General features: G+C 36.6%; 1 protein-coding gene across 1 annotated transcript; it reads right to left on the reverse strand.

The window, feature by feature from the left end:
* Positions 1-16490: 16490 nt before the first annotated feature.
* OPRK1 (opioid receptor kappa 1) lies at positions 16491-44761 on the reverse strand. The gene is made up of 4 exons (XM_045849476.1): positions 44635-44761; positions 43969-44273; positions 30869-31221; positions 16491-17023 (listed from the first exon to the last, which is right to left on the reverse strand). Exons 2-4 carry the CDS (start codon positions 44223-44225, stop codon positions 16491-16493), a joined length of 1143 nt encoding a protein of 380 aa, XP_045705432.1. The 5' UTR covers positions 44226-44273; positions 44635-44761.
* Positions 44762-72089: the final 27328 nt, after the last annotated feature.

A 72089-nucleotide genomic window follows, 5' to 3' on the forward strand; every position in this document is an offset into this window, starting at 1 on the left:
AAGCTTAGCTCTTTTGAAGTCAGTCAGGCCTCTGGAAGCTATCTTCTCTTCTCTTCCACATTGTAGCAGTAGACTCAGTCCTGCCCCTGACTAATTGCACCACTGACCAGGGTAGTCTTTCAAATCCTAAACATCCACATGACTTTACCTCTTGTGACATATCTTCCAGTCAAGCTCTTCTCAGGATTGAAGCTAACATTTTTATCTTTATCCAATAACTGCGAATATCTCTCAATTGGTTCCAAACTGAGGAGGACAAGAGAGTGATTTATTGGACTCCTAAAAAAAAACAAACAAACTATCAAAGGCACTGTCCTCTGTAGCAATAGTCCAGAAACAGTGCAAACTTTGAAAAATCATTTTTGACAACAGAAGTCAGGGTCATTTCAAGAGATTTGGTTTTTAAAAATAGGGGCAAAAATATTGAAATAGGGAATCTCAGAGAACACTGGCCATGACCCTTTTCTTTCTTACCAATTTTATGGATTGATTTTATTTTATTTTTTAATTTTATTTTCAGTTACAGTTAATATTTGCTATTATTTTATATTAAAGGTACACAGCATAGTGGTTAGATAATTACATATTTTGCAAAGCGATCCCCTGAAACCCTACATAGTTATTACATTATCGACTATATTCCTTATGTTGTACTTTATACACCATGACTATTTTGTAACTACCAATTTGTACTTCTTAACCTGTTTAACTTTTTCACCCAGAATCTCATCTCTCCTCCTACCTGGAAAATGTCAGTTTGTTCTCTACATGTATAAATCTGTTTCTGTTTTGTTTTGATGATGATTTCTTTAGCAAGAAAAAAATTTTAATTTGATGTAGTACCATTTGTTTATTTTTTCCTTTATTTCCCTTGCCCTAGAAGATATATCTGCAAAAATATTGCTATATGGGATATCTGAAATTTTCCTGCCTGTGTTTTCCTTTAGAACTTTTATGGTGTCATGATATAGGTAAGTCTTTTATCCATTTTGAATTCATTCTGGTGTATGGTGTGAGCTGGTGGTCTAGTTGCATTTTTTTGCATGTACCAATCCAGTTCTCTCAACACCATTTATTGAAGAGACTATTTTTACTCCATCATATGCCCATGTCCTATTTGTTAAATATTAACTGACCATAGAAACATGGGTTTACTTCTGGGCTCTCTATTCTGTTCCATTGATTATATGTGTCTGTTCTTATGTCAGCACCAGATTGCTTTATTTACTGTGGCTTTGTAGTGTAGTCTTATATATCAGGTATTTTGATCCTTCCAGCTTTATTCTTCTGTCTCAAGATCACTAAGACCACTCTTATTCAACATAGTGTTGGAAGTTGTAGCTACAGTGATCAGAAATGAAGAAGTAAAAGGCATCCACATTGGAAAGGAGAAAGTAAAACTGCCATTATTTGCAGATGACATGATAGTGTACATAGAAAAGCTTATAGGCTCCACCAAAAACTACTTGACCTGTAAGTGAATTTGGGAAAATAATAGGATACAAAGTCAATATTCAGAAATTGATAGCAATTTTGTACACCAACAATGAACTATCAGAAAAAAGAAATAGGAAAAAAATATATTTACTATAGCAACAAGAAAAATAAAGTACCTAGTACTAAATTTGACCAAAAAGGTAAAGGTTCTGTACTCAGAAAACTATAGAACACAGAAGAAAGAAACTGAGGAAGATACAAATAAATGGAGCATACACTATATTCAAGGACTGGAAGAATTAACATCATTAAAATGTCCATAGTACCCAGAGCAATTCCTATTAAAATACTGATAGCATATTTCACAGAGCAAATATTTTAAAAGTTATACAGAACCAAAGAAGACCCCAAATTGCCTCATTTTCTAGTTCCTTTACATATAAGTTTAGACGGTTTATGTGAAATTTTTCTTTTTGCTGTATTAGACCTATATTGCTAGGAATTTCCCTTTTAGGAGTGCTTTTGCTCTGTCCCATAGATTTGGTGGCTGTGTTTCTAACTTTCATTTCTCTCAAGGTATCTTTTGATTTCTTCCTTGATCTCACTGTTTGGCAGGCATCAAACCCTACTGAGGCAGATTCCACTTTGTATGGTCAGTACTTTCACAGCAGTTCCCACGCTGTGGTTGAGGTTGAGCTTCACAGTCAGCCAGCCTGAGGATCAGTCCCACAAACAAACTGGCCAATCAAAATCAAGATGGGAAGGTCCACATAATCCACACAAGGGATATTTCTGGAGGACCACATAAATCCACAGGAAGGTCCACATAATCTACACAAGGGATATTTCTGGAGGACCCAGCTCAGATGATTAAGGAGACCTCACCACTGGACCTGACAGGACACCTATTACATAAAGGAATCCCACAAAAACTGGGAATTATAGCAAGCTTATTCAATATATAAAAACTAACGTGAAGATGCAACCAAAATGGAAACATCATAACCTTGGTGCCTTATGTTAATGGCAGTGAAATTACAACATGGAGAGACTCCAATTCACTAAAGAAGCAATAGATTACTTGCCTATCAGAAATATTTTCTTTTAAAAATTTCTGTGATTTAGAAATATACTTCCACTGCTGGGATTATGCCCTAAGAGCCCTGAAACACCAACCCAAAAGAACCTATGCACCCTAATGTTCATAGCAGCACAATTTACAATAGCCAAGTTCTGGCAGCAACCTAAGTGCCCATCAGCAAATGAGTGGATCAAAAAACTATGGTACACTTACACAATGGAATTCTACGCAGAGGAGAGAAAGAAGGAGCTCCTACCCTTTGCAACAGCAGGGATGGAACTGGAGAGCATTATGCTAAGTGAAATAAGCCAGGTGGTGAGGGACACATACCATATGATCTCACCTTTAACAGGAACATAATCAACAAAAGAAAAAGCAAACAAAATATGACCAGAGAGATTGAAATTAAGAACAATCTAACAATAGCCAGAAGGGAGGGGGGAGGAGGCAGTGGGGAGAAGGGTTCTCAGAAATTACTATAAAGGACACATGGACAAAACCAAGGGGGAGGGTGGAAGCAAAGGAGAGAGGTGGGTATGGATGGGGTGGGGGGAAAATGCAGACAACTGTAATTGAACAACAATAAAGTAATTTAAAATATATATATCATCATATGTCTTGGTTTAATCTATGGCAAGCAAAAAGCTGGCGGTTTAATAATAAAGTGAGTGAAGGACATTTGGAATGTTAAAAAAAGAAATATACTTCTCCTGATAAAACCATAGAAATTTATATAGTAGATAGTGCCACTCTATATTGTAAATAATTTTACATAATATAAACTATTAGTATCTTTATGTAAGCATAAGCACACAGTCCAGAATTCAAAGAGCTCAATGGCAGCCTTGGTTTCAAACCCAGGTGGTCTGACTATAGATTCCTGGCCTAAACTCATTATTACACTGTTGTGCCTTTCTTCCTTGCCAGCACAGATATAAGGTAAATGATTATTTATTTGCTTTTTCTTCAAGCAAGTGATATAACTCAGTGGTAGTGGATTGACTTTCAAAATACAAATTTGTATTCTCAGGGGTACACTTATTAGTAATGACCTATCATGCTGGTTAGCCAATTCTCTCCCATGTAAATCAGAATACTTCAGCCACTGGAAACTACCAAGTCCATAGTGCCCAGGGAAGAAAATAGGAAATAGGAAGGAAGAAGAGGACATAACTACCAGCATCATGGACCTTTGAAGATATGTTATTGTCACTGTTAGTCTAAATAAATTTAAAAAGGGAAGAATTTGTTTCCATTGTATAAAGCTCACTAAAACCTTTTGAACTGGTGCTTCCTGTGGCCTCCAAGAATTCATATCAAAATTGGAAGCATTGAATTCTTTTCCTTGACCCCCACCTCACCATGTCTCATCAGTAGTGGCAATAGCAGAAAATAGAATGTATTTGCTCCAGAATAATACTTGAAGTAAATCATGTGTATTGATTTACTGAACTCTTGATAATGAAGCAGGACCCAAACATAAAAGAGAGTGGTCGTAAAAGAACCTCTGATATTTTGTTGAGGTGAGGTTTTTTGTTTTTGTTTTTTGGGTTTTTTAATTTAATCTTTATTATATTTTTTTCCACTACCATTTAGTCCTCTTATATACCCCTCCCTTCAGCAATCACTAACTCTTGTCCATGTCCATGAGTTCTTTTTCCGTTTTGCTCAAACCTTCCACCTGCTAACCTGTCCCCACCACTAGCTGTCATCCTGCTCTCCATCTATGAATCTGTCCCCATTTTTCTTGTTAGTTCAGTTTGTTCATTAGATTCCACATATGAGTGAAATCATATGGTATTTGTCTTTCTCTGACAGGCTGAGTTTTGATGGGTTTACTGTACCCAAAGAAATACATTTATTGACTAAATATAGCATATGATCCTCCAATATGCAGATGCAGGAAGCAGAAAAATTTATATATAGATCTAATATTGTGGCATCTCTGGAACCTGTGCTAACCATAAGGTTCCTAATTACCAGATGCCATGCAGCTTTGAGTTAGATTTAGGAAATTGCTGAAGATGCCAAATTCAAATTTAAAGAGAATAAAAAAGCACACAGCATTATCAAATAAGCTTGTGAATCAAATATAGAACCCAATGAAATTCAGCCATGGCCTCTCTGTTTTCATGTTTGTGATGCTTTATTTGTTCATTGAATGTGAAAATAAATCCATACAGATCCTTTGCTTTTTAAATATGTAGTCATAGGGTACAAGCCAGCAAACAGCTGGCAACAGAACTAATAGCAATTATCCTGAATACTAATGTTTAAAATTATCTGAGCATCAAAATGATCTGAACTATATTAGATTTCAAAATACAATCTTTAACTTTCTCAAGATGACTAGCATCATAGTAGATGTTAACCAACCTTACTCTTTAGACTTTTACTTTAAAAAACTTTTAGAGCCTGAGGCTGAGTAAACCAATAGCATTTTGTAATGATGCTGACACTGCTCTCAGTTTCCTCCATTCATGCCAGATGTTGGAATTGGTTTGCAAGCATTTGTCAGTTGAGTCATCAGAGATCACCATGAAGATATGTGGCCTTCAGGGGCTGCTCTGTTGGTCACTGTGACAAAGAAGAATTGGATTCTAGACTTTCCTTTGCTCTACCACGGAATTGCTGAGGGACAGATATTTATGTAACTCCCCAGCTTCCAAATAGTGTCCCCCAATTTATGTCCATCCAGAACCCCAGAAAATAACTTATTTAGAAATATGGTTTATGCAGATATAATCCAGTTAAAAATGAGATGATACCAGATTAGAGTGGACCCTAAATGCCTGATGTCCTTATAATAGGAGAAAATGAAAGACAAGAAAGACCCGCAGGGGAAGGTCATGTGATGACAGAGGTAGGGCTTAGAGTGCTGTGTCTTCAATGCAAGGAGCAGTAAAGATTGCCCATAACCACCAGAAGCTAGGAAGTGGTGAGGGAGGAGTCTTTGGAGATGTCATGGTTCTGCTGACACTTTGGTTTCAGACTTCTAGTCTCCAAAACTATGAGATAAAATTTCTGTTGTTTTAAGCTACTCAGTTTGTGGTACTTTTTATGGCAATCATAATATCTAATACAGCAAAGATCTGGTAGAGATATAAAATGTTTCCAAAGATTTATTACTAAATAGTTAAAACTAAATCAGTGTGAAATAGATGATGCTTTTTTTTCTTGCTCTCAATCCATCCTCCACAAGTGTATAAGAAATAAATATTTCCTTTGAGGTCATAGCTGTAGGCATCTCTTAGTCAACAGCAGGCCATTACTCACTCTCTATGATTGCATTTTATTGTATTTCTATGGTAAAGTGTAGCCAGAGAGTATGACTAGAGACTCAGGGCCTCTTCTCTCAGTGATCAGTAGTGTTTTATAAAATGGTGCCTGTGAGACTTTGAATCTGAGATAACCTTCATGGATTAAAGCCAAGGATATAGGCCTTTCTTTGCAAAAATGTTTAGCACCTGGCTTAAGAGCATGCACATAACATGAGACTATTACATGCACAAGCTTGCAAAAGTGGTTTAACCTTCCCAAACCTTGATTTCATTACCTGTAAAATTGGAACAATAGTACTGCCTACATCATTTGGTTATTTACAGAGTTAAATTAATACATAAAAAGTACTTAGACAATAGCTGCTATGCAAACACTCTTAATCAATGGCTATTTTATTTTCTATGACAGCCTTAAATGTCTCAGAGGAGGTTTAATACTAACCAGCAGTTCTTGCCATGGTGATTACAATCATGACTTTGGCATTTAGATTTAATCCTTGAAGGAAAATTCTACACTTAGGTAGCATTACCTACTAGTCCAAAAGGTATATAGTATACAAAATGAAACTCAGTAAATGCTATATTTTTCATTCCTTACATATGGGATACCAATCTGGAAACCATCTTATGAAGAGAAAGTTCAATATAAAGGATATTAAGGCCTAGTAGATATTTTATTTGACTTCTGTTTTCCAAAAGTATACAAAAAATAAAAAAGATTGGGACAAAACTGAGACAAATGTTCATATATTGCCCATATCTTTTACCCACCAAAGTAAAACCATGATGTAAAGTAGTTATCTCTTTGGTCAATAACCTCATATGTCTCTTGGCACAAGCAACATCATAGATTTCTGATGACAGTCACAAAAAATCATTTGTGCACTATAAGAAAGCCTTTTATTTCGCCTTCTTGCATTCTATAGAGAGAACACCCTTGACCTTTAGCCAAAGCTTAGTGCCAGTTTTAAGTGACACATTCAGTAGAGTTGGCAACAGGTTTTTCTCCTATAACATAGACAATTCTGATTTCATTGGCATCTGAACCACTACCCTTATAAGGCTGACAGGACATCTCCATTGTTCATAAAACACAAGTACCTTAACTGAACATTTGATCTGTCATGAGTATCCTGGCTTCCTTAATTTTACAGTCCCTCATTTCTCAAAATATGTTTAATTCCAGAGATAAAGTTGGTTACAATTACAAGAAAGTGTGAAATATATTTATAATGTTTCTACATGAAGTTGCCTATTTAGGCTGCTTAGTTTCTTCATCCTCTGTGTTGAGCTATTTGCTCAAAGCATATAGTAACAGAGTGAGTGGTCAAAAGGTAGGTCAGTACTAACATACTGCTGCATTGAGCTTACATCCAAATTTTACATGGTCTCTGGCCAAACTGCCTTCAAGAGAACTAAAAGTCATTCTTCATTTCCAAGAAAGGTTAGGTCCCTGCATTGAGTTCACCAAACGAGCAATGTGGCATTACTCCACTTATTTCTGGAGACTTCCAGTTCCTAGTCTGACATGTAAAGAGCTTGGAAGTTATTATTCCCATCTTTACAACAACAAAAAACACTAAGAAAAACTAAAAATCTATGACTTTTATTTTAGATCCATCAGAGAACTCAGGTCACAAGGCAAGCTATCAACCTGAAAACTGGAGAGAGGGAGACAGAGAGAATCAGAATTTACTGGGAGCAGAAGCTGCATCTAGTAGGAAGGATGAAGGGATAATGGACCAGTTCTTAGTAGCTGAATGTGTACTAGCTCCAGGAAAAACAACAATTCCTGCAGGCCCAGTCTTAGGGGGGTCCCTTTTGTAAGTTTTACTTCCAGGAACCTACTGGGTTCACAAGATGAATCAGAAAAATCCCTGCCTGCTTGATGCAGGAAGAGGGAACCCATAAATGAAGACCTGCCCTCAAAGAAAACTTGTTTTACCAGAGCCTAAGGAGCTTGGCTGGGTGTTAACCAGAAGCTAACCACCAGAGGAAGGGAAACACCCAATTGCAGCCTCTTTTAGTCTTTTTTTTTCTTTCTATTTTTTAATTGAAGTTGTTCAATTTAAGTTGTTCAAGTACAGTTGTCTCCACATGCACTTTTTCTAGTCTTCTTATCTCACCTAAGAGAAAAAAATACAGCTGAGGAGCACTTGTGAAGGTCACATCCTAGGGGCATGGGCTGACGCCTAATCATAGAAATATAGAATGCACCTCCCTTCCCCAAACCTTACACCACAGCAAAAAGACCCCTTTATAACAGCAGAGGAGTACAGCCACAGAGAACTGCAAGGCTCAGACTCTGTTTTAGGAGGCTCTAAGAAAATCTAAAGGCATCAGAGGAAACAAAAGCAAGGGCACTGGAGGAAATACTAGCCTCTGACACCTAGTGCTACAGCAACAGTAAACATATTGACCTTAGTTTTTTTTACTAGGTACATCATGTCCAGTTTTCAACAATAGCAAAGTCATGCTAAAAAGCAACAACACAGACTGAAGAGGCAAATCAAGCCTCCAATGTGGCAGATATTTTGGAATTATCAGACCAAGAATTTTAAATAGCTGTGAATAATATGTTAAGGGCTTTAAAGTGAACAGAAAAATGGACAACATGTAAGAACAAATGGGTAGTGTAAGTAGAGAGATGAGAATTTTTTAAAAATCAAAAGAAAATGATAGAAATCAAAAACATAATAGAAATGAAGATAGAAATAAAAACACTGTAATAAAAATGAAGAATGCCTTTGATGGGCTCATCAGTACTGGATACAGCTAAGGGAAGAATCAGTGAACTTTAACATATGACAGTAGAAACTTTCCAAACTGAAAAGCAAAGATTTAAAAAATGTGGGAAAACACAACTAAACATAAAAGAATAGTGGAAGGATTATTATTATTTAGATAGACTTTACTTTTTAGAACAGATTTAGATTTTAATGAAGTCGACATGGTAGTATAGAGATTTTCCATATGCTTTGCATCTAGCTTCCCTTATTATCTTACATTAGCACGGTACATGTGTTTGCAATTAGCAAACCAATACTGAGACATCAGTATTCACTAAAGTCCATACCTTATTCACATTATCTTAGTTTTTTACCAATGTCTTTTTTTTTTTTGTTCCAGTATCTCATTACATTTAGTTGTGATGTCTCCTTTGGCACCTCCTGGCTGTTGCAATTGCTCAAACTTTCATTATTTTTGATGATTCTGACAGTTTTAAGGAGTGCAATTTTGTGGGATTTGTCTGGCATTTTTATTATGGTATATACTTGAGTTATGTTTTTTGGGGGAGGAAGACCAAGGTAAAATGCCATTGTCACCACAACAACAAACGTACATAACTATCAACATGACGTATCACTGATGTTGACCTTGGTCACCTGGCTGAGGCAGTGTGTGTAGGTTTCCCTGCTGTAAACTCACTATTTTTCCCTTTCCATGCTGTCCTATTTGGAGGGCAGTCACAATGTATAGCCTGCACTTGAGGAGTGGGGAGTTGTAACATACCTCCTGGAGGTAAAGGGAAGAATATCTACATAAAGTATTTGGAGTTTGTCTCTGCTCCTTAATTTATTTATTTATACTCATTTGTCTATGAGTATGGACTCATGAGTACTTATTTTATAAATTGGGCTATAATCCAACATTACTTTAAACATTTTTGTTCTTCAACCCAGTCCAGCTTTGGCCATTGGGAAATCTTTTAGTTGGCTCCTCGGTCTCTTTGACATCTTCTCAGAATTATGGGTTTATTTACTTATTTTGAGAACATCCTTACTTTCTGGCACTACAAGATACTTCAGGCTCATCTGTTACATTACTTACCTTTGTCCTAGAATTAGAATCTTTCCTGGTTATTGGATATAAAATTAGGAATTGTGATTAGGCACTAGGTATGCTCATTACTACTACGGTGTCATTTATTTTATGCTTTCTCAGCCGGCAGAGAAAGGAAATACATTTTTATATAATCATGAATACACATACACCTATAAATTTGTCTACATGTAACCATCTGCATCTATATTAAGATAAACATGAAGTTATACTGAGACTTCCAACTCTAACCCACTACTACATGGATTATTCTGATTTCTTCCTCTTGTTTGTTAATTCCAACTCCAACTGGGAAGGCCATCTGCCATTCACTTAATTGTTCAATTCCAATATATGTATAGAAATATAAGCATAGTTAACCCTTAGCCACATGGGAAGCAACTTTATAAGCCAGAGTACATTGTTCATGTGTTCCTTGTGTCTTTAGCCTTACAGATTGAACTCATCTCCAAAGTTATTTAGGTCAGCTCCTTTCCCTCCACCCCTTTAGTAATTTGTTTTATATTTTTGAAATGTAGTTAAACTGTCTTGTTATGGTCTGCATTCCTTTCTGGGATTTCCCCCATATGCTAAATTATTTTTAAATTTGCATACATTGAGGTTTACTCTTTGTATTTTCAAGTTCTAAGGGTTTTGAAAAATGCATAATGTCATGTATCCACCATTACAGTATCCAGGAAATTGTTTCACTGCCCTAAAAAAATCCCCTATGCTCAACCTGTTCAACCTTCTTTTCTTCTCCTGAACTTCTGATAATCACTGATCTTTTTGTTGACTCTATAATTTTGGCTCTTCCAGAATGCCTTTTAATTAGAATCATGCAGTATGTAGTCTTTTAAGAATGGCTTCTTTAACTTAGATATATGCATTTAAGTTTCATCCATATCTTTCTGTGGCTTGATAGCTCTTCTTATACCGAACAGTATCCCATTGCATGTGTATATGGTGTGTTTATCCATTCACTTATGAAGGATCTCTTGCATGCTTTCAGTTTTTGTCATTTATGAATAGATCTTCTATAATCATTCATATGCAGGGTTTTTTTGTGGACGTAAGTTTTCAGATTAGTTGGGTGAAATATCTAGGAGCACAATTGCTGAGTTGCATGGTAATACTTGCTTAGCTTTGAAATAAAGGAGAGGGACTATTTTTAAAATCACTTCCATTGCCAATGTTTTATGATCCTACCAGAAGACAGCATTAAATGTCAATATTAAATGTTTTCACCACAAAAAAGTGATGGTAATTATATGATGTGATGGAGGTGGAAGCTAACACTATAGTGGTAATAATATCATAGTATGTAGGGGTATGAAATAAACATTTTCTACATCTTAAGGCTATATAATGTTATATTAATTGTATTTCAATAAAGTTGAAAATTGAGGTACTGTGTTGGAGAGAAATCTTATGAAATTTGGAATATTCTAAAAATCCCATAGTTAAATTGTATTTAACTTTTAATTAAATAACATTGCAAAGAACATAAGGATGCATATATCTTTTTGAATTAGTGTTTTGGATTTATTCAGATGAATATCCAGAAGTGGACTTGCTGGGTCATAAGGTAGCTATATTTTTAATTATTTGAGAAACCTTCATACTATTTTCCATTGGGAAAGCACCAGTCTTCAAACCCACCAACAGTGCATTAGGGCTAGCTTTTCTCCACATTCTCACCAACATTTGTTGTTTGTTGATTTATTGATGGCAGCCATTCTGACAGATATGAGGTGAACCTCAGTGTGGTTTTAATTTGCATTTCTCCGATGATTAGTCATGTTGAGCATTTTTTTCACATGTCTACTGGCCAACTGTACATCCTCTTTAGAGAAATGTCTATTTAGATTCTCTGCTCATTTTTAACTGGATTTTTAGTTTTTTTGGTACTAAGTTGCATGACTTCTTTATAAATTTTGGATATTAACCCCTTATTGGATGTATAATTGGTTAATAGCTTACCCAATCAGGAAGTATGTTCTTCATTTTTTTGATGGTTTTCTTTGCTATGCAAATACTTTTTAGTCTGATGTGGTCCCATCTGTTTATTTTTTTTTGTTGTTTTCCTTGCCTGAAAAGATATATCCAAAAAATATTACTAAAATCAATGTAACAGAGTTTACTGCCTGTTTAGGTTTATTCTATATATTGTGTACAAGAGTGGTCTAGTTTCATTTTTGCATGTACCTGTTCAGTTTTCCTAACATCTTTTATTGAGGATGGTGGTTTTATCCTACTGTTGTTCTTCCTTCCTTTGTCACAGATTAATAGACCATTTAGGTGGGGTTTACTTCTTTCATGTCTATTCTGTTCCACTGATCTATGTGTTTTTATGTCAGTACCATGCTGTTTTGATTACTATAGCCATTGCAGCATTATTTACAATAGCCAAGATATGAAAGCAACCTATGTATCCAGCTATAGAAAACTGAATAAAAAAGATATGTTACATATATATAATGAAATATTACTTAGCCATAAACAATGAAGTCATACCATTTTAATCATCATGAATGAACATGGAGGGTATTGTGCAAACTGAAACAATTTAGAAAGAGAAAAAATGCCACATTATCTCACTTATATGTGAAATATAAAAAAGAAAATTAGCAAAAAAAACAGAAAAAGATTCAGAGATACAGAGAACAAAGGGATGGTTTTCAGATGGATGGGAGGAGTATTAGGGGATCATCTTGTACTTGTTCCAGTATTCCCATCTTCAGATGTATGGATATGTGAATCTTTTGGTGTGTTTGTATGGTGAACAGATTATCCTTTGTTGAGTTATAACTGCCTGACTTGTAAATTTAAGGAGAGAAATAATAGAGTGTTTTCACTCCATAGTGATGCTGTGGATACTGCTTTTTACATTACTCTTTGTGTATACAAATACCATAAGGTTTAGAAACAGATAATTTATGGCAGTGATGTGCTTATATAGTATTAGGAGCAGAGCAAAAGGCTGCATGTGTTTCTAGGTTGAGTTTATGTAGTTATTGGTATGAGAGTTTGATTTTGATTTTTGCATATTTTCATAGTGAATATGTAGTTTTTCATAGAGGGTAGTTATGAAATGTTGCTTCTGGGATCTTGACAGCATTGCTGTGAAAACAGGTAAATTTTCCTAAGAAACTTATAGGTTTGGACATTTAACATCATAGTTTTGATCTCTACATGTTTTGCTCTTTCCATCAATCATCCAAAGAATTGTTATTAATGGAAAGTTAAAGAAATCTTTACAGTTTTAAGAAACAATTAACATTATTCTTGCTTAAGTACAGCATCATTTCAGGCATTAAATAATAAATTATTTACCACATTAATCCTCTGCTTTGATTTTTAGCAGTACAATTTTTATTTTATCACAAGGCACACAATCATATATACAATGCATAATTATCATCTAAAAATACAAGATATAAATAATAAACACTATAATAAAGTATATACAAATATACTTTTATTTCAGAAAATAAAGTTGCCTTAGGGATGATGTTTTCATATTTATGCTAAATCTTGCAAACAGCTCTTGCTTAGAAAATAAATCTCATTGAATGGACATACAAACTTGTCACAGTTTTCTCCTTAAAAATCTCTAATTTAAAGCCAGCCAATGTATTTCTTTTATTTCATTAACTCATCTTACTATGTCCATACAATATATGAAACACCTATTAATTGTCTGATAATGGTTATACAAATTTGAACATTCTTATTTCTCAGTAATACATAATAGAATGGAGCTATTTCCTGAAGACTTGTGTGAATGTTTCTTGCTTTTTTCCAAACTATTTTTCCAAACTATGCTTCTATTTTTAGTATAGGGTCTGGAGTTTTTATTTAAACTCTTCACATAGTGGGTGCTCCTAGGTTCCTAAAAGTAATCTGAGACACTAATACTCTCCTCCCAGTTAGAATTATGGTTTTGCACCTGCCTCTTACATGTCTGTTTCATTTCTCTGAATTTTATCTGATCCCTCACTAGACTCTTCCCAAAGTTGTTACCCAGGTTGGAAGAGTTCATATAGAGAGACAATTTCTAGGATACACGCAGTCCACTCTCAAAGAGATAAGTGAGAAGTTCTCTCCTTTCTGTGATGGGAGAACAGGAGCATTAAGTGAAAAGAGATAACTGAGAGATATTTGGGCTTGGACAAATGTATTATATGGAATGATTAAGGAACTGCAATATGACAATAGCTTCACAACAGTATACACACAGAGAGACATGCACACATACTCTCACACATCCATGCATACACATACCACCACACACTTCTACACATACCCACTCTCGCACATATGAATGAAAACACAGTCTTATGCATATAGCCACTATTAACAAAAAAACATATTTGTGTAAGTGGTATTTTTCCTAACATACTCATACATGATTCACTTTTTCTTTAATACAGTGCCCTAAAATGACATAGCTCTTCTCCCTCCTCTTTGAATTTGGGAAAATTGGTGTTAACAATAATGGGGAAGCTTATAACACCCCTCATGGACACTTAGAGCTACTTCCCTCTCCCTGGGCTGTAAACTTAGATATGAAGATGTGGAGGATAAGCAGGCTAAAGCACAGGGTCCAAAAACAGCAATTGATGCTATGAAGGAATGTGGGTACTAATTTAAAGAAAACACATTACTCTAAGTTTGTTTCATTATTTCATCTCTGTTAAAGTTTTGCACTATATAAAAATCCTTCAAGAAAATCTCCTCATCCCTAGCTGGTGCAGCTCAGTGGATTGAGTGCCAGCCTGTGAATAAAAGGGTTGCTGGTTTGATCCCTAGTGAGGGCACATGCCTGGGTTGTGGGCCAGGTCCCCAGTAGGGGGCACATGAGAGGCAACCATGAATTGATGTTTCTCTCCCTCTCTTTCTCCTTCCCTTCTCTCTAAAAATAAATAAATAAAATCTTAAAAAAAGAAAAAAGAAAATCTCCTAGGTTTTACCATTGTAAAAATGCTTCTATATTTCCAACTTCAGTAGGATTTATTTCTGGAACTACTTGCTTTGTAGATATCCTTCCTCTATGATAGCCAAGATTTTTAACCATGGGGTGAATGTTAACCAGCATTTAAGTCATTTCTATCTATGTTCATTTATAAAACTACAAGGACACCTAAGAAAAATGAATAAAATTTAAGAAATGCTCAAAAGAGCTCTATGTTTTCATCTTGAAACACCCCACTTCACTGTCATTAGGCATCTGTATCAGGTTCCATGAAAATCGGAAATTGACAAACTAATTGAGAAACACCATCATACTAAAATTCTGAAGCCACCTTCAATCCAAAAGGAGAGAGCATATACATAAGAGACAACACACAGTGAACAGAACTTACAGTTATATAGGTCTACATTTATATGTCTTTGTAAAGCCTGTATACACTTTTGACTTTCCAACTAAATTTCAGAGGGTGCTGTCCTAATAACACAACATATAGGCTAAAGAAAAGATGGGTGTTGTTTTTATGTTATCCCTTTTTCCTGCCCAGGCAAATTACAGAAAAAGCCATTATCTATGAAACCTGAGGAGGAAAATGAAAGGGGGAATTAATATATCATCTGGAAGTTTCAGCAAAATCACCCTAAATGTGATGCTCACAGCACTTTCCTCTCAAGTACAGTGCAAGGTATGCACGAGCACCACAAGTGACATGATGTCCTCATTCAGCTTAGTTAGGAGCACTCTTACTGTTTATTGAAAGCCACAAAATATCTTGAGATTTAATGAGCAAAATGCTCTCCCTTCATGAAAACAAAGAATATGGTAATATCTATGTATTCATAAAGAGATGTTGCATATAAACTAGATTCTGCAACCAGGCCACCACCTAGTTGTGAGTTAAGTATTTTGTGATTAATTAACACAGAAGTTATGAACACTATTAAAGGACTCATTGGTGTTCAGGTAGTTGGAAAAAGTTGGTGCTGTTGATTTCCAGAGAGAAGCTTACATTGCAACAAAATGCCTCAGCATCAACTCTAGATAACTCAGGATATTATTAACATGCCCTCAAGAAACTGCTGGGCTGGAAGGCAAATCCACCCTTCTTTACATATATACAATTATTTACAGATGAAATATATATACTTTTGGTAGTATTTAAACCACTTTATGTTCCTTAACAGCAGCACATGCTTTATCATGAGATTACTTATCTGAATAGCATGCTAAAAGTATAGTTTTTCAAGAAATTAAACTATGTTGAAAACCATCTTTTGCATGTTTAAATACCAAGATATTTTTCTACTGTATATGAACATTAGACACTTCAGGTGTTGGTCCACATCATTCTTAAGGTAGAATCCTCACCACACAGCCACATGAAATGCATGTCCACATAGTACAAAGCAAGTGGAATGGGTCCTGGTAATGTTGGCATTCTTACTGAGGTTGATATTGTCAATGTTAAACATCTGAATTGTATGCCCAAGCTCTGAAACCAGTGTTTGTTTGTTTGTTTTTCAAACAGAGCTTTTGAAATGATATTGCATTGGAAGGCCACAGCAGCTAAGTCCTGAACTAAGTATAGGTAACTAAAAGAAAAAGGCTTGTTTCTTGTTCATCAAAGGAACTGGGAGCCAGCCTTGCTTCCCCTGTGCTAGAGAGGAGTGGTATTTGCTTTCTTGAACCTTTGTACTCAATCCTTCAGCCTTGATGCTTCCACTGACCTGGGTGGATAAAGCAGCCTCATTTACAACTTCAGCCCATGAGATTTCTGAAAGTTTGTTAGAAATTCTACTTTTCCATATCAGACTGCAGTAGTAATCTGAGTTAAACCTAGATCATTGAACTCTTCTCTTCCTAGAGAACTATAAGAAGACATCTCCACGACTAGTCATACTGGTTTATTTATCCCATCAACATCCCTCAGGTAAGCAGGATCCTGAATCGTATTTCTGACTCTACTAGTGTTCTGTCGCTCCATCCTCATCTTTATTGGAAAGCAGAAGTCCCTGAAACACCTCTTGAAATTTTCATCAAGAAAAGCATAGAGAATGGGGTTTAGGCTGCTGTTGGTGTAACCTAGGGCAATGCAGAAATAATAGCTGGAGAGGGCAGCGGTGCTGTGGGAGGTGCTCCCCAGAGCCTCCACAAGGATGAAAATATGAATGGGAGTCCAGCAGATGATAAAGACTGCCACCACCACCAGGACAAGCCTGGTAATTCGACGGAGGTTGCGATCTTTCTCTCGGGAGCCAGAAAGGAGTCGGACGCTCTTTAAGCGCAGGATCATCAGCGTGTAGCAGATGATGATGATGATGACGGGGATGACAAAGGCAAATACAAAGACGCAGATTTTCATGAAGAGGTCCCACCAGGAATAATCATCATCTGGGAACTGCAAGGAGCACTCGATGACATCTATGTCTGCAAGAGGTGAACAAAAGCAAAACAAAATACAAAAAACTTATTATCACCATGGATACAAAGTGTTTAAATACTTTTGATTGCACAGGTACAATTATAGTGTGATGATATTACTTGAAGCACACTACCTAACTGGAATGAAAGCCATGTGTATTATTAACCATCCTATCTTTCTGCATGGAACAATGAACCTAGAACGTCACCATTTATTGGTAACATACACTAAACTACAGAATAAATTAAATTAGCTATCAATATGAATTATCTAGCTGTGGATACTGGTTTCATATTGATGATTTTCAGAACAGCTAAATTGTTAATTTATAGCATAAGCACTTATTTACATTTATATTTATTAACAATTCTCCCAGACCCAAAGTTCTGGCAATAAAAGCTAGTATTTATTAGTATTAATGACTAAACATTGCACATCTAGCCATTTAAATGAACAAAAGCCAATTTGTCCTAAAACATTAACTGGTTTACAAAAAACCATTATGAAGGTCAGTAAAAATTTACATAAAATTTGTCTAAATATGATCCAGGTATTGTGATTTAGTGGAATAAATAGTGACTCTTGTGATTAAGGACATGGCTGAAATGTGAACAACTTTTGGAGGAGGAGAAAAAGGTGGAGGAGGAAAAGAAACATCAGAAGAAGGAAGGGGGAGGAGAAGAAAGAAAAGAATCATCATTATCAAGGAAATTAAAAAATCAGACACACTTTTCATTTTTACCAAACATTAATGACATAACAGGTAAAATAAATATTTGTATATGATTACTTAGAAAACTGCTTTATTTGCTCTGCTCCTCTCTTTGGAGTCATATTATTATTAGAACAACAGAGACCAAAAGAGCAGAGACCCAGGATAAGTACCTTTGATAATATTTTCACTGGGGATCTGCCCAACCCTCCACAGCTCCCCATTTTCCCCAAGCAACAACCAGCCCACATTTTTTCTTCCTGCCTCTGAGCAGTTATTGAGCACAGAACAGGTATAACTCCTTTTGTCCTAATCCTTCCTTAGAGATAAAGTAATCGTGAGCAATATTGAGTGTAATTTCTATAATGAAAATATTTTCTCTGACATTGCAAAAATCTGATGTTAAAAAATATTTCACCCTGATATGATTGTCTAGCCACTATGATGTATACCTGAAACCAATATAAAATAATACTGAAAGTAAACTGTAATTAAAAATAAAAATACTGTTTTAAAAAGAAATATCTCAAAATATTATAGTTTTTATTTTGCAATAACATTTGGGAAACCAACTTGGTATATATATGGCTTGGGTGTAGGCTATATATAAAGTATTCAGAATTATTTTTCTTATACATTGCTAATAAAAAGCAGTTAAAATTTTAAAAATATATTTTACTCTGAGTTTTACTTGTCTATTGAATCTGGCTTCCTCAAAGGTAGAGAATTTTTTTTTGTTGTTTTTTCTGCTTAACTTTTCTATATTGCAACATATTTTCTTTTTTGCTGTTGACCTCAGCTTAAATATCACTTCAGAGACATTTATATAGAAATCGATCCATGTGAATAGTCTCTTATGCTGCAAATTATATTATCTTTATATTATACTCATCCTACTTTTATCATTATGTCATGACAGAAGCTCTTCTGTAATAACTTGTTACCTTTCTTAATGCTTTTCTCTCCATCCAGAATGTAAACTACTCTAAGACAGGTATCCAGACTGCCATATTCAATATTTAATCCCTACTACATAGGGTGGCAGAGACATTTGGTGCTTATGAAGAATAAATTGTGAAATAAATGAACACATGAATACCACATGGAAACCCTTAAAAATATGAACTGTACTAGTGTAGTCATACAGTGATTACTATGAAGGAATATCTGCTAAGATAAGCAAAGCACCATAAGGGCTGATGTTTAACTTGGATACATTTTTTTGACTCTAAGGATCAGCTTTCTCTTGAACAAATTGTCCAGCATGTAGTAGAAGCTCTAAAATATTTGATAAATGGGAGAAATAATTAACTATGGCTACAGGTACTTTTTCAAGAATTTGGAAACTAATTATAGCATGGAAATATACTCCAGAAATGTCAATGAAGCTTAATTTATACCAAAAAGAGAAAGGGAAGTACTGAGGCAATCATCAAGAAAACTCAAGTCCAGCATACCATTTTTATAAAATGTTCTGTTTCAGAAAGGAGAGTGCATCTTTAGCTTTAAGGACATGCATAGTCTAAAAATAAATAGACAGACAAAGATAATCTGCGCAAAATGGTAAGCAAAGGAAAGCAGGAGAAGCTATAATTACATTAGACAAGACATTTTAAGTTAAAAACTATTGCAAGAGGCAAAGAAATTCATTATATAATTACAAATGTTTTAATTCCTCAAGAGGATATAACAATTATAAATATGTATGCACTCCAAATCAGAGCACCTAAACATATAAAGAAAATATTAACAGAACTGAAGGGAGCTATAGGCAACAATATTGATAGTAGGTGTCTTCAGTACCCCACTTCCAAAAATGAATAGGTAATCCAAATAGAATGGTCAGTAAGAAAAAAGCAGATTTGAACACTATAAATAAAATAAGCATAACACATATATAAAAAATTCCATTCAAGAGCAGCAGAATATACATACTTCTCAAGCACACATGGATCCAGAGTAGATCATACATTCGACCACAAAGCAAGTCTTAATACATTTAAGAAGATTTAAATCATATCAGTGTATTTCTTTTGACCATATGAAAACCACATGAAAAGAAAAATCAGTATGAGGCAGAAAATTGGATAATTCATAAAAATATGGTTAAGTAATCTCCAATAAGTTTGCCAAGAATACAAAGTAGAGAAAAGACAGTCTCTTCATTAAATGATGCTAGGAGTACTGATAGTTGCATACAAAAGAATGAAATTGGACCTTTATCTTATAACAGACCCATAATTCAACTAAAAATGGATTAAAAATCTAAATTTAAAACCTGAAACCATGAATCTCCTGACAGAAAACATGCAGGAAAAGCTACTTGATATTGGTTCCAGTGATGATTTTTGAGGATATGACACCAAAAGCACAAGCAACAACAACAAAAATTGAGATTACATCAAAGTAATAAAACCAAAAATGCTTCTGCAAAGGACAAACACAATCAACAAAATGAAAAGGCAACCTACAGAATAGAAGAAAGTATTTGCAAACCATATATTTAAAAAGGGGTTTATATCTAAGATATACAAGGAACTAATACAACTCAATAGCAGAAAATAAAATAACCTTATTTAAAAATGGGCAAATAACCTAAATAGACATTTCTCCCAAGACAACATATAAATTTCCAAAGGTTTATGAAGATATGCTCAACATCATTAATCACAGGGGAAATACAAATCAAACCACAATGATATAACACCTTGTACCTGCTAAATTGGTTTTTATTGAAAAAAATAAGAAGTGTTGGCGAGGATGTAGAGAAATGAAAACACTTTTGCACTATTAATGGGATTGTAAATTGGTGCAGGCATTTTAAGAAAACAGTATGGAGTTTCTCAAGAAAGTAAAAGCAGAACTACCACATGATATAGCAATCCCACTTCTGGGTATTTATCCAAAGGAACGGAAGTCAGAATTTCAAAAGATACCTTTATTTTTACGTTCATTGCTGCATTATTCACAACAGCTAAACATGGAAACAACCTAAATATCCATTGATGGATGAATGAACAAAAAATATGATGTATATAATAATCAGACATTATTCAGCCTTAGAAAAGAAGAAAATCCTGCCATTTGCTGCAATGTGGATGGACCTGGTGTGTATTATGGCAAGTGAAATAAGCCAGATACAGAAAGATAAACATTGTATGATCTCACTTATATGTGAAATATAAGATAGTCAAACTTGGAGAGGAAGAGAGTAGAACAGTGGTTTCCAGGGGCTGGGACAGGGGAAGGGTTAAAGGGAATATGGGAGGTGATGGTCAAGGATACAAAGTTTCATTTATTCAAGTAATAAATAAGTTCTGGAGATATATTCTGCAGCATAGACTCTATAGCTAACAGTACTATACTGTAGATTTAAAATGTGGGGTGAGGGGGGAATGGAGACAACTGTACTTGAACAACAATAAAAACAAGAAATATAAATAAATAAATAAATAAATAAAATGTGCTAAGAGGGTAGATGTTATGGTAAATGCTCTTAACACTCACACAAAAGCAATAATAATGAGGGCAGGAGGAAATTTTGGAAGGTGACAGATATGTTGATGGGGGTGATGGTTTTATAGGTATGTAGTTACCCTCGAGCTTACTGAGTTGTATACAGCAAATATGCACAGCTTTTTACATGTCAACAATAACGTAATAAATTATTTTTAAAACAGTATTTCTTTTCCTTTTGTATTAATATTAGAAGATTATAGCTTTCTTTGTACATGTTTTGGTGCTTCATGGCTGTCATAAATATAGTTAGCTCTAATATCTAAACTAAAGCCTTCCTGGTGTGTACTTTTAAAGAATAATTCTGTTTCTAGTAGTAGTAATAATAATAACAATAATAAAAATAATAGGCAGGCTATGAATTCCCAAAATAAATAGTACACACATATAAGATATAAATATAATTTAAATGTTACATTTAGTATATTAAGTATATAAAATGAAAATTTTCCTTTACACAAGAGCCCTTCAGTATTGAAGGAAAACCCTACAGATGTTGATAAACAAAAGCAATTAGGCAGGATCTATTAATTTATGATGTCAGATGATGATATTAGCAGCTAACATATTTCAAGTGCTCACTGGACTCTGGGTACTGCTTTATCAGCTTTCCATATATTGACTCATAAGATCAGGAAAACGTCCTAGGACAGAAGTGGAAAACAAGACCCTTGGGCCAAATCCGGCCCTCCATTTTGTTTTATCTGGCCAGCACCTTGTTTCTACTGGGGGCATCCCCCAGCTCTTGCTTAAATGTTAAGGAGTAGTTACATTTATAGTCTCAGAATGACATTCAGCCCTTTGAAGGCAACCATGAGGCTGATGTTGCCCCTGGTGAAAGTGAATTTGACACTGCCCTAGAAGATAGGCCCTACGATTAGTCCTATTTTTCAGATGAGGAGATTGAGGCATAGAGGTCTAAGTAATGTCTCCAAAGTGACACTGCCCATAAATGGTGAAATCAGGATTCAATCCCAGGTAGTTTGCTCCCAGAATCTGTGCCCTTAACCAGAAAGAAATACTGTCAACTCAGAAGCAGTAATCAAGATTTTTTGTCCAGGTGGATGTGTTCTATACAATTAATGCCAGATTCATTTCAGTGAGCACCCAGTCCAAGGACTCAGGGATCAGCTCAGAGACCAGGGAGGTTGCAGCCCCCAGGCCCGATGCTCCCGGGTCTGCCTCAGGGCACCCAGGAGAGCGAAGTCACCGCTCCCTCCCAGGACAACAAGGATTGAGCAGCACAAGGGGAGGCCTTGTTGCTTGAAGGCACAGAAAGGGGAGTTAGATTGGGAGACAGTCACACAAGGACTGCAAGCACCCATGCATAGCCCTGAGAAGGGTGAGGGCCCCCAGCCTGCACGACCAAGCGCGGCCTGGCGGTGCGCTGGCGCCCTCGACCCGCTGAGAGTGTGTTTCTGTGGAAGACCCAGACCCCACAACCCTGAACTAGGAAAGGGCATGGGTGTTTGAGGGTTTCTGGAGTCTGCAGTGGTGAACTCAGGGGAGCATGTGCCCCTTCGGGATTCCCAACTCTAGGGATGTGAACCTGGAAAGGACACTGCACTTACAGGGTTCCTGGAGCCCGCAACAGGGAAATTGGTGGAAGTGTACGCCCCTTCACTATTCCAGGAGCCTGCACCGTGAACCAGAAAAAGACACAGGAACTCTGCGGGGCCCGGAGCCCAGAGACCGTGGCAGTGAGCTCCAGAGAGCATGCTTGGGAGTGCCCATACCCACATGCAGGGTCCTGCGGGAAGACACAGCATCTGCTCTGGAGAAGTCCTGCTGCTAATCCTGGGGACAATACTCGAGAGACTGACTGAATTCTGACTGGGAAGAGTGAAAAGCATTCCATATGTCCCTCAGCCTGCTGAAGCCAGTGAGACCAGAAAAAAATGGTTTGGCCAGTTAGAAACAAGAGGGTTTTTGGCTGTTGTTGTTGTTTGATTGTTTGATTTTATCTTTTTTTTAGTGACTTTTTATTTTTTAATTCTTATTATCTTTATATCTCTCAATTCCTTATGTTTCTCTTCCTTCCATCCTAGTATTATTCCTTTCATTCCAAATTTATCTCTCCTGGATTCCATCTTCTGCTTTTTTTTCCCTTTTTCCCGTTGAGCCTGCAAGTTACTGCAAATTTGTATTATCTATTTCTCACTTTTAGGACATTTTTTATTTTAATAGTATTTTGGTATTCTTTTTCTTTCTGTATAACCTTCTTTGCTTGGCTGGTTATACTGTCATTTGATTGGTTCCCCCTGTTATCTCATTCACAGTGTGTTGATAATTTACTGTTCTTCATTTGTGTTCCATTAGTACACATCTCAAGGTTCTATACTCCTTATTCTTGTTATCTAGATCTCATAGATTCTGCCACATGATTGTTGCTTTAATATTACTGTAAATAAGACCTAGTTCATACAATTGTAAATATAACTCCACACTCCTCCCCATCGCAGCCCACTTTGCAATTTTCTGAACTATATTATTGTGGGAGTTGTCTCTATTCTTTTACACACTACTCCTATTTACTAATCTTTATTCCCACCCTACCTCAGAATCTGACCTCCCACAGCCTCACAGCTTTCTAGGTCCAAATCACAATCCTTTCATCCCCAATAAGAGTCTTATCTTCTTTCCATCCTTTCTAAAACGTAGCTAGTGGGTGGAAGATCACGGTTAACACTATAAGTAGCCAAAGGATCTTTCATCTCTTCTCTACTGGCTGCTACTGTAAATATCATAGAATACTGTCTTGCTGTCTTAAACCATTTTGCCTTACTTCTCCAACTGATCACAAAAAAGAGTAGAGCGAAGCTGTGAACATCAGGATACATGAAGGAGACTGCACCACTGAATCTCATAGGTATTGTACCACAGAAGTTCACATCATAATCACAGGGAACCAGAAAAGATCAATTTAAGGAACAGAGGCTAACAAGAAGAGCCTCACAAACAATGAGAAGACAAAGGAAAAATTCCCAAATGAAGGGAAAGGAGGAAGCCTCAGAATAAATGCTAAATGAAATAGAGGCAACTCAACAATCAGATATTGAGTTTAAAGAAATGATTATCTGGAAGCTCAATGAATTCATAATGAGCTACCAGAAACTACAGGGAAGATACAACAATCTCACTGCAAACTCTATCAACATGAAAAAGGAAATAGAAGCTCTCAACAAGGGCCAAGAGGAAATGCAGAATACAATGTCTGAACTGAAAAACACAGTAGAAGGAACAAAAAGCAGGATCGATGAAGCAGAAGATGGGATTAGTGAATTGGAGGACAAAGTAGGAAAAAACACCCAGTAAGAGCAAGAAAAGGAAAAGAGGCTCAGAAAAGATGAAGAGGGATTAAGAGAAATTCAAGACAATATGAAACATAATAATATCCATATAACAGGGATACCAGAAGAAGAAGAGCAAGGGAGAGAAATCCTATTTGAAAAAGTAATGATGGAAAACTTCCCTAATTTGATGAGAGAAAAAGTCACACAAATCCAGGAAACACAGAAGGTCCCAATCAAGAGGAACCCAAAGAAGCCCACTTCAAGACACACCATAATTAAAGTGGCAAAATTACAAGACAAAGAGAGAATCTTAAAGGCAGCAAGGGAGAAACAGGAAGTAATATACAAGGGAGCCCCAATAAGGCTAATAGCTGACTTCTCAATGGAAACACTCCAAACTAGAAAAGAATGGCAAGAAATATTCCAAGTAATGAGAACCAGAGGTCTGCAACCAAGGCTACTTTACCCAGCAAGGCTCTTAATCAAGATAGAAGGCCAAATAAGAAGCTTCCCAGACAAAAGCAGTCTAAAAGAATACACCTCCACCAAACCAGCTCTGCAAGAGATCCTAAAGGGACTGCTTTAAGGAAAGGAAGGAAAAGAGAGAAAGAGAGAGGAACACACATACATAAATGGCAATGAATAAGTACCTATCAATAATAACCTTAAACATAAATAGATGAAATGCTCCAATCAAAAGACATAGAATAGCTGAATGGATAAGAAAACATGACCCACACATATGCTGCCTACAAGAGACCCACCTCAGGATAAAAGACCTGCACAGGCTCAAAGTGAAGGGCTGGAAACAAATTTTTCAAGCAAATGGACAGGAAAAAAAAAGCTGGGGTAGTAACACTCATATCAGACAAAATAGACTTCCAAAAAAGGGCCATAAAGAGAGACCCAGAAGGTCACTTCATAATACTCAAGGGAAGAACCCACCAAGAAGACATAAACATAGTAAATATATATGCACCCAACATAGGATCACCCAAATACATAAAGAAAATCTTAGAGGACTTCAAGAAAGATATGGACAGCAACACAATTATTGTGGAGGATTTTAACACCCCACTGTCAAAAATGGACAGTTCTTCCAAAAAAATGTCAACAAAGATATTGTGGCATTGAACAATACCCTAGATGAAATGGACTTAACTGATATATACAGACCTCTCCATCCCAAAGAAGCTAAATACACATTCTTTTCAAATGTACACAAAACATTCTCAAAGATAGACCACATGATAGGACACAAAACAAGCCTCAACAATTTCAAAAAAATTGAAATCATACCAAGCATTTTCTTGGATCACAAGAGACAAACTAGAAACCAACCCCAAGGGAAAAAACCCAAAACACTCAAAATCATGGAGATTAAATAGCATGCTATTAAACAATGAATGGGTCAAGAATGACATTAGGGAAGAAATCAAAAGGTTTCTGGAAACAAATGAAAATGAACTCACAACAACCCAAAACTTATGGGACACAGCCAAGGCAGTCCTGAGAGGGAAGTTCATAGTGATACAGGCATACCTAAAAAAGATAGAAATATTTCAAACAAACAACCTAACCCTGCATCTACAAGAACTCAAGGAACAACAACAAAGACAGCCCAGAGCAAGCACAAGGAAGGAAATAACCAAGATCCGAGTAGAATTAAATGACATAGAGACTAAAAGCACAATTCTAAGGATCAATGAATCTAAGAGCTGGTTCTTTGAAAAGATAAAAAAAATCGACAAACCTTTAAGCAGACTCATCAAGAAAAAAAAGAGAGAAGACCCAAATAAACACAATCAGAAATGAAAGAGGAGAGATTACAACTGATACCACAGAAATGCAAAGGATTGTAAGAATTACTATGAAGAACTCTATGCCAAGAAATTTGAAAACCTAGGTGAAATGGACAAATTTCTAGAAAAATATAATCTTTCAAAACTCAATGAAAAAGAAGCAGAAAGCCTGAACAGACCAATAACAGCAAAAGAAATTGAAGCACTAATCAAAAAACTCCCAACACACAAAAGCCCTGGGCCAGATGGTTTCACAGGAGAATTCTACAAAGCATTTAAGGAAGAGGTAACCCCTATCCTTCACAGACTATTCAAAAAAATCCAAAATGATGGAAGACTCCCAAACTCATTTTATGAGGCCAACATCATCCTAATTCCAAAACCAGATAAAGACACAAGAAAGAAAGAAAACTTCAGGCCAATATCACTGATGAACATTGAGGCTAAAATCCTCAACAAAATACTGGTAAATCGCATCCAACAATACATTAAAAAGATCATACACCATGACCAAGTGGGATTCATTCCAGGGATGCAAGGATGGTACAATATTCGCAAATCAGTAAAGGTAATACATCACATAAACAAAAGCAAAGACAAAAACCACATGATCATATCAATTGATGCGGAAAAAACATTTGATAAGTCACAGCACCCACTTATGATAAAAACACTCAGCAAAGGGGGAATAGAGGGAGCATTCCTCAACATAATAAAGGCCATGTATGAGAGACCTACAGCCAACATTATATTCAATGGGCAAAAATTAAAATCTTTTCCACTAAGATCAGGAACAAGACAAGGCTGTCCACTTTCACCACTTCTATTCAATATAGTACTGGAAGTTTTAGCCACAGAAATCAGACAAGAAAAAAAAAGGCATCTAAATCAGAAAGGAGGAAACAAAACTGTCACTGTTTGCAGATGACATGATAGTGTACCTAGAAAATCCTATAGACTCCACCAAAAAACTGCTCAAACTAATAAATGAATTTGGCAAAACAGCAGGATACAAAGTCAATATCCAGAAATCAAAGGCATTTCTGTACACCAACAATGAAACAGCAGAAGCGGAAATCACGAAAAAAAAAAATCCCATTTGAAATAGCAAAAAGAAAAATAAAATACTTAGGAATAAACCTACCAAAGAGGTAAAATACCTGTATTCAGAAAACTACATAACACTTAGGAAAGAAATCTAGGAAGACACAAACAAATGGAAACATATACCCTGTTCATGGATCAGAAGAATTAACATCATCAAAATGTCCATACTACCCAAAGCAATTTACACATTCAATGCAATACTTATTAAAGTACCAATGGCTTATTTCATAGACATAGACAAACACTTCAAATATTTATATGGAACCAGAAACGACCCCAAATAGCTGCTGCAATTTTGAGAAAGAAGAGTAAAGTAGGAGGGATCACAATACCTGACACTAAACTATACTACAAGGCCACTGTAATCAAAACACCCTGGTATTGACATAAAAACAGGACATGGACTAATGGAACAGAACAGAGAGCCCAGAAATAAACCCAAGTTTCTACGGTCAATTAATATTTGAAAAGGAGGCAGCAACATAAAATGGAGTAAAAATAGCCTCTTCAATAAATGGTGTTGGGAGAACTGGACAGCTATGTGCAAAAAAAATGAAACTCGAGCACCAACTTACACCTTATACAAAAATAAATTCAAAGTGGATAAAAGACTTAAATATAAACCGTGACACCATTAAAGTCCTAGAAGAGAATGTAGGTAGCAAAATCTCAGATATTTCACACAGAGATTTTTTACAGACATGTCCCCTAGAGCAAGGGACATAAAGGAAAGAATAAACAAATGGGACCTCATCAAAATTAAAAGCTTCTGCACAGCTAAAGAAAATAGTATCAAAATAAAAAGACAACCAACTGTATGGGAAAACATATTTTCCAATGATACCTCAGACAGGGGTTTAATCTCCAAAATATATAAAGAACTTACATGACTCCACTCTAAGAAGACAAGCAACCCAATTAAAAAATGGGCAAAGGACTTGAACAGACACCTCTTCAAGGAGGACATACAAAGGATCCAAAAACACATGAAACGATGTTCAATATCATTAGCTATCAGAGAGATGCAAATTAAAACCACATGGAGATACCACCTTACACCAGTCAGAATGGCCATCATAAACAAAGCAACAAACAACAAGTGTTGGAGAGGTTGTGTAGAAAAGGGGACCCTAGTTCACTGTTGGTGGGACTGCAGACTGGTACAACCACTATGGAAAACAGCATGGAACTTCCTCAGAAAACTAAAAATGGATCTGCCTTTTGACCCTGCAATTCCACTGCTGGGACTCTATCCTAAGAATACTAAAACACCAATTCAAAAGAACCTATGCATCCCAATGTTCATAGCAGCACAATTTACAATAGCTAGATGCTGGAAGCAACCAAGATGCCCATCAGTAAATGGATGGATCAAAAAACTATGGTACATTTACACTTTGGAATTCTATGCAGCAGAAAGAAGGAGCCCCTACCCTTTGCAACAGCATGGATGGAGCTGGAAAGCATTATGCTAAGCGAAATAAGCCAGGCAGTGAAAGACAAATACCATGTGATCTCACCTTTAACAGGAACCTAAACAACAAAACAAAGAAACAAGCAAAATATAACCAAAGACAATGAAATAGAGGACAGGCTGACAGTGACCAGAGGGGAGAGAAGAGGGAATTTCAGGGGAGAATGGGAAGGGTTTAGGGGAACAAATTTAAAGGACATATGGACAAGAACTAAGGGACTGTGGTAATGGGAGGCAAGTGGGGAGGGAGGGGTGAGTGGGCTGGAATGGGAGTAAAAGGGGGAAAACTGTACTTGAACAATGATTAAAACAATAAAAAAAGAAAGACATGAAGAAAGAATGGAGTCCTCTGAGAAGACTACTTTAATTTTCACCCATTTTCCACTCTATTTGTTGCACAAGTTAATCTTCTGCCTACAGTGGTGGACTTTTTCTTCCATTGCATATGCACACGTAAATCTACAGCAACTCTCACCAGGAAAACACACATCTATCTTTGTTTCCTCTTTCAAAAATCTCAATTGATAACCATTCCTTCTAGGATGTCATTTTCTGACAATGATTACAGGAGTGTAGGGGTTAAGTCTACAAGTATCATGTGAAATATGAAAATCAGTTCTTTATTTGCTCTGGGAAAAATCATCCATGTTTTTTTATTTTTTAGCTTATTTTCTCAACTTTATACCATATAGGCAGTAACTCATCTTAAATCCAAGTTATTTATGCATAAATATCTAAGGCTCAGACTTTCTTCCAATTTTATTTCTATTTGTTCTATCTCTGAAGAAACAAAATCCTGTATGCAATTAATCATATTTTTTAAAAAACCTGTTCTCTGATAAAGTTTCTCATTTCTTAAAATTTACCAAGTATTATAGCTTAACACCCACAGTGGTTATGCTGGAAATTCATTTTATAGTTTCAGAAGAAAAAAAAATTGTGCTCCATTAAACAAATGTGTACCATGCAAGATAAGCTATACTTTTAGCAGCTTTCCTTCCACTATGACCTAGAAAGTCCCTGCTGTACACAGTCAGTTATCTGTACTCAAAGGTCTCATGAGCTTCCCTAACGCAATGAGGGATCTAGACAATTGCTAAAGCAGTAAATAACATTAATAACATCCAAAATAATGGTTCTACTCCATTTTCCCCACAAGTTTCTATTAAGACCAAATATATTTTTACTCTTTTATCTTTTACTGATAAAGCAAAACTCTTAGAACAGTAGTTCTCACCTTGGCTGCAGGTCAGGGTTAACCTTGGGACAGCTTAACAATCTTGATATCCAGACTGTGCCTCAGGTCAGTTAAACCAGGCCCTACAGGGTGGGACCAGGCAGCAGTATTTTCAAAAATACCTAGGTAGTTCCAATGTGCAGCCCAGGATGAGAACCACTGTCTAGAAATACAGGGAAAACATCAAGTAACCTGTTGGCATGGGGTAAAAAAGAACGATTGCGTCCAAAATGGTCTAGTTATCTGTACTACCACCCATCTGTGAACCTGATTTTCAATGGCCTACAATCAAGTGTGGCTATTATGATCGTGTTGTGGAGATTAATCCTTAAGGAGAAGAGGGTAAATAGCAATATGTCTGTAATGATTCGGGGTGCTTTTTGGGGGAAAAAACAAGAGGAGTGAGGAGGTGTATCTCAGAATTGCCAGAATACAATGGAATTATACTTTAAAAATCCACATGCTGCTAGCATTTCTGAAACAGGAGAGAGGTTGGGTTCTGTGTTCAGGGAATGTCATTATCTCATCTTCTGTTTAAATGTGGAAAGGAACACAAAATCATTTTATTTCTCATCTTTCATGAATTTAGGCTTATATTTCCATTGTCTTTTGGCTTTTCCCACAGATGTATCTCCTAATCACTCCAAAATTAACTTTGTTTCCTTGGAAGTTATATTTTAAAAAATGAAATGAAAATGCCTGCCCTTACCTTCCCTGACTTTGGTTCCTCCCAGGACAATAGCAGATATGCCAACAGATGAGGACAGCAGCCAGATACAGATATTGATGATCTTTGCCTTCAAGGGTGTGCGGAAGTCCAATGCCTTGATAGGGTGGCACACAGCGATGTATCGGTCCACACTCATCATAGTCAAGGTGAATATGCTGGTAAACATGTTGTAGTAGTCAATGGAAATTACTATCTTGCATAGCACATCCCCGAAAGGCCAGGAATTCATCAGATAGACTGTACTCTGGAAGGGCATAGTGGTAGTAACTAAAGCATCTGCCAAAGCCAGGTTAAATATATAAATGTTGGTCGCTGTCTTCATCTTAGTGTATCTAAAAGACAAGAAACAAGATCATTTCCCTCCATCTTCATGTCAAATCCATGAGGGTAATGTGTTTGTGAAAACCTTTGGATTACAAAATTTGTTTTTTATTCACTTATTCTTTACATGTTTATTGTGTGTCTAATGTTAGTAAAAGAACTGTTCTAGACTTCAGGGATACTATAAAAATGGGCAAAAATCTCTGACTCTAGCTTTTATTATAGTGTTTTGTGAAAAATTTATTTAAATGAAAAATTAACAGGTAAAGAAAACAGTGTAGATACATAGATGAGTTTACACAGTATAGATCTTCTCAACAGACTTGTATATAATACAGGTATTTTTAATTTCACTGGCTAAGATACATAAGTTTGTTGATTTTTGCTTGCTACTGTGCACTGGTTTTTCATTTTCAATGCATTATGTAAACAAAGCAGGCTGAGTTCTTCCCTTATACATGTCATGGCACTAAATGTAATACACTGCAGTAGGTGTGAAAGAAGTCTGTTTTTCTTTACTTCCTTCTTGAATGAGTTTTCAAAAACATAATTTGTTTCACCCTCCAACTGAGGAGAGAATAATTTTCAAGATAGGTAAGAAAGATTGCCTTTACACCCAAATTATTCTTTTCATTACAACATGAAATTTAGAACAATTCCATTTTCAACTAAAACCAAATTAAGAGAATTCTTTTACTTAGAACATTTCCTCGGGGATCTATATGGCATAAAATGTTCCAGTCTATATCAGCAGGTTTTCAGAGGCCAAATGCTAGTATATATTAGGGAAATCCATATATTAATTACTTTCCACACACTTGAGATTTGTAGACTTTAACACAATTAAGTCAGCCATGCCCCATGAACCTTCAAGGAGCCAGGCTTCATCAATGTTATGGTCATGACTTTTATTTAAGGTCATATAAAAAGGATCTATCTTATGGAAGACCACTTCTGCTTTGGTTATAAAAGTCAATATCAATGGTATTCATTGGTCACTGTGTTGGTATCATTCAAGACGTAAATTTCCAGATAAGAAACTTATTTTACCATGAAATGATAGAGCAGCCTTGGCTCCCCTTGGAAACAGTGTGGTCTAATGTGAAGTCAGCTAGTCCTGGGTCTGAACTCAGTATAAGACTTTTCTGAGTTTCAGTTCTTGTCACGTAATGTTAGTAAAACCTAACTGGCAATACGTGAGATAAAGGTGGTCAATGGCCTGACTCAAAAGTATGATCTCACTCACAGGATCATACTTCTCTCTCAACACCCCCATGCCTCTGATCTTTCCTTTCTCTCTTCTCTTCTTGTTAGGAGAGGTATTTGTTTGTACTTGGATGAAGGCATTATAAGGACTGGTACTAGAGTCAGCATCTTTTGCTTTTCATTATGATGTTGTTGACTAAACAGTGATTTAATCTGGACAGTGAGGAGTTTATTTAAAACTATGCTTTGTCTTACAGTTTTTACTAAAATATTTTTAATGACCTGTAAGCTTTAGAAAGTGTTTAAATGTGCAAGGCCAATGCTCAGAACATAGGTTTTATAAAGGCATAGACAACTAAGCAATACATTTACTGAGACAGCCAAATATTTCTAGTGAGCAAGACTGAAATTCTATCTATTCAAATATCTTCTTAAAATATAGTTATGTTAGAAAAATGCATCTTATGAACTCACTTCTTATTCTTTCAACATTTTCTTCTCAAATCCCTACTACTAGCAAAGATTTTAGCAGGCAATATTTTGACTTCTACTCTCACATTTTTTCCCTGATATTCTCTGCTTTTTCTATAAAGTTAGCCTGAACTGCCTTACACTATTAGGTAGGCCTGGGTTCTAGTCATTTTTCCTTCCAACTGATAGACTTTGGGTAGGTCATTAAAAATGCTGAGTTGAAGTTTCCAAACTATAAAATGGGAAAGTTCATAAAGTTTCTTCATAACTTCATAAAGTTTGCTGAAATAATTAGTAGCATGCACATAATCTGGAATATATGTCTAATTTATTTCATATTCCCAACTCATCTTTCTTTTCTCATGTGGGTAGAAGACATCAGTTACCACCAGAAGCAAAGGGGAATGTAGGTTCTGGTTAAGGTCCAAGGTTGTATTTACCTAATTTATTTTGAATAGAAGATAAGAGTAAAATGAAGCCCAGAGTCTTATATACTGGAAGAACAAGAATAGAATGATATATAATATTATAGCACAATATACATCTTAAGTAATCATAAAATGTTGAGTGGTAACCTGCTCATACCTTTGCAAAAGTATTTATAACAAATGATGTATGAAATTGTTTAAGAACTTATAAGGAATTCAAATCCTATCATCAGATCTCAGAACATGAGAGAGAAACACCCACAACAAAAATCTCTACAAATTACATCAATTGTAGCAAAAGCCCCTGCTCCCAGAGAAACAAGCTCAGCCCACATCGCTTACGTGGGAGCTACCACTGTCACCATCCCAATGGGCTGGGAACATTTACCAGGGACCTAGAGGTGCCTGCACTCTCCTGCCGTGGTGACCCTGGATCTGCCAACATCCCAATGCATGGCATTACCTTCCTGTTTTGAGAAGTTTCATAGTAATGACAACAACACTAATAATAACCATTTATTTCAAAACACTCCCTGTGTCAGGCATTCTGCTATACATTCCACATGCTTTTATTCTATTTAGTACTCAGAGCAACTCTATGTGGTAGATATCAGTCTCCCTACTGCATAAATTCTGTAAAATTCCCTAGTCTGTAAATTTCTCAAAAAGGAATATAGTTATAAAGAGCAGAGCAGGAATTCAAACCCAGAAGTATGATCCCAGCTCCCGTACTCTTATCTCTCCTCAGCACTGCATAATCTATTGTACAAAAATCAGTATTTTAACCTCTCTGTACCTTATTTGATTCTCACAAAAACTGCCCTTCAAGTTTACCCTGGAGATTTATGTTTTTTTCTCAATTTAGCTGAAGAAAGTTTGACTCAGGTACAAAATTTGTGGTTGCAGAGGCAGGAGCTCAGTGGGAGGATATGGATGGGGCAGGAGGGCAAGGCTCCTCTCCCATGTTTCTGAAAGACACATGCTCATAAACCTACAATGCTGGAAGGGGAGAACAAAACAGGCACAATTAAAATTAATAAATAACAATGAGTTCAACAAATGTTTACTGACAATCTTCTATATACCATACCATTCTGGATCCTATGAACACATCATTATAAGACAAAACTCTCAGCCTCAGTAGTCTTGTTGAGCTGTTTTGGATATTGCTTGTATTTAACCAAAATGAAACAGTAGTTAGTCCTCCCAGTCACTGTATGTCCACAGGTGGGAAAAAAGTAAGTTTTTGGGATAAATATATATAATTAGTTTCCATTTCATCTACAATGCTCTACAAAAAATTCACAAGTATTTCAAGCAAAATGGCACCATGTGGGTGGGGAGCGGGGGCTCATGAGGGGAAGCTGGAGGAGGGCTGGCCGCAAGTGGTTGCCCTTTTTAACACACATACCACAGGAGCATATGGCACAAAAAGAGCAAAGTCTGTGGAATGTCCTCATTGAACTTAACAATGTTCCAAACCTGAAAACAACAGAACGGTACACCAGGAGGGGCAGTGGAGCAGGCCAGAAAGAGGGGTCAGCTAGGGAGCTAAGAGTACCAGCTGTGAGACAACATGGCAGAGGTGTTTCCAGGAGTTAAAAATGCTCTCCATGACACCTTAACTCAAGGCCTTCCTAGTGTAGTTCTCTTTAGAGAAAATTTAGGCATGGCTTTTAAATTGGCAACCATACATGCTTGTGTGATGCCAAAGGGAACAAAGTTATCTGCTGAGCCATCAGGAACCAATGTCACCAGACAGAGTTTCTGAGGAAGTGTGACACTCACCACCCAAGAAATGAGACACCAGTGGGAGGAATATTGAGCTTGCTATTGAGATATATTGCCCAAGTATTTAAATTTAAATAATGATTCATTAATCAGAAGCTCCTTTTTAGCTTTATGATAGCATGATCATAAAGCTAAAGGTGATTCTGAAAATTCTGCGACCTCCATCAGCTAAGATTAAAAAACATTCTGATTAGTGTGGTCACATATGTGCCACGAGAGTAGACAACATTTGACATCAGGAAACAGGGCATGATGCATAAGATAATACTGATACAGAACATTAGCATACTGCTCCTCGGTGGATAAATGCTGTCATATACATTATGGTGTTTTAGTTTTTCCAAAGGCAGTACTCATTTTTCAGGTGAGTAAAAAGGAAGTAAATGACTTGCCTGAAACTACAAATTTGTGAGATGGTGAGAAGTAAAATCTAAGCCTTTTGAGGACTCGTCAAGCTATAGCTTCAACACAATGAAAACAACAAACACCTACAAGCAGCCTTTAACTTGCAGTGCTGGAGCTGCACCAGGAATCTGAAGACTCCCAAGCACCAAACCCAGTAGGAAGAAAGTTCTGCAGCCCCTGAGAAATGCAGTCCTTTAACCAACAGTGGAGGCTAGCATAGTGAGAGACAAGTTTTGGCACTCTTTTCTCTGCATTGCCAAAAAGCACAATTTACTCACTTTCTTGGGTGTATTTTCCAGGCACATAGCTTTCTAGATTTTATGTTTGAAATGGTCAGAAATAATGATGACTTTATTTATGTGAATTCTCAGAAAATTAATTTGAAAACATAACGAGTTTGCTTGATTAAATCATGCAGATACTTTCAGTTTATCTTGATGAAATTAACTTTCTATCTGTCCTTTTGGACTATTTGCTATTAAAATTAATATCTTTTCCTAAAGGGAAGTAGCTTATTATTTTAGAAAAAGAAGGAAAATTCAGTTATTTTTTTCTTCAATGATCTGACTTTGAACTTGCCTTGATTGGCAGTCAGGAGTCATATTCCCACAGGCATCAGTACCTTTCAGTTCCTCAGAATTACTCTTATGCAAAGAGCAAAAGCTACAAAGAGAACTGACTACACAGTTCTATGTAGAAAAGCTACACAGCCAGAAAGGTGGGCTTCTGGCATCTCATCACACCCCCTGGAGGGTGGTGGTGGAGAGAGTGGAAGGGAATGTCAAAGTAATGTTTTCACTCGAATAGCCAGCACCCCAGGAACTACTCATGATGTCTGTGGTGAGGGCCCTGACTCCCAGAACTATGTTCAAATCCATTCAAGTTTGTATGCAGTGTGCTTACAATGGTCAATAACACCTGGTGGAAAACTACCAATCTCAAATGACTGAAGTGCTGTTTCTAGGGTACAGCTATCTGGATATACATGTAAATATCTTAAGTTATTTTTCTGTTTTTATACTGAAAACTGAGTTCTCTGATAAAATTTCTAACTCCTTAAGAAGCTTGGGAATGACAGTCCTGAATTCCTTTACTTATTAGATAATGGGCTTTGAGAACACCTAAAAATCATCTTTAGAAAAGGTGAGGGCATTGGTACCTTACAGGATTGTGAAACAGGTTAGTAGGACAGTAGTAGGTAATTGATAATAACATTAACAATAACAATAACAACAGCAGGAATAGCAATGATGACAACGAGGGCTGGCATTCACTGAGCAATTATCAAGTACCAAGTCCCATGCTAAGATAGGCTACAGACAGCTGGCAGAGAGGAGACACAATTACCCTCCTGCTCTGTCCTCTGTCAGAGGAAGGGAGCCCTTCCTAGACAGGAAAATATGATAAAGCATAGCGTTTTCAGTTTTGTTGTGAAACAGTGAGTTAATGAGCTCAACAGGAACTCAGAGAATTGTTCCTATTGTTACAGCTGATCTCAAAATGCTCATAACTAGCCATTCTTAATCTGATAGCTCCTTGCCCACCTGTAGAACAATTCCATTGGAATCTCTCAATTTATCATATTTTATGTTTTCTTGTCTTTTATGTAAATTCTTTATTTTATTTATTGATTTCAGAGAGAGAAAGGGAGGGAAGGCGGGTGGGAGGGAGGGAAGGAGAGATCAATTTGTTATTCTGCTTATCTGTTCATTCATTGGATGCTTCTTGTATGTACACTGACCAGGGATCAGACTCCCAACCTTGGTGAATTGGGATGATGCTCTAACCAACTGTGCTAACCCACCAGGCTCATGTAAATTCTGACTTGCTTGATCAGCAAGTCTTTTGCAATAATATTCCCACTCCTAAAATTAATTTTCTTAGATAAGTTTTCCTTATCTAAGTCATAAACCAGCATCCTTTCCAAATAAAGAAAGAAACAAAAAGGTCTATTGGTTGATTTTCTGTTGAATAAATAAATGTTATTCTGAAACCATCTTTTGTTAATACAGTTCTAAGCCTGTCTTGAAGCCATAGGATTTTGACTGAGCACAGAGCCTCCCAGGGTGACAAGTGAGTGTATTCACAAATTAATATGGACAGAAAGAGATGCCAACTGCACAGTTCAATTCACATAGATATACTGTTGCTCAGAAGATAAAACTTAATGATTAATGGAGAGGATCTATCAGCTCCGAGTGAGAAATAAGTTCTTCTTGGAGTTAATTCTAAAACAAGCACCAGGAAAAACTGCTGTCTTGTAAAGTCAACATAATCAAGAAGTGATCATAGAGACTACAATTTTTCCTGGAGTCTGTAAGAGTTTAGGGGCTCTATAGTGATCTCTAAATTAGTTTTCTTTTCCTTTTTTCCTTTTTCTTTTTCTGGATGGGGGACTATTTAGTCTCTCATCTCTGAAATAGTTCTGCAAGGATGTAGACTTCATCTGGAATCACATGTCCCACAGAGAAGAAAATAATTTCATTTAGCTAATCCACATAAACATTTGGAATAAAATCAAATCTCTTTGTTTAGAGTTTGTCAAATGATAAAATTACTTTGAGAAATGCAGGATAGGCTCTTTTGCAAACAATTTCTGAAGTTATCTTTGCTATTCTTGCTTTAAAGGAAATGTTTAATGTTGACTCCAAGAGAGAATTTAGGATAAACAAGAACATTTTTTTAAACAAAAGGGTAAATTAAGACTAATTTTAGATAATAGAGACCAGCACATGGCTAATTACACAACATACCTCTGTCTTTTCTCTAATGCCTCTCTAGGTGTAGTTTGACAATATTATCTAAAGTAGGTCATGTTGCAATTTGAGAGATTATGGAATATAAGTGCACATAAACTGCAGTAATTATAATGAGCATTCAAGGAGAAAGAATAAAACAGCTGGGAAGGAAAAGAGGCATGCACTGTAATGGACACTCTGATTGGGTCACTCATTCCTCCCAATTTCCCCAATTTGGTTACAGCCATATAGTTTTGGTATCACTGGCTCAAGTTCAACCATGAGGCCCAGAATGAGTCAGGTAAAGCTTTTCTTTAAATTAAAAGGGAATATAATTATAATGAAGATTGAAGTTTGAGGAGAGTGGTTTCCTAAGTAGAACAGGAAAGGAACAGGAAGTGTTTATAGCTGAATTGTGTGCCTCCACCCTCCAAATTTATGTGTTCAAGTCCTAATCTCCTGTCCTCAGAGTGTGACTGTTTTGGAATATAGGGCCTTCAAAGAGGTAAAATTATGATAAAATGGGGTTTTAAGATGTGCTTTAATCCAGTACAACTGTTGTTCTTATAAGAAAGGAGAGGAAATAAGGAAACAGACACATGCACAGGGAAGCCCGTGTGAAGAAATAAGGAGAAAACAGCCATCTGCAAATCAAGGAAAGAAGCCTCAGAAGAAACTGACCCTGCTGACACCTTGATCTTTGACTTCTTACCTCCAGGAGTATACAAAAATAAATATCTGCTGTTTAAGCCACATAGTCTGTCATACTTTGTTGTAGCCACCTTTGCAATTAATACAGGCAGATCTTCTAGATACCTGAGCTACTTGCAAGATAGTGATATAGAGCCATCCTGAAGGGAGGTCAACTGAGTCTGCAGCTAGGTATGAGTACCTGGGAGAGAGACTCCTAGATTTAGGATTGGTCAGAATTCCTCTGAATGTTATGGCCAGAGGAATGAATAATATCCTTGAGAGTGTGATGGTCAGTGTGATATGCCATCTTAGCCAGGCTACATCCCCCAACTATTTAGTCAAACACTCACCTAGGTGTTGCTGTAAAGGTGTTTTGTAGAGGTATTTAAAAATCTATAATCAGTTGACTTTAAACAAGGGACATTATCTTAGATAATCTGGTGGACCTGATCCAAACAGTTAAAAGACCTAAAGAACAGAGTTGAGGCTTTCCTAAGAAAGACAAAATTCCGCCTGGGGATGGCAGCCTGCCTTTTTTTAATGCCTGGTCTATGGGCTCCAACCTTGCTTAGCGAGCCGCACAATCATGTAAGACAATTCCGTACAACAAACCTCTTACCATGTACATCCCTGATGGGTTCTGCTTCTCTAGTGAAAACCTGCATGCCAAGTGAAAACTGAAGAGAGCTAAGAAAGCTCTGGAAATATGACCATTTAAGAAACACCAGAGGCTGGCTGGCATAGCTCAGTGGATTGAGCGCGGGCTGCGAACCAAAATGTCGCAGGTTCAATTCCCAGTCAAGGCACATGCCTGGGTTGCAGGCCACGGCCCCCAGCAACTGCACATTAAAGTTTCTCTCTCTCTTTCTTTATCCCTCCCTTCCCTCTCTAAAATAAATAAATAAAATCTTTTTTTTTAAAAAAAACAGCATTCTGACACTTAAAAGAAAAAAGAAACACCAGAGGAAATGAAGTCTGTGATGGAGACTGAAAAGAAACCCAAAGGATGTGGACAGAAGTCAAGGACAGGATGCTGTCAGAGAAAGTGAGGAATGTAAGATTGGTCTACTATGTTAAATCTCCATAGAAGTCAAGTGCCGGACAGCCTAATGTGAACATCTGACACATGAGTGCTAGCACTTCGGTGAATAAGTGTCAGGGAGAGAAACTAAGTGCACTGAGCTAAAGAATAGGTGGAGACTAACAAATGAAGAGGAGGGATGATTCCTCCAAGAAGTGTACCTATGGTAGACAAGAGCTAAGGAAACTAAAAAAAAAAGAAATGTTCATGGGTATTGATTATTTCTAAGATGAGAGATACTTGAGTATATCCAAGTGCTTAAGGGACAAAAGTAGTGGAAAGGGAGAGATTATGGATAGAGTAGAAAGAAGATAACTGATATGGCAAAGATGCCAGGAAAGCAGGAGGCAATGAGGTTCAAACACAGGAGCGGGAATTTGCCTTTGACCAAAATGAAAGGTGGTAAGGGGAGGATGGCTGCTGATGCCCATAGGTAAGAGGAGTGTTCCTAGCAGCTGGATGCTGGTATCACAGTGAATGCTTGCTGACCATGAGGGGAGTATGGTCAGATACAGGGCTTGGGAATTAGTATCAATTAATTTTTGTAATGGGAAATGGTAAAAAGAATTGGTTCCTTCTGGAAAATAGGATAGAGACAGGAAAACTAGGCAGAATTAAGGTCAGATACACTTGAAGGCAGAAGTATTGCCCTGATAAACATAAAATTAATTTTATTTGGCAGCATTCAGTTAGCTGGGTATAGGAACAAGGAAGATGGGTTACTGGCTTGATCCAGGATTAAGGTTTGGTGGAAGGCAGTGATGAAAGAGCAAGAAGGCAAGGTAGTTGAGTATACTATCCAGAGAGGCCAAAGTTATTGCTCCTGGGGTATAGACTAGGTAAGAAAAGATGAAATACAGCAGTCTGGGAGAAAATGAAGGACTGCCAGGTAAGGAGTATGCCAATGTCTGCAGAAGTGATATAGTGGAAAATGAATAGCAGAATGGATCAAAGCACAGGATCTGGGGTCAGGCTGCTAGGATCATTCTAGTCCCACAAGTTAGAAAGATGTGACCCTAAGTTATTTAATCTTTCTTTGCCTTCATTAAATCATCTGCTAGATGGTCATAGTAACATACCTCTGGCTGGAAAATTAAAATAATTCACATGAAATAGGCAACTTTACCAGCCTGGCATATATTAAGTGTTCATTAAATTTTAATTATATTTTGCAAAGGGTAGAGACAGCTGTCTGTGTGGGAAGTTGTAAGAAGAGTGGGACAATAGATGTTTAAGATGTTGGAGGTGGGGCTGCCTGGCAAGTTCCAGGGTTTAGTCAGGGGTGGGGGTGAAGAAAGCATGAAGTTTGGATCCTGAGTGTCACACCCATAGGCACATAGGTGGGACCCAAGAATGTCAATCAAAGGCTGAGGAAGAACTTCCTATTCCAGGGCCACAAACCCTAAAGCCTGGAGGGAGAGGAGACTGGAATCCACAAATGTTAAGGTTTTCACAGTGAAAGGGTTTAATGTGCCCTAGTATTAGGGAACTGAGGCAGATGCTACATATTAAATGATGAAAACAATTGAAACTTTAATTTGTAACACAGGTCAAAAAACAGTCAATGCTTTTCCAACAGCCCTAACTTTCTCCCCAGGTCTGAGCTGGCCATACTGGACTGGCACCTGCCCTGCCATCTGAGCATCTAAATTCCATCTCCAGAATAAGTTGCTACACTAAGATGACCGAACTACACCAGGACCCTTTTGCATGTATATTAAAGTAGTGTTCTTCTCAAAAGTGAGCTCCATCTTTTCAGGTAATCTTGCTCAGCCCTCAACATCAGTTATAAAAGTTGCATTGGAATCCACGCTTGTGCTCTGCTCTCGGTTCTTTCTGATGAGCATCCCAGAGCCCTCTTGGTGCTGCCTTCTCCAATCTTCAGTCCTTTCTTCACCCAACCCAATTAAACCCAAGTCACCCAACTTGTCCTCTGAAGTTTTATTTTTCAATTCTTTGACTATATATCAGTCTGAACAAATTCTAAATACTCTGAAATCCTTTTAGCTACAGGTTTAAGAGAACTATCATTTTAATAGGTTAGCATTTCAGGATGCTAGTACAACTCTTCATGTTTTACTTATTATCAAATTTAATCTCCAAGTAGTTGAGAATGAGGTGGGAGGATCAATGATGTTGTTATATGAACTCACTTTTGTATTTTTAGCTGAGATTATCCCCTTCTAACAAATGTAGTTCTGAATATTATATACATTATATATGAGATATTATACACATTATATATATGTATATATATCAAGTCCAATGATTCTTTTTCTTTCTGACATGTCTAATGTTCTCCATTGTCTTTACACATATTTTAGGATTTTTCATTATCCTTAATCCCAGTTTGCAGGGCCATATAAAAAAACTGAGAGCAGCTAAGGAACTCTTCTCAAGCAAAAACATCAGGTGCTCATTCCAATGACAATAAGCTGTATCTGTTTTACTCAAGCACTTAAATATAATAGGAGCAAGAATAGACAGGTTTTTCTTAGCGTCCTCTCTTTATGTAACAGTGTAACAACATTTTATCACAAAACAATAGCTTCTGTACCATAGATCTCTTAAAATTTGAATTATAGAATACAGCTGTCTTTTTTCTTTTAGTTTCAGCACTGAAATTACTAATGACTTGGAAAAACAATTTGCTTTTAAAATATCTCCCTCTCCTATAGCCATTACTCATCACTGATAGAATTCCTGTTAAGCTATTATGGAAACCAAGGGTACCAAGATAAAGATAGCAATTGTAGGTAAAATGAGCTTTATAATGTATGTGGAGCATTAAATGATGGTTTTTAGTTCTGGAGCATGGATAAGGATAAAAAACCTGACATTCCCAATCCAAAAAGAAAAAGATAAAAGACATTTGTATGACAATGATTTCCCAATAGAATCAGACTCCTGCTACTGTGGATATTCATAATAAAATAAGTTCATAATAGATTTTTAAAGCTATTATGGCACCTTCATAAATAGCTTTTACGAATTTAAAGTTCATAATAAAAATTAAAAGGCTGTTTCAAAACTAAAGTCAAAATAAAAGAAAAGAAATTAACCCCTCATTTTTTCAATATCCCTAAATTGAGTGACTTGCCCACTTTATTTCACAGGAACTTCTCAACTGAATGTAAGTGTCTAATTCACTCTTCCAGGTGCATCTCCAGAGTATTATGTCTCCTAGAAAGTGAAATACATCTCAAAGGGCAGCCAGACCAAAGTTGGGGTGGTTTTTTCTTTTCTTTTTCTTTGTTGAAAAAGGCCAAAATAAGAATCACTCTGCTTACCAGAAAATTAGCATTATGTGGATAACTGGATATTTATTATTGGAAGTTGAATTCAACATAATTCCATGAAAGAACAATAACATAAAAACTTCGATTTCTCATGGTGGGAAATAAAACACAATGCAATTTCAGTACTAAAAATGTTCATATACGGATACCAACAACCTTAAATAGTAAACTGGCAGTTGCTTCATAAAACATAATACTAATCTGATAAATCACAGAGCATCTATGGGTCAGAATTTTATCTTAAAACATATTTTCAAAGAACAAAACAGTTCTCTGGCACAGACAACCAAGCAAAAGGCCAAGCAAATTGACTAGCTTTCTCTCCAGCAGACTTTGGCCTCGCTCCACACCCTAATACTTACCCTGCACAGAGTTTTCAGGAGGTATTGGAGGAATGGGGTAATTCCTACATCCTCAAGAACCTCTGGCCGCTGGGATTTACCCTGTGTGAACCTGACAATCCCCCAAGAAAAACTGTCCTAGGAAATCATTCACGTCTAAAAGGCCACCTTCTGAGAATCTCTGGAGCCCTGCACAGGCGGAATAGAGGCCCCACCACCCGGCTGGCGCCCCACCGCGGGTTTCGGTAGCTATCCCTGACCCCTCTCCTGGCTCCTTCCACTGCATGCCGGGACCCTGCGCTCACCGAATGATCACGAACATGACCAGGGAGTTTCCCACCAAGCCCACGACGAACACCAACGAGTAGACTGCCGTGATGATGACCGGGATGGCGGGGGAGATGTGCGAGGTTTCTAGTGGCGCGTCCTCAGAGCCCGCACTACTGTTGCTGTCCGGCTCGGCCCAGCCTGGGTCCCAGCTGCTGCTGTTGGGAAGCAGGCAAGTGCTCGGGGAGCAAGTGGGGCCCAGATTCCCTCGGAAGATCTGAACTGGGGTGTCCATGGTTGGGCGGCCGCTGGCGGAGAGTGAGGAAAGGCTGCACCTGCGGGGCTGTGGAAGAGAGAAAGGGCTGGAGGTGGAGAGGCAAACTTTGCCGCGCCCAGGTTAGCGCGCGGTCAGCGGTGCTGGGGACGTACGGCCCACTGATGCCCACCCCGTCTGCACGATCCCGGGGCGGGACGAGCAGAAGGATGTCCAGCTGCCATCCTAGGTAACACGCGCGAGGCTGGGTGCCAGGAGGAACGGAGAGCTCTTGATCTTTTTCTCTAGCTCCTGAGATGCACCCTTCCTTTCCTAGGCGTAGTCCCCTGGTGAAAAGGTCCTCAGAATGCCGCCGGGAGTCCCTAGGGACAAGACCTCAAACGCCGTGTCTCAGCTCCCAAGGACTGCGCCTCCAAAGCCCAAAGCTCACCTCTGGCTCTCGGACAGGCGCAGCGTAGTCCAGAGGACGCCCTGGCCGGAGCTGAACCGAGCGTTCCTGGGTCCTCCTCAGCTCTCTGCGTTGCTGCGCACCCGCAGCCTCGCGCGGGCGCTCAGACCACCGCCGGTGACCTGCCCCAGGGCACCTTTTCAGCCAAGCGCAGTTCCCCCGGCTCAGCGCGCGGCTCCCAGTGGCGGTGCTCAGCCAGGCGGGACGCAGCGAGAACGCGTTGGGCTCACCCTACTTGCCGGCTGGGAGCTCGGGGTGGCGCGCTCGCCCCACCCTGGCCGCTCACAACCTTTGGGGGGGGCTTGAAGGTTCAGCCGCGCGCCCCAAACTCGCCTCTCGGGCTCCCCCTTCGTGTGAAGTTCTCAGACCCTCACAACAGCCTCTTTTAGATGGTTTGGCAGTCTTTCCACCGTTCTAGTTCAAATACCGAGAGCCGCTGAGTCGTTTAGATTTAATAGTAAGGAAGCATGTGCCTGTTTAGTGCAAGTATGCATCTAAATTATTCTTAATATGCCTAGAACTTATTGTAGGTATAGTTCTCAGCACACATCCTTTTTCAGGTGAGCAGAAAAATCGTAGTTTTGTTTATTTGAATGACCCATCCGAATACAATTGCAAAATGATCTGATTAGAATACGACAGACCATAAAATATTAATGATTTAATATGCATAAATAGAATATTTCCATTCCCTTCAGTATCCTCTAACTGATGTACAGACTGAATGAACCTTGCAGTTATTACCTGTACTGCCTGCAGAAGAACAAAACACTCTCTTTACTCAGGCCTCAGTGTTGATCCATGTAGGTGATAATGTCTCTATTACAGTAATCCCTGAACCCGTCACCCATTCTTGATTATAAGCCTTCTCTATGATACCTCTGAGAAACTGAACCCCCATAGAGAAATTCAGATATCATCATTTCTGTGGATAACTCTGCCTGTCCGGGTATCGCTGTCTGATTCTGCTAGTTGAAAGAGGCCCTCAAGCAAAGGAACCCATGAGACAATGGCAAAGGTAGCATAGCAAGGGTAGTTTGGAGGAGGGAAGCCAGGACTCAGGAGGGTATCCAGAAGGAGAGTGGGGAGGGTCCCCTTTCCTAATCAGGTTTTGCAGGCAGGTTTCCAGAAGACCAAGGCACCCTATTTTCCTGAGTGGATTCCTGTCTAGGACTGACTTCTTGAGACAAATATGTTCCCCACTGCTTCCCACAGCTCATATCCATGTCCACAATGGGACACCATTAAGATGGATACAGTTATTCCATCCATCAGCTGACAGCAGAAGAGTACTCCTATCTCTTTCAAGACACTGTTACTCCCAAAGAGAAATTTTAGCCACAAGTTTTACGCAGCTTGGAAATGCTCAGGTCTCTTGAGCCAGTGTGATATGAAGAACAGAAAACCTCCCCTTTGCCCAGCAATCTCCCTTCAACTCTGGACACCTTCAAAGTTTTGATAAGTAGTATCAAATCTCATATTTCTTTTAACACTGATTGCAAATTTTATTAGAAGATATCATCTGCTTTCACAAAACACTGGACCAGCTGATATCTCCATGTGTCTTGGAGTGCGAGCGCGCTCTCTCTCTCTTTCTCTCTCTCTTTCTCTCTCTCTCTCTGTCTCTGTTAGGAAGATAGCAGAAGACTTTCAGATGTTTGAGAGTTCACTTTCTGCTAGTGGAAAGTTTGAAGTTCACAAAATTTGAGAGGTCTCAAGTCAGTAAAAATAATATGTTAAGAACAATAGTTGGGAAGGGCAGAACTATCCATTTATCTTTCTATATATCTGTGATCTATTTGGCTATTTGTGATTTCATGCATCAAAGATACAATTGGTCTGTGCTACACATTTTTGAAAGAGTGTTTGTAATGTCTATCATTCCTTTGCACTCATTTACCATATTGGTTAGGCTGGGTTTTTCTTTCTTTCTTTCTTTTTTCCTATTCAGGTGGTTCACACAGCTGGCAATATTAAAGCTGGGCTCAAACACAAGTGTTTCTGGCTCTAGCAATATGCTGATTGAACAGAATGATTCAACACATAAGGGAAGAAATGCAGAAACAGTCTTTTCCAAAATCAATAGATACAGGAGGGTGTATTTAGAAAGATCCCTATTAAATGGTAATGTTTCTGCAGCATTTTCTCATTAAGTTGATTTTCTTGCCATTCTCACTTTGGCACCCATATTCCTTTTCATGATGGTGCTAACTGCCCTTTATCTCTTCAACACTGAATCTCCCCAGCATTAAATAGTTCTGCACCATGTACACAAACAAATGCTCCACCAGTGCCTCAAATATAGCTTCAAAAAACCTGAGCTCATTAAGTTTCGTCACCCCCTCACCCAAGCTTGTGATTTCTCCTAGATTTCCTGTTTCAGTGAATGGCACTGTCATTCAGTTGGTCACTCAAGCATAAGCCTACCGTAATTCTGGGTTCTTCCCTCTCCTTAACTTCTGTATACATTCAAACCACTAGTCTTCCCAATTTAATTTTCTAAATGATTCTCAAAACTATCTTCTCCTCACTATTTCCTTAGCAATTGTCTTGCTTTTGGGTTGAATCATCTCTCACCGAGAACATTATAACAGCTTTACCACTCTTCTCTCTCCAAAAACTCCCTCTTCAAATCCATGAAGTACCACTTCCACTAAGCAATCCACCCACAGCCTTAGCACACATACTCTCAGTCTGTGCAACACTCAACTTTTGTGACTCTCCACTTCCATGTCCCTCCATTCCCCACCTGATTTTCACCTTAGCACCATGGGTGCCTGCTGGTGACACTGCAAACACACAACTAGGTGTCAGGCTTCAATGCCTTTGAATGTGTGCTTCCATGCCTTTTCTTCATGATAAGTTCTTGCTCACTAGCGTGGCACACTAAGATGCCTTTTTGTTATAACAGTGCCCTTGCAGGACATTTGGTCCTGTCAAAAGTTTCACTGAGACATGTAGACCACACCAAAAGGTCCTTAATATTTGGTTCTTGATATTAGGTCCTGTTCAAAATGTCCACCAAGACATTTGGTCATCTACCTAATCTCATGTGTCATTACCAGTTAGGCTACCAAGGTGATAAAGGTTATTATTGGCTATATAACCAGAGCACATCGGATCAATAAAACATACAAAAATATAATAGTATTTTGTATGTATTAATCCTATAAACCCAAACTATAAATAAACCTATGGGCTATTTGAACTCAGGGATGTTTTCTAAGCATGGACACTTTGACCCAATATCAAGAACCATTTGACATGGAGCATATATACTGATGTAGGTCTTTGATAGGATCAAATTTCAAAGATCTTTTGGTGTAGACCTAATGTCTCTATGAATGTTTTGGACAGAACCAAGTGTTGACTGTTTTAACAGTGCATGATGCTGATACAATATGGAATTCCTCACACCTATTCTTGCCCCTCCAATATATTCTACAAATTAAAGATAAATAATGTCTCAAAAATCCCAGATCTGAGCCTACTAACCTCTTGCCAAAGATTCTTCAATGCCTTGCTATTACCCTTACGCTACAATCCAAAATCGTAAACATATTTGTTAGGGTCCAGAGTGTCTTGACTGACATTTAATTTTATTTCATACTTTTGTTGGCCACCAGGCTCAGGTACCTTTGCTTCCCTTCAGCTCCACAAATGTGCTCTACTGTGGTCCATCAATGTCCTTCACATATGCTGTTCCCTTCCTAGAATGGTCCCTTTGTGTCTCTTCACCTGGAGAGATACCACAGAGTCTTTATATGCCAGCTATAATGCCACTTCATCAAGGACTTCCTTAATGCTTTTGTACTAAGTTTTAGTGACATCTGGTCTACAGGGCCACTACAAACATGGGCAGGTTGCACAGCTGCAATAGCTCACAGCATGCTTTCATGCCAAAGACATGAAGGGGACTTGAATATGTATTATGGAAATTTGCTAATAGATACTAATAAAGTGTCTTAGAAAAGGGGAACCATTTTGGCTACTCTGTTTGATTAAACACTTTTCCTATATAACACTTACCAGAGTTAATTTTACTTGTTAATAATTATTCACAAACTTTAAAAAATTTAGATTTGGTCTCTCACAGCAGATTATACATCCCCTTTGGAAGGAGATTGTATTTGTCCTGTTTGTTGTTGCGCCCGCAAGTCTAGCCCTCTCATCTGCCACCAATGACATTCAGCAACAACTGGTGAGTGAAGTGACCTGGAGCTGGCTGCATTCTGGATTTCTCAAGGTTGTGTGGGCTGCACCAGGAGTCTTAGGCTAATGGAACTGCTTTTCTCAGCTATAAACTCATTGTAGTTTGATTTCTGTTTTCAGATTCACAAGAAAGTGAGTTGATCACAATTTGCTGGTAGGTTTTCTAGTCTCCATGATAGAAATACCAAAGCACCCACCACTAAAAATTCTTTGTAGCATTAACTAATAAAAATCACTGAAAACACAGTTTTCAGCTCTCAGTGTGCTTTACTTGTAGTTATAAGCAGAGTGTTTGCACTAAGCAGAATTAGAGGTAAAACCCTAATAAGTTTAATAACATGTGCCTTATGTCAGTGTATAATCATGTACAGTTTTTAGCACTTTATTTTTCCTTTCTATTTTATAAGCTTTTCTCCAATATTATGATAAAATCTCATACTCATGACAACCTGACAGCACATAAGCAGCTGTCCTCACTGTGTTGAGAGACACAGGCCAGGTTCCCCTGGCGACCAGAGTGGCCTGAAGGCCTATCAGTGGTCTGCAATTTTGGTCTTCACTTTATTTTGGCCACCAATCTGGTAAAAAAAATGGGGGGAGAGTGAAATACTCAAATGAAATAAAACTGCTTTTATCGTAATAAGTAATTCTTTTGCCTTCAAAAAACTGTCTAGTAGAGGTATCCTATTAATGATCAAAATTAGAACATCACTTTATATTTTGAAAGTCTCAGGCAGATTTCTGCATTCTATTTTTGTTACAGAAGTATTTTCCCAGCTGAACCCCTCCACACACATTATACAGGGGTAGGCAATTGTAGGTTTACAGTTATGAGTATGTAACACACAGTTTATTTTATACTATTATTTACTTATTATTGTAGTATTTATTTGTATTATTTATCTTATTATCATTATTATTATTTCATATCTTTACTTATTATTTATTTTTTCAATAATGATGGCTCGTAATTTAACCTGCTTTTGCCTACCCCTGTATGTATGTAAGAAAGGGAGATCAAGAGTTAGAATTATTGGCATTGTACCAACTTGGAAACTTCTTTAAAGCTTTCACCTCCTTAAAATGTTCCTAAATCTTTTCAAGTAATACCTTTTTCTTTCTTCATTCTTGTCCTTGCTAAATACCCACTTCTGTATTTGATAATAGGCATAAAAGAAAGAGAGGAAAGAGAAACTGGATCAGAGAAATCAAGAGAGGACAGAATTTTAGGAAGTAGAAGTGATCAAGTGTCCACATGACAGAGGATGTAAATAAGATATTTGACATAGAGAAAATCACTGGAGTCCCAGCATAATGTATGATTAAAATTATTATTTATATTTGAATTATAGAATATAAATAAACAGATAATGAAACAATGAAATTCTGAAGGCTCACTTGATATTAGAGTTCCCTGTTGAAGGAATTCTTACACTGGGAGAGAGAGTTATGTCAGGTGGCTAGTGTGAAAGACACTGCCTTTTCTGCTTTGCCCTGAGACCCTTTCTCACTTTATGTCACACTGTAGGATCAGGGAAGCCCACCCATCCAGGTTATCTGTTAGATGAGAGACCTGACCACTCCAGGGGGTGGGGTTTCCCTCTCTATATTAGACAAGGTCCCAGGCTTTCAGCTTATGGTATGTTTGGGAGTCAAGGACTCAACTCTGGGTCACCAGGACAACAGCCAGAACCATGCCGATATTCTTAGTTAGCCCCTGCATATGTGCTCTGCACCTTCCTGCCCTGCTCTGTGCCTGGAAAGTTCTGGCTGGGTCCATGTATAGGAACACTTTGGCAAAAAGATCAAAGGGGAGATTGAGAATGAAGTCCCGTTTCTGTCTCAATGCCCTCTCTCCAGGGATCTGTGTCCCAGGCTGAGGTCAGAGCTCCTGCCCAGTAGCTCACCCTACACAGCTGAACTCTCAAAACCAAGAATTCTTCCGTCCTCTTGCCCATTTAGACCAAGTGGAAAAACTCCCTTCCCCCATCTTATAAATATTCCTTTACTGAAGTCTCAGTCACCAAGTTTAAGGTGTTGGTCTGTCTCCTTTCAGGACCCACATTCCATGATTCGTGTGAGATCTTTGCTGGTTGTATTCACCCTGCTACAGGAAGGGAGCTAGACAGAAGCAACACATACATCACCCCGTTCATGCTTAACCCACATAACAACAGTAAAGGAAGTTGGTTCTGACTTTTTTTAAGCTCATTTTGAAAGATTACACTCTTGTGATTGATCACCTGTCTTTCCAAATTCCCCAATAGAATATGAAAAGATGCTGCCTTGCCCTACTTTTATTTTGTGGGGAAGAACTTGCTTTAGAATTACCTTGGAATAAATGAAATAATTCATCAGTGCCACAAAACAACATCAACACGGAGACACCCCAAGCAGATGTTCCCTCACGCTTTTAATCATCAGCATTAAGTATATTCCCACTGTGGTTAAAACATAGTCACCCCCACACATTGTAGGTCATAATTAGACCACGTACTTACTCTTTGATTATTGTAGAGAGACATGGCCACCTGATCCAATTCTGCCAGTCAATGGGGTTATACGTGTTGAAGCTACATTGTATCTCAGCTAATTAGATACTACTTGCATTATTTGTAAAGTCAAAATTTTTCATGTGATTCCAAGTGATACCATATTTCCCATAATTTTATTTGTGTAACACTTTGCAGAACATATTAGAATTTTAAGGGATTCTTTTATTCTTTTCTCATTGTTTTCTATCATAACGAGTCCCCCATTCTAAGCTCAGCCCCAATGGGTATATTAGTTATTACTAAGACTACTCTTCTGAGAATTATGCTCTCTCTGCCAGTGTTTGTATGCAACTCATGTGGCTTAGAAAAGACAGAAAGAGGGGATCCTCCTGGGGATCTTTTTCATAAACATTTCCTGAACCCATCCTTCCTCCTCTGGTATAGTCTACCTCAAACAGGCCTGGAGGAGAGGAGGATGCCTCTCCACTTCCATCCTTATTGCCCCTCTCTGCTTGCAAAACACTGGTTTGCAGTGTAGCTGAAGGCACTTCAGATCTTCATCTTCTGAAAACTGAATCAGAAAAAAACATTTTTAAAACATGAACACATTATTTAAGTATTGCTCATAGTTCATATGATTGTCTCATGATTTCACTTTATGTATAAAACCATGAATTTCAAGAAAGAACAAGAAGGACAGGAGCTTTTAGTCTTTGGGAATGACTGTAACTACTAATTCACAACCCAGCAAGCATGGACATTTAGGTTAGGTTTACAAAATTGCTGATGGTTGAGGAATTGACTGGCTGCTTTTTTGGAGGATGACAGAGTTTCCAAGAACTGAAGCAGTCCTCAGACCCTGAAGAACTCTGACTTGCCCTGGAATGGCCCCAAAGAGATGGTACAGAATCCCCATAGTGTAGCCAGGGCATCCCACAGACACAAACCCGCTCCTCCCTCTCACTCAGTTCACTTGACTTCACCAATCTCTCTGTCTTATATGCAAAGGTTGAAAAGCATTTTGATTTAATGAATATTCATAATGATATTATTACTGATATCCCCCAATACTGTATCTGGCATCCACAAAACATATATTGACTGAATGAATTAAGAATAATGGCAGGTTATACATTACACTTCATAGTAAAGAAGCAAAATAGGATTAATGAGCTTGAAATCAGAGAAGGTATGTAACCAGAGGGGAGAGGGGGAAAAGAAAATGGGGAAAGTAGGGCAAGGTCCATTGAAGAACATGTGTAAAGGACCCATGGACAAAGCTGAAGCCTGGTTTGAGGGTCGGAGGTGGGGATGGGTGTGGCAGGCGGCTGAGGTGGGGTGAAAATGGAGATAACTGTACTTAAATAACAATAAAAAAATAAAATACCCTATAGGATATTAAGAAAAAAGAAATCGGAAGAGGTATAGATAGAAAGCTAGCAAGTGTTTGAAAGGTAGCAATGACTTTAGACAGGGGTTATATTTGATTTACCAACTTTAATAGTATTTTCTTATTCTTTTTCTTACATAATTTTAAGACTTATTTTAAATTACATTTTACATTAAATATTTTTTTGTATTAGTTTAAGTTGTGCAGCATAGTGGTTACATAATCATATACCATTTTACAAACTGTCCCCCTGATATTTCCAATACCTACCTGGCACCATACATAGTTACTACAATATTATTGACTATATTTCATATGCTGTACTTTACATCCTCATGACTATTTTTTAATGACCAATTTGTATTTCTTAATCTCTTCATTTTTACCCTTCCCTATCTATGTTTCTGTTTCAATTTTTTCATTTATTTTGTTCTTTAGCTTCCACATATAAATGAAATCATGTGGTATTTATCTTTTGCTGACATATTTCACCTAGCATAATAACCTCTAGGTCTATCCATATCCATGCAAAAGGTGAGATTTCATTCCTTTTTATGGTCGAGTAATATTACATTTTATGGTTACTTGTATAAGTTCAGTAAAAATATGTTCTTTTTACTAGAATGTGAGAAATCAGTGTCTTTTATGGTGTCAGGCTTGGTAAACTATACATTCATATAATTTCTTATTTTCCCCATAATGATTCATTGCTTTTATATTAAAAATTTCCCCCATTTCAAAAATAGTTTAGTTAGTGGTTTAACTATTTTAGTATTTGTGGTTATTATGTCACAGAATCAATTCTAAATTTATTATTTTTTTAATTTCATAATTTCTGCATATAATTTCACTAATTCCTCTTTACTGTTTTTGTTTGATTTAATTTGTTACTGTTCTACTAAGGCTTTTATTTGGTGGATAATGTGTTCCTTTTAAAAAATAGATAAAATATTTAAGGCTATAAATTTTCTTGTGATTTCTGATTTTGTTTTATTTCAAAGGTTTTTAAATACAATATTTTCATTATTTTGCTCTCAGGAAACTCTCTAATTTTGGTTTATAAATCCTCTTCTATCTAACAGTTGTGTGTTTAAATGATATTTTTCTTAAAAAGTAATATGAAATTTTTTTTCTGAGCTCCAGTTTTTAAAACTAATTTCTATCTTAATATTGACATTTTATTTTATTTTAATAGTTAATTTTATTGTATCTTTCCATTACCATGAATCCCCTTTTTCATCTATAACAACCCCTACCCCCACACAATAACCACACTGTTGTCTGTGTTCACAAGTTGTTTTCTTTTTTTACTTGATCACTTCATGACCCCCAACCACCTCCCAGAGTGGTCTGTCTATTCTCTATCTATGAGTCTATCTCTGTTTTGCTTGTTAGTTCAGTTTATTCATTAGATTCCACATATGAATGAGATCATATAGTATTTGCCTTTCTCTGATTGGCTTATTTCACTTAGCATAATGTTCTCCAGGTCCATTCTTGCTGTCACCAAGGGTAAAACTTTCTTTTTTTATGGTCAAGTATTACTCCATTGTGTAAATGTACCATAGGTGTTATATCCACTCATCTACTGATGGACACTTGGGCTTTTTCCAAATCTTGGTTATTGTAAATAATGTTGCAATGAACCTAATAGTGCATAAATTCTTTTGAAATAGTGTTTCAAGTTTCTTTGGACAAATTCCCAGAAGTGGAATTGATGGGTCATAAGGCAGTTCCATTTTTAATGTTTTAAAGTAAAGCCATACCACTTTCCAATATGGCTGCACCAATCTGCATTCCCACTAACAGTCCAGTAGTGTTTTCCTTGCTCCACATCCTCACCAGCACTTGTATGGATGTTTGTTGATTTATTGATGCTAGACATTCTAACAGATATGAGGTGATATTTCATTGTGGTTTTAATTTGCATGTCTCTGATGATTAGTGACATTGAGCATCTTTTCATATGTCTATTGGCCATCTTTCTGTCCTCTTTGTAGAAATATCTATTCAGGTCCTTTGCCCCTTTTTTAGTTAAACTGTTTGGGGGATTTTTGGTGGTGAGTTGTGTAACTTCTTTATAAATTTTGGATATTAACCCCTCATCAGATGTATTAGTGAATATGTTCTCCAGTTCAGTGGGTTGTATTTTCATTAATTGTTTCCTTTGCTGTGCAAAACTTTTTACTCTAATATAGTCCCATTTATTTATTTTTTCTTCTGTTTCCATTGCCTGAGAAGATATATCAGAAAAAAAATATTGCTATTACAATGCCCAAAATTATACTGCCTATGTTTTCTTCTAGTATTTTTATGGTTTTGTGTATAAATTTAAGTCTTTAAGCTATTTAGAATTTATTCTTGTGTGTGGCATAAGAAAGCATTCTAGTTTTATTTTCTGCGTATCTGTTCAGTTTTTCAGCACCATTTACTGAATAAGCTATCCTTAGCCCATTGTATGTTATTTCCTCCCCTGTCAAATACTGATTGACTATAAAGGTGAGGGTTTATTTCTCGGCTCTCCATTCTGTTCTGTTGATCAATATGTATATTTTTATGACAGTACCATGCTGATTTGATTATTATAGCCTTATGCTATAGTTTGATATTAGGTAGTGTGATTCTTCTAACTTTGTTCTTCTTTCTCAAGATTGTGTTGCTATTCAGGGTCTTTTGTGGTTCCAAATAAATTTCTGGAAAATTTGTTCTACTTTTGTGAAATGCATCATTGATATCTGTATTTGATGTGTGAGGAATCTAATTGTTTGGGGGTAGTATGAACATTTTAATGCTGTTAATTCTTCCTATTCACTAACATGGTATATGCTTCCACTTATTTGTATCTTCTTTCGTTTCTTTCTTTGGTGTCTTATAAATTTCTGAATAGAATTCTTTTGTATTTTTTGTTAAATTTATTTCTATGTATTTTATTCTTCTTGAAGCAATTATGAATGGAATTGTTTTATTAATTTCCCTTTCTAATAGTTCATTACTGGTGTATAAAAATAGAATTGATTTCTGAATATTAATTTTGATCCTGCTACTTTACTGAAATCATTTATCTGCTCTAGCAATTTCTTAACAGAATGTTTAGGGATCTCTAAGTATAGTGTCATGTTATCTGCAAATAATGACAGTTTTACCTCTTCCTTTCCAAACTGGATGCCATTTACTTTGTCTTCTTGTCTGATTGCTGTGGCTAGGACTTCCAAAACTATGTTGAATAGAGTAATGAAAGCTGATATCCCTTCTTGTTCCTCATTTAACAGGAATGCTTGTCGTTTTTGCCCACTGAGTATGATGCTGGCAGTGAGTTTGTCATATTTGGCCTTTACCACATTGAGGTATGTTTCCTGTATTCCCATTTTGTTGAGAATTTTTATCATAAATGGGTGCTGGATTTTACTAAATGCTTTTTCTGCTTCTATTGCTATGATCATGTGGTTTTTTTATACTTTATTTTGTTTATGTGGTGTATCACTTCTATTGATTGACTAATATTATGCCAACCTTGCATCTCTGGAATAAATTCCACTTGATTAAGGTATGATAGTTTTGAGGTATTTCTGTGTTCAGTTTGGTAATATTTTATTGAGGATTTTAACATCTACATTAATCAGGTATATTGGCCTATCATCTTTTTCTGTAGTGTCTTTAATTATTTTATAATTAAAATAATGCTGGCCTTGTAAAATGAGCTTGGAAGTCTTCCCTCCTCTTAAATTCCTTTTAATAGTTTGAGAAAGAGAGGTGTTAGTTCTTCTCTAAATGTATGGTAAAATTCACCTGTGAAGCCATCTGGTTCAGGACTTTCGATGTGGGGAGTTTTTTGATTACTGGTACAATTTCACTAGTTGTAATCTGTCTATTCAGATTCTCAGATTCTTCCTGATTTAGTTTTCAAAGATTGTATGTTCCTAGGAATTTATCCAGGTTATCCAGATTGTCCAATTTGTTGGCACACAGCTGTTAGTAATTTTTTCTTACCATCATTTGTATTTATTTGCTGTCATTTGTTATTTCTCCTTCATATCTAATTTTATATATTTGGGTCTTTAATCTCTCTTTTTTTCATCAGTCTGGTTAAAGGTTGTCAACTTAGTTTATCTTTTCAAAGGATCAGCCCTTGGATTTATTGATATTTTATATTGTTTTTTAAGACTCTAGTTTGTTTATTTCTGCTCTGATCATTATTACTTACTTCTACTCACTTTGGACTTTGTTTGTTGTTCTTTTTTTAATTCTTTTAAATGTAAAGTTAGATTGTTTATGTGAGCATTTTCTTATTTCTTGAGAAAGGCCCATAATGCTATATACTTCCCACAGATTTGGGGTTGTTTTGTTCCCATTTTTATTTGTTTGGAGGTATTTTGATTTCTTTCTTAGTCTCATTGTTAACCCATCGTTTAATAGTATGTTATTTAGCTTCCATATCTTTGTATATTTTTCAGTTTTCTTCTTGTGATTGATTTCTAGTTCCATAGAATTATAGTCAAAGAAGATGCTTGATATGATTTCAGTTTTCTTAAATTTATTGGTACTTGTTTTGTTTCCTAACATGAGATGTATCCTAGAAAATGCTCCATGTACACTTGAAAAGAATATATATTCTATTGTTTTGGGGTGAAATCCTCTAAAGATGTGAGATTAAAGCCATTAGATCTAATGTGTCATTCAAGACCACCATCTCCTTTTTGATTTTCCATCTGGAATATCTATCCATTGAAGTCAGTGGGGTGATAAAATCCCCTACTATGTGTTTTCATCAACCTCTCCCTGTATGTCCATCAACATTTGCTTCACATATTTAGGTACTCCTATGGGTACATAAATGTTTACTAGGGTTATATCCTCTTGTTGGATTGTTTCCTTTATCACTATGTAGTGTCCTTCTTTGTCTTTATTATAGCCTTGGTTTTAAAATCTACTTTGTCAGATATAAGTGTTGCTCCCCCAACTTTTTTTCTTTTCCATTTACAAAGGGTTAGAATATCTTCTTCTATCCCTTTACTTTTAGTCTGTGTGTATCTTTTTTTTTTCAGGTGGGTCTCTTGTAGACCACATATACTTTATTTTTGTTTTCTCATCCACTCAGCTACTCTATTGTCTTTTGACTTGTGTATATCAGCCATTTATATTTAAAGTAACTATTGATAGGTGAATATGTATGGCCATTTTATTCTTTTAACTATGTTCCTCTGTTTCTTTTTAAATTTTCTCCTCCTCTGCCTGCTTCTTTTTCTTCTTCTTCTTCTTTTTCTTCTTCTTCTTCTTCTTTTTCAAGCAAGCCCTTTAACATTTTTGTAATCCTGGTTGGGTGGTGACAAATTTCATTAACTTTTTATTGTCTGGGAAACTATTTCTCCTTTAAGATTCTCTCCTTTTCTTTAAGATTTGTTATTTTAATTATGATGTATCTTGATGTAGGCCTCCTTGGTTCTATCTTGTTAGGGACTCACAGTGCCTCCTGGACTTATGTGTCTTTTTCCTCCACAAGGTTAGGGAAGTTTTTGGTCATTATTTCCTCAAATAGGTTCTTCATCCCTTGCTCCCTCTCTTCTCCGTCTGGTATCCCTATGATGAGAATATTGTTATGCCTCATGTTGTCCTAAAGGTCCCTTAAACTATTTTAATTTTTTAAATTATTTTTTCTTCTTGCTGCTCTGATTGAGTGTTTATTTTTCTACTTTGTCATTCAAATTGCTGATTCAGTTCTCTGCTTCATCCAATCTACTCTTTATTCCTTCCAGTGTATTATTTATTTTAGATACTGCATTCTTTATTTCTTTTTTCATGTTATAAAGGTTTATTATTATTATTTTATTGTTCAATTACAGTTGTCTGACTTTCCTTTTTTATGGTAACTATACCTTTTTTTCATGATGTTCAGCATCCTCATTATCATTACTTTGAACCCTATTATTGATGAATTGCTTGCTTCTATTTTATTTAGCTCTTCTATTGAGAATTCTGTTTTTTTTTTCATTTGGGTTCTGTTTCTTCGTCTTCCCATTTGACTGCCTCTTTGTGTTTATTTCATTGTATTAGGTACATCTGTGAAAACTCTGGTTCATACCCATGTCAGACGCTGCCTATGACTGGCCCTGGGCAATCTCTTTGGAGCTATCAGTGTTCCACAGCCTGTGTCCCCTTCTGCCAGGCCTAAGTGTGTGCTCAAAGGACCACACTGTGCACCAATGCCAGCTTTTACCAGCACTGGGACTGGGGATAATCAGGTAAAGCCTTAAAGCACTCATAGATCTGCCTCTGCCTGTAGGCTGTCCATTAGGCTTTACCACTGAGTGAACCTCCAAGAGTTGTACTCAGCAGGGCTTAAGCTCCTCAGGATGGAGTGAGAGAGCTTAAGGGCTATTGCTTCCCCCTGGCTGTGCTCCATGGAGGGGAGTACTCTGTTGAAGAAAGGCTTTCTGCAGTATGAAGAATGACTGAGCACAGGGATCCTGGTGGCTGACCCTCCAGCTCTCTCCCCAGAGCCACTAATCTCAGCCTCTCCTTATATAGCTCAACTCCACTATGTCCATCCTATGCTTGAGCCCAGGGAAAGTGGCTGCAAACAAAATTTTGTACATTGCCCCTTAAAAGGTAGCTGAATCTCTATCCATCTCTCCCTGGTGGACAGAAACCCCTGTGCTTTTCACAGGTAGATAGCATGTGGGCTCTGTCCCCAGTTCTGGTGCTCTAGGCTTTGGATGCCGGCTTGGGGTTTAGACCAACACTTTTCTGGGGGAACCCCTATGGCTGCTGAAATACCACCCCCAGAACCTTAACTTCCACCTGTAGGAGCCCAGCTAGCACTCTCACAACTCTGCATTTTGTACAAGTCTTGATGTGATGATGTGGTTTCTTCTGTAAGCCCTTGGTATAAGGCTTCTCTTCAGCTAGTCTTTAGTTGGTTATTCAGGATGGTTTTTCTATAATGTACCATATTTTGCAGTGTATAATGCATGCTTTTTTGCCCAAATTTTTGAAGAAAATGTAAGGATGCACATTATACATGGGTACTACTAATTTTGTGTCTATATAAATGTTTTTAATTCTTTTATTTATGCTTGTGCATTAAAAGTGTAACTCTAGGAAGTAATAATGATATCCATATGCAAAATAATACCCTGGAATATGATAATTAGTTTTGTTTCTAAATATAAATGAATAAATAATTGAATTAAAAATTAAAAGGAAAGATTATTTCCTGAAAGTTTGGGTCAAAAACATGGGTACATATTATACATGGGAGCACATTATACACGTTGTAATACCTATTTGGTCCTGGGAGGAGGTTAGTGTAGCTTTCACCTACTCAGCTGCCACTTTCAATCTTAATTTCTATTCTTATGACACTGTAATTAGAACGTCTGAAGCAGTTAACCACAATGGTGACTTAATAGGCTCCTGAACTTCATTTGTCCCACAGTTGCACCAAATCTAACATCTACACATGCATTAATTTCCTCTAAGGAAATTCAGAAACTAACTAAGTGACTCCTACACTTTGAGAGAATGAGAAAATATCCATGTCAAAACAGATGGGAAAGGCTAAGGTACAACCTCACCATAATCTCCATCTCCAAACCAGCATCATGCAATTGGGAGGGAGCCCTAACTCCCATTTTTTCCCTGTGAAGGAAAGGATTTGGACCACATATCTAGCATCTCAACTAGTAAGACTTCATCCAACCTGTGGGACAAGCCCCAATACACCTAGCTCTGAAGGTCAATGGACCTGCTTCCTTAAGATCCACAAGATTGCAGCAGTTCTTAATGGGTGCATAAGCAATCACTATGAGTATCCCCCCAGGGCTCAGTGCAAAGAAGCAAGCAAAAACAACCATCTTCCAGTCTTTCTCTGAAAGGGATCTAACTGCCTATCATACAAGATGCTGCATAGCTATCTGGCTTCTAATATTAATATTTATCTAGAGACTTTCGATGATCCTGCCCAGAGACGAGGGTAGCTGGAAGACACCACCCCCACCTTCTCCCTTCACTAACTCCAACAATAAAACCAACTCACCATCACCAATACCTCCTTGGAGGGAGCTTGTACACCCATCTGATGCCCCAGCTTTTGTGGCTGCTGCATGAGGATGAACACCCAAATCACTTAGCTCTAATGGACAACAGGACTTACATACCTGAATCACACAGAACAATGGCAAACAAAGCATCCGCTTTTAAATGGATGCAGGAGCACTTCACCACAGCTCTACACCTCGGTTTAGCACACAGGTAACAAGAAAAAAATGTATTTCTTAGATTCTCCCTGAGACAGGCTTAACTAAATGCTTTCCCAGCTGCTGCCTGAGGGTCCAGCTTCTAATCAATCTGCATCTAGGTGCTGACTGCTATTCACCCTTTGAGACACTGGTAGGTCATGGCAAACCTTAGCTACCTGAAGCCACTAAGAACAAAGAAGATGAATTGGATTATCACAAATGTTTGAGAGACAACTGGGGGCTTGGTTGGGCTGATTGCTGAGGTTCATCTGCTACAAGAAACTACTTGGTAAGCACTGGGAGAAGTGGTTGTTTTGTTTAATGTGCATAAACTAACACAAACAGTGAAGAAAATATGAAGAAGTCAAGAAATAAACTCCAAACAAAAGAACATACTAAATCTCCAGAAACAGATCTTAATGAAATAGAGATAAATGATTTACACAATAGAAAGTTTAAAATGATGACCATAAAAATCCTCATCAAAGCCAGAAAACAATGCATGAACAAAGTGAGAACTTCAACAAAGAAAAAATATAGAAAGTACCAAAGTCACAAAGCTGAAGAATATTCTGAATAACTGAACTGAAATTTTTTTCAAAGCGATGAATAGAATACTATGTCAAGTGGAAGTGGAAGGAAATATCAGTCACATGAAGAGAAAACAGTGGAATTTATTCAATTAAAGAAGAAAAAAAAACAAAAGAACACCATCAAGGGTCCATTATATACAATATAGAGGACCCAAAATAGAACCAAAAAATGGTGCAGAAAGTTTAGTCAAAGAAAAATTGTTGAAAACTTTTCTAACCTGGGAAAGAAAAGACATGTAGACAAAGGACACTCAGAATTTCAAATAAAATAAATCCAAAGAGAGTCACATTGAGACACATTACAGTTAAGTGGGTTTAACAACAAGAAATCAGCCCTGGCTGGCACAGCTCAGTGGATTGAGCACAGGCTATGAACCAAAGCATCACAGGTTCGATTCCCAGTCAGGGCACAAGCCTGGGTTGCAGGCCACGGCCTCCAGCAACTGCACATTGATGTCTCTCTCTCTCTCTCTTTCTCCCTCCCTTCCCTCTCTAAAAATAAATAAATAAAATCTTAATTAAAAAAAAAGAAATCATATGACTATTATAAAAGGTTCAGAAAAACTTTTGACAAAATCTAACACCTACCATGACAAAAACATTCAACAAAGAAAACATGGAGGATATTTTTCAAGTGATGTAATTTATCAATAAAAACTGACTGCTTACTTTAAACATAAATAGTGAAAGACTGAATGCTGTCTCTCTAAGATCAGGCACAAGACATGGAGATCCATTTTAGCCACCTCTGTTCAATGTTGTATTGGAGGTAATGGCCAAAACAATTATGCAACAAAATGAAACAAAAAGATTCCAGATTAGAGCTCTGGCTGGTATAGCTCAGCGGATTGAGCACAGGCCTGCCAACCAAAAGGTTGCTGGTTCAATTCCCACCCAGGGCACATGTTTGGGTTGCAGGCCAGGTCCCCAGTATGTGATGTGCAAGAGGCAACCACACATTGATGTTTCTCTCCCTCTCTTTCTCCTTTCTTTCCCCTCTTTCTAAAAATAAATAAATAAAATCTTAAAAAACCCTTAAAAAAAAAGCTTCCAGATTAGAACAGAAAAAGTGAAACTATATTTGCAGATGATGTGATGGTATACATATAAGATTTTATGAAATCCATTAAAAAACATTGGAACTAATAAGTTCAGCAAGGTTATGGGATACAATATCAATAAAAAATTAATTGCATGTTATACACCAGTAATAAACAATCAGAAAATAAAATTAAAAAACAATTTTATTACAATAGCATCAACAAATTTAAGAATAAATAAATACAAGACTAATACACTAAAAGCTATGAAACATTGTTGAAAGTAATAAAGGATATATGAGGAAATATAATAAATATAATTTATTAATTCATAGAGCACCAGACAATTATTAATGACAAAATTAATATTCCACAAATTGATCACAGGATGGAACACAATCTTTTTCAATTACAGTTTGCATTCAATGTTATTTTGTATTAGTTTCAAGTATATAGCATAGTGATTATAAAATCATACACTTCAAAAAGTGTATCCCCTGTATTTCCAATACCCACCTGGAACCATAACTATTACATTAGTGACTCTGTTTCCTATCCTATACTTTACATACCCATGACTATTTTGTGACTACCAATCTGTACCTCCCACTCCCTTCATCTTTTCACCTGGTCCCCGAAACCCCTTCCCTTTTGGCAACCATCATCCTGTCCTCTGTATCTATGAGTCTGTTTCTCTTTTGTTTGTTCATTTAAATTATTTTTTAAATTCCACAACAAATACAATCACATGGTTTTGTCTTTCTCTGACTGGCTTATTCTACTTAACATAATACCATATAGGTCTATTAATGCTGTCACAAAAGGTAAGACTTCCTTCATTTTATGTCCAAGTAATAATTTCATTATATATGTACCACCAATTTTTTATCCACACATCTGTTGTTGGGAACACAGTTGCTTACATAGCATGACTATTGTAAATAATGATGCAATGAGCATAGGGGTACCTATGTTCCTTCAAATAAGTGTTTTAGATACCCAGAAGTGAAATTGCTGGGTTATAAGGTGGTTTCTATTTTAATTTTTTGAGCTAAATCCAGACTGTTTTCCAATATGGCTGCACCAAACTGCATTCTCACCAACAGTGCAGTAGGGTTCTTTCTCCACATCCTCGCCAACACTTGTTGTTTGTTGACTTACTGATGATAGCCATTCTGACAGGTGTGAGGTAATATCTCATTGTGATTATAATTTTCATTACTCTGATGATTAGCGACATTGAGCATCTTTTCATATATATCTATTATCTATCTATATATCCTCTTTGAAGGAGTGTCTACTTAGGTCTTTGCCCACTTTTTAATTGAACTGTTTGTTTGGTTTGGTTTTGAGTTGTGTGAGTTCTTTATAAATTTTGAATATTAACCTTTTATCAGATACATCATTGGCTAACATGTTCCCCTATTCAACTTTTCAGTTAGATATTGTCCCATTTGTTTATCTTTTCTTTTGTTTCCCTTACCCAAGGAGATATATAAAAAAAAATATATTACTAAGAGAAATACTACAGTATACTGCCTAGGTTTTCTTCAAGGAGTTTTATGGTTTCATTTATTGCATTTAAGTCTTTAAGACATTTTGAGTTTATCCTTATATATGGTGTAAGAATGTGGTCTACTTTCATTTTTTGCATGTTATCTGTTCAAGTTTTGCCAACACTATTTATTAAATAGACTATCTTTACCTCATTGTATGTTTCCATCTCCTTTGTCAAATATTAATCAACTATATACAAGTGGACTCATTTCTGGGCTCTCTATTCTGTTTTGTTAATATATATCTCTGATTTTTTTGCCAGCACTATGCTGGTTTGATTACTATGGCCTTATAGTTTGATATCAGGCAGCATTATGCCTCCAACATTGTTCTTCTTTCTCAAAGTTGCTGAGGCTATTTGAGGTCTTTTATTGTTCTATTTAAATACTAGGATTATTTGTTCCAGTTTGGTAAAATGTGTCAGTAATATTTTGATAGGAATTGTGTTAAAACTATTGATTACTTTGGATAATAGGAACATTTAACAGAGTTAATTCTTTTTATCCAAGAGGACATTATACACTTCCATTTATTCATATCTTCTTCAATTTCTTTCTTCAATGTCTTATAATGTTCTGAGTATAGTTCTTCTGTTACTACCTTGAATAAATTTATTTATGAGAATTTTTTGATGCAATTGTAAATGGGATTGTTTGATCAATTTCTCTTTCTGTTAGTTTTTTATTTGGTGTACACAAATACAACCAATTTCTGGATATTTATTTTGTTCCTGCTATGTTACTGAATGTAGTTATTAGTTCTAGTAGTTTTTTTGGTGGAATCTTTAGGGTTCTCAGTATACAGTATCATGTCATTTGTAAATGATTACAGTTTTACTTCTTTCTATTTACTTTGGATGCTCTTGATTTCCTCTTCTTGATTTTTAGTTTTTACCCATTGATTATGATGTTAGCTGTGAGTTTGTCATATAATACCTTTACTATTTTGAAATATGCTCCCTCTATTCCCTCTTTGCTGAGAGTTTTTAATATACATGTATGCTGGGTTTTGTCTAAAGATATTTTTAATCCATTGGTATGATCATATGGTTTTTATTATCCACTATATGTGGTATATCATATTTTGCTTATATGGTGATTTTCAGATATTGTACCAATACTGCATCCCAAGAATAAATTCCACTTGATCATAGTGTATAATCTCTTTAATGTATCGCTGAATTTGGTTTGCTAACATATTGTTGAGGATTTTTGCATCTGTGTTCATCAGGGATATTGGCCTATAATTTTCTTTGTAGTATCTCTATATGTTTTTAGAATTATGATAATGCTCATAAAATGAACTTCCCTCTCCTTGAAATTTTTGGAATAGTTCCAGAAAAATATGTGTTGGTTTTTATTTGAATGTTAGGTCAAGCTTACCTGTGAGGCCATTAGCCTAAGGCTTTTGTTCCGGGGGAGTACTTTTATCATTACTTCAATTTAATTAGTTGTAACCAGACTGATCAGATTATTTGTTTTGTCTTGATTCAGTTTTGAGAAATTATATGTTCCTAAGAATTTACCCATTTTTTCCAGATTGCTAAATTTTTAAGAATATATTGGTATTCATAATATTTCCTAACAATCTTGTATTTCTTGGTGTTCATCATTACTTCTCCTGTTTTATTTCTAATTATATTCATTTGGATCTTCTGTCCCTTTTTCTGGATGAGACTTTTTAATAGTTTATCAGCATTGTTCAACTTTTTAAAGAATCAGCTGTTGGTTTCATTGATCTTTTGTATTCTTTCAGACTATATTTTATTTATTTCTGCTTTGATCTTCATTGTGTCCTTTTTTTCTTCCCACTTTGGACTTTTTCTTGTTGCTATTTTTTATTACTACTGGGAGTATGGTTAGATTGTTTACTTGAGATTTTTTTCTTTTTTGAGGTAGGCCTGTAAGACAATGAATTCCCTTGTTAGAATTGTTTTGCTCTGTCCCATAGACTTTGAGTTGTTGTGTTTTCATTTTTATATTTCTCATAGTATGTTTTTATTTTTTCCCTAGATCTCAGTGTTAACCCATTCACTGTTTAGTAACATGTTATTTAGCCTCTATGTCTTTGTGTCTTTTTTGTTTTTTTTCTTGTGATTAATTTCATTTGCTATTGTGTTCAGAAAATATGCATGATATGATTTCAATCTTTTTAAATTTATTGAAACATGATTTGTATCCTAAAGTGTCATTTATTCTAGAAAATGTTTTATGTGCACTTAGAAAGAATGTATATTCAGTGGCTTTGTTGTAAAATGCTCTGAAAATATTAATTAAATTAATCTGATCTAGTGTGTCATTTAAGGCTGCTATTCTCTTGTTGATTTTCTGTCTGAAAGATCTATCCATTGTTGTCAACAAGGAGTTAAAATCTCCAACTATGACTGTATTACTGTCTATCTCTCCTTTTATGTCTGTCAAGATTTGCTTTATACATTTGGGGGCTGCTATGTTGGGTGCATAAATGTTTATAAGGGTTAGATCCTCTTCTTGGATTCCTCCCTTTATTATTATATAGTGTCCTTTTTGGTCTATTATCACAATCTTTGTTTTATAGTCTATTTTATAGTCTATTTTGTCTGATATATGTATTGCTACCCCATCTTTCTTATTTCTATTTTCATGAAATTTCTTCCATCCCTTTACATTTAGTCTGTGTGTATCTTTTCATTTTGAGGTGGGTCTCTTGTAGACAACATATACTTGATTCTTGTTTTAAGCACTTATCCATTCAGCTACTATATTGTCTTTTGATGAGCATATCAGCCATTTATATTTAAAGTGATTATTGATAGGTAAGTATTTATGGCCATTTTATTCTTTTAAGTATGTTCCTCCGTTTTTCTCCTCCTCCTCCTCCTCCTCCTCCTCCTCCTTCTTCTCCTTCTCCTTCTCCTTCTCCTTCTTCTTCATGACCCTTTAGCATTTCTTGTATGGTTTGGTGGTAATTAACTTCTTTAGCCTTTTCTTGTTCTGGGAAGCTATTTATTTCTCCTTCAATTTAAAATGTTAGCCCTGCTGGATAAAATAGTGTTGGTTTAGGTTTTTGCTTTTTATAACTTTGAATATTTTGTACCAATCCTTTCTGGCCTGAAATATCTCATTTGAGATATAAGCTAACAGTCTAATGGGAGCTTCACTGTATATAACTGTCTTTCTCTTGCTGCTTTTTAAGATCCTCTCATTGTCTTTAACCTTTGCTATTTTAATTATGATGCACCTTGTTGTGGGCCTCTTTGGGTTTATCTTGTTGGGACTCTCTATGCTTCTGTACTTGTTTGTCTATTTTGTGCACCAGATTATGGTAGATTTTAGTTATTATATTTCAAATAGCTTCTTGAAAATTTTCTCTCCCTCTTCTCCTCCTGTTATCCCTGTTATGTAAATGCCATTACATTTGACATTGTCATAGAGACTTCTTAAACTATCCTCATTTTTAAGGGTTTTTTTTGTTGTTGCTGTGATTGAGTATTTTATGCTACTTTGTTTTCCAATTCATTGGTTGATATCTACTTCATCCAGGGACTGTGTTTTCCTTATAGTTTATTCTTTATTTCAGAGATTATATTCTTTATTTATGAGTGGTCCTGTTTTATGTTCTCTATGTCTTCTTTAATGCTTCCTATTTCTTTGTTAGTTCTCACTTTATTAGCTTCCCCTAAGTTCCTTGAGTATCCTTATGGGCATTGTTTTCAACTATGATATGTATCCAGTAGCTTTCTTACCTATATTTTATTTAGCTCTTTTTTTTCTAAGACTCCTCTGATTCCATTTTTGACATGTTTCTTTGTATCCCCATTCCTCTGGGGTTTTTTTCCTGTGTTTTAAGTAGATTTGCTATATCTCTCTGTCTTAGTTAAGGTAGCCTTACGTAGTAGTTGTCCTGTGCGGTTCAGTAGTACAATATCTTTGAAAAACTGAACTAGATGCTCCAAGAAATTCCTTTGTATGGATTATATAAGCCCTCCTGTTATAAGTGAGTATTGACTGCTATGGGCATGTCTGTGTGTGGGGTCAACCCTCAGGCTGGTTGACTGTGGAGACTGATCCCAATAAATGTGTACAAGTTGCTGTGCAAGTACTGACCACAGTAAGTGAAATGATGCCTTCTGAGATCTCCTTTTGGATGTGCTGCTTGTGAAAGTTACTAGATCCTTCTCTAATATTATCTGAAATTCATCATGGGGCATGTTGGTTCTTGGGCCTTTTGGGAGGAACTCCAGTGGAGATCAATGCCAGATACTCCTTGTGACTGGACTTGAGCAACCTGTTTGGAACTACAGAGCTATCCACAACTTGTGGCTGCCTCTGCTGAGTCTGGATATGCATGGGAAAGACTAAGCTGTGTACCAAGGCCAACGTCTTCCAGTGCCGAGCTTGAGGGTAGGTCAGCATATGGCCCAAGGCACTCTGAGGTCTGCCTCCACCTTCCTCCACTTGCTAGTTGCCTGTTAGATTCAGCCACTGAAAGAGCTTCCGGTGGTACTGAGTTTCATGAGGTAGGTTCTCAGTGGGTCACTAGGTAAGGCAAGTGGTGTTCAGCAGATAGATGCTGGTTTAAACTCAGTGCCAGTACTGGGGTATGTCAAGTCTAGCTGTCACCACCCAGGTTCCCACAGACCCAAAAGCAGTTAATATCCAAAGTTTTTAAAGAATTCATACAACTCAATATAAAAAAAACACACAATCCAACTAAAACATGGCCCTAAAGGACATGTAAATGGCCAATAGACATGGAAAGAGGTTCAACATCACTAATTATCAGAGAAAGACAAATTAAAACCACAATGAGATATCACCTCACACCTGTCAGAATGGCTATCATTAGTAAATCAATAAGTAACAAATGTTACCAAAGATATGGAGTAAAGGGAACCCTTGTGCACTCTTAGTTGGAAGGAAGATTAGTGCAGCACTGTGAAAAACAGCCTGTAGTTTCCTCAAATAATTAACAATGGTACTACCTTATCTAACTTCTGGGAACATATCTGAAGAAACCCAGAAAACAAATTAAAATTAATATATGCAACCCTATATTTATTTGCAGTGTTGTTTACAATAGCCAAGATTTGGAAGCAACCCAAGTGCCCATCAATAGACAAGTAGATAAAAAAAAAGGTACATTACATAGTGGAATACTACTCAGCTATAAAAAAGAAGGAAATTTTAAAGTTTAACCTTGCATCAGCATGAGTGTACCTGGAGAGTATAATGCTTAGTAAAATAAGCCAATCAGAGAAAAACAAATACCATACGATTTCACTTATATGTGGGATCCAATGAACAAAGTGAACAAACAAACATAGCAGAAACAGACTCATAAATACAGAAAAGAGACTTAGAGCTGTCAGAGTGAAGAGGGGTTGGAGGCTGGGTGCAAAAGGTGAGGAAATTAACCAAAAAAAAAAAACCCTCTCAGACACAGATAATAGTATGGTGATTACCAGAGGAAAAGGGGGCTGGGAGGAGGTACAAGAGGGTAAAAAGGGCATAAATGGCAATGGAAGGAGGCTTGACTTTGGGTGGTGAACACACAATATGATATACAGATAATGTATTATAGAAGTGTTCACTTAAAACCTATGTAGTTGTATTAACCAATGCCGCCCCAATAAATTCAATATTTTTTAAAAACATGCAATGGATTAAAAATAGCCAAAATAACCTGAGAAATAATCAAGTTGGAGAACTCATATTATGTATTATTCAATTTCAACATTTAGCATAAATTTGTAGTAATCAAAACAGTGTAACTTTGGCATAATTACAAACATGTAGACCAATGAAATAGAACTGAAAGATAAAATAAACAAACAAACAAACTCATATATCTATGGTCAATTTATTTGCAACAAAGGTGATAGGACCAGTACACAGAATGAATAGTCTTTTCAAAAAACGGTGCTGGAACAACATGCCAAATAATGAAGTTTGATTTCTAGGTCACATCACACATACATACACCACCAACTCGAAATGGGTCATAGACCCAGAGGTAAGAACAGAAAATGTAAAAAATCTTAGAAGAAAACATTAAAGTAAAACTTAATGAGCTTGAATCAAGCAATGGTTTATTAGATGTGAAACCAAGAGCACAAGTGACAAAAGGAAGAATAGAATATATGAATATTAAAATTATAAACATTTGTCCTGCAATAATGACATCAAGAAGTGGAAAGTAAAGCCACCCAAATGGAAAAACTATTTGCAAATTATATATTTGATCAGTAGCATATCCAGACTATATAAAAAGTTATAAGTGTAATAATCATAATAATTATAACAATTATCCAGTTCTATATAGAATGGGTATAAATTCTAAATATAAATCATAATATCTCTAAAGAAGATATACAAATCACTAAGACACACATGAAGAGAGGCTCAATATCATCAATCTTTAATTAAATACAAATCATATATGTGATGAAACAGTACTTTAACTCACTAGGACAACTATAATAAAAAATATAGGCAACAACATATTTTAAAGAAGATGCAGAGAAATTGGAACCATTTTACATTGCTGGTGAAAATGTAAAATGGTGCTTCACCTTGGAGAATAGTTTGAGAGTTTCTCAAAATATTAAATGTACAGTTACAATATAACCCAGAAATTGCATTCCTAGGTTTACTGCAGAGAAATAAAAACATATCTACATCAACTTGTACAAGGCTGTTGTTAATAGCAGCATTTTTCATAAAAGTCAAAAAGTAGAAGCAATTGTAATATCCATCAGCTAATGATTGGATAAAAAACATGTCATATACACAATTATTATTCAGAAAACGCATGTAATACTAACACACTGTACTATACAAATGAGCTTTGAAAATATTATGGTAAGTAAAAGAAGCCTGTTACAAAAGACCACATACTACCTGGTTCCATTTATATGAAAAGTCCAGACTAGGCAAATCTATAGGAACAGAAAATACATTAGTAGTTGCTTAGGCCTGGGAGGGAGTGGTAATGAATTACAGTCAATGCTATGGGGCTTCTCCTGGGGTAATAACAATGTTTCAGGATTGTCATCTTGATTGTTCAAGTAAGTAAATATACTAAAAACATTGAATTGTGAATTTTAAATTATTGAATTTTATGTTATGTAAATTCCATTTCAGTAAAGTCTTTTTTTAAGAGAAGAAGTACCATAGTGAAAGGAGACAGAACATCTCCAGTGTCTTCCCAGGAAGAAGAATGCTGTATCTTTTGGCACAAATCAAAATTCAGGGGTTTCCTTCACAAAAGAGCACCATTCCACTCTTGAGCAAAATATTACACTTCAGTTTTTATTTTAGTTTTGATACACTTAAAAAATATTTCATTAATTTATTTTTTAGAGAGAGGGTAAGGGAGGGAGAAAGGAGTGAAGGAATCATGGATGTGAGTCAGTTGTTTCTCATATGTACGGGGATCAAACCAGCCACCCAGGCATGTGCCCTGACTGGGAATCAAAACAGCAACATTTTGCTTTTCAAGATGATGCCCAACCAACTAATTCACACCGAACAGGTTGATCTTGGGTTTGTTTAAGACATACTGTGTCTGAACAGGTAATAAACCAAGTCAACAATAGCTTGTATTACATTTTTATAGAAATTATAAACAATACTATATCAGATTTTAATCTGATGACTACTGTTCTTTGTAAAGAGAAGTATTATATTACTCATACCAAAATTCAATTCCCAGAATTTTATTGTTTGCATATTAATGTTTTTTCAACAAGTGTTTCTGTGGGACTTTCATTGTCCCTGGCTCTTAAGAAGCCTGTTTTGGTGAACTGCACATTTCCAGCAGGAGGCTTGTCTGAAGACAGAGGCACCAATACTATTGTAAAACACATTTATCTCAAGTTTTTAGAGTCAAATGACTGACACTCATTTAGCCATATTTGCTTATTATTTTGGCTT

The sequence above is a fragment of the Phyllostomus hastatus genome, unplaced genomic scaffold (assembly GCF_019186645.2).
Source record: "Phyllostomus hastatus isolate PE091 unplaced genomic scaffold, TTU_PhHast_1.1 phas_contig_65, whole genome shotgun sequence".
NCBI lineage: Eukaryota > Metazoa > Chordata > Mammalia > Chiroptera > Phyllostomidae > Phyllostomus > Phyllostomus hastatus.

Coding starts and splice junctions, on each gene's coding strand:
- OPRK1 (XM_045849476.1), bottom strand. CDS start 44,225: ATGGACACCCCAGTTCAGATCTTCCGAGGGAATCTGGGCCCCACTTGC. Junction 31,222..43,968: donor GTCATGTTCGTGATCATTCG/GTGAGCGCAGGG, acceptor CTTGTCTTTTAG/ATACACTAAGATGAAGACAG. Junction 17,024..30,868: donor AGGAACCAAAGTCAGGGAAG/GTAAGGGCAGGC, acceptor CACCTCTTGCAG/ACATAGATGTCATCGAGTGC.